This window comes from Sceloporus occidentalis, unplaced genomic scaffold (assembly GCF_023333645.1).
Source record: "Sceloporus occidentalis isolate IW3139 unplaced genomic scaffold, rSceOcc1.0.p SCAF_2, whole genome shotgun sequence".
Lineage (NCBI taxonomy): Eukaryota > Metazoa > Chordata > Lepidosauria > Squamata > Phrynosomatidae > Sceloporus > Sceloporus occidentalis.
In genome coordinates, this window is record NW_028316982.1 from 240,056,699 (window position 1) to 240,128,787 (window position 72,089).

Below are 72,089 nucleotides of genomic sequence, written 5' to 3' on the forward strand. Positions count from 1 at the left end.
TGATTAATGTAGTGGAATGTTCAGTTATGTAATTAAGAGGAAAGAAAAGACTACATTGTTTATAGTGGGATTTCTATACTGCGTTTGCATTTTTTTGGTATTGTTATTTAGGGCTTTAAGGTTGCATCCAAATATTGCAATTTTACTGAGCAGTACAGGCAGAAGAGTCCTGAAGTCAAGTCCTACACTGGTATCTCACTGGATGCATGGAACCTGTGGGATAACCTAATATATAAGTTGTTGTATCATTGCGAAAAATATATTGGGACTTAAATTGTGATTGCTTTCACAATATCCAGTCATAATTGGCCCCATAGGACCCAGAAAGCGGTAAAATTGAAAATTATTTCTCCAAAATTAAATACCTTTCATTGTCAAAGTACACAAGGCAGGTAGTGGAAAGAGAAGACATGCAGTTTCACATTGGCAGATGCTTGAAACATGTCTCCCCAGGCATAAATTATTGCAGCAAAAGTGACACTAATACACAAGAGGCACAGCAGAATTTCAGGTGACAACACATGGCTTTGATAGGCAAATCTCCTTGATGCATCTCCAAGACAACTGTGTTCATTTGGTGTGTAAATTTTAATAGCCTCTATATTGCTGTCACCAACTGTGATGCATTAAATTAATTCTCATTCTGAAAAGTATCTTAGAATGAAAATTACAATCCCTAGTTGCAATTCCCTACTTGACTGCCTAGTTTTGCAGGTCATGTTGGATCTATCCCACTTCAGCTTGATTTGATTACTCTCCTCAGTGTATTGTTGTATTAATTTGTTTAGCACAAACAAGACATCCAAAATAAGGAAGAAGAATGTGTTCAAATTGTCCACAAAGAAAACAGCCAGACAGCCAACCAGACAGAAAGCCAAGCTGCCAAGATCTGGTTTTTATCTCCTCTGAAAAACCAGCTAAGAAGTATAACTTTTACCTCTTAAGACTGAGGGTCCTTGCCACCTGTCAGCTAATTTAGACAATGGGACTAATGAGATCCCATAATCACCTTCTGGCCACCTGAGCGCCCAGTTTGTGATAGCAGCTAGACCAGACAGTCAGAGTTAACATCAACATTCCATTTAAGCATTTTTAAGGCTTGGAATTTCAGAATATTTCCTTGGGAAATGAGTGGGTTGTTTGGTCCTCTTTTCGGCTATTTATACAAACATATACATTCCATTTAGAAAGAAACACAGACATACCAAGGTCTGGGCCCTGAGCTTCATCACACCACATTAGTAATGTCATTGTTTTAACAACTGTATTTTATATGGAATTGTCTTACTGCTGTAATCCCGCATTGATCTGCAGGGAGAGGTGGGAAATATAAATAAAAATTATTATTATTATTATTATTATTATTATTATTACATTGCATGACATCATGCATTCATTACATCATATGATCATCAAGATGTTACATTTCCATAAAGACTAGCATTTTCTCTTTCTTTTTAACAGGCTTTATAGTAGTTAATACATGTAGAAGCATGACCCTTCTGTACCATATAACCTAGCCATTTATCCATCATCATTATCAGATTCTTTCATACTTTCCATAGCATCTGTTAAGGCATTATATATGCATTTCATAAAAGCTTTTATGTGTACAGAATTGTATCCCTTGTGTCATATCCATAATCAACTTACCCATCAAGGAATACAATCTCATCCCGTGAAACATTACATATCTCTAAATAAGTTTAGTGACAAAAAGGGTTAATTTCCTTGAGCACTGTTAAAACTTAAAAATCTGTTATTATAAGAGTCTTAACGGTAACACATAACTATTTCAGCATAGCCTTACCAGTACCAACATATACCAGCCTGTCTTACGGCATGTTTGGGCTGTTCATCAGTTATCAGGAACAGCATTGTTGTCATGGACAGCAGTCTTCCTCAATGGAAACATGACTAAAAGCAGTCTAACATGTGGCTCTATCTTGGCTTCTTTTATTTTCTCCTTAACTTTGCCCAGTTACTTACTTCACCATTCAAAATAGATCATAACAAAGGTCTAACAAGTGGCCTAATGCTATTGCCAAGAAACAGCATGCTGTAGTGGTGTGCATGTTGTAGACATTTAGGATACCAGGGTTTGATTCCACATTCAGCTATGGAAACTCACATGGTGACCTTGGGCAAGTCACATTTTCTTAGCCTAAGAGAAGGCAATGGCAAATATTATCTGAATAAATCTTGCCAAGAAAACTCTATGATATGGTCACCATAAGTCAGGATTAATTTGAAACACATAACAACATACTCGCCAACATTTCAGAGAAGAAAACTGGGGCAGGGATGATGGGAGTTGTAGCTCTTCACCTCTGGCTCAAACTCACCACCTTGTTATGCAGCGGCGCTGACCAGTTTTGGCCAGTGGTTAATGCTTTTCTCCAAAGCAGCAGAGTTTCAGAGAATAGGCTGAAGACCCTGACAAACTCTCCAAGCCTTCTCACTCTTCTTCCTCAGAAGTCTTCACACTTCTCCAGGATCCTGCTGGCTCTTGTATCTTCACTCAAGACACCAGACAACTCAGTAGTCTTATATAAAAGATCTACTTTATTCTACTATATACAAATACTATATGCCCTACAAATCACAATCTCTACTATCTCCAAACTATTCCCACAACTACCCACAAAATACATTGGCAATTATGGCAATTATTATAGCCATTGTTAAACATCACCCACTTAGTCAGTTTCCACCCAGTGGGCGTGTACATCCATTTTGATTGGTTCACATAGTTCAACCCATACTTAAGGATTTCATCATCTCACCTTGTACACTTAATGATTCTCAGGTGTTTTCAATTGTACATTCTACATTTCTGTCCTTGGCATTCAGGACTGCTAAATTACATTAGCTTTATCACCTGTGTGGCTTCTTAATTGCTTTTGCTTAGTCACTGTGACTCTCACATACATGTTTTATTTCTTCTACTGTATATCCCATGTTGCATTTTCCTTAACACATGTGGCCAAGCAACATCAAATTGTGGTCAAGAGGGCAAAAGGTATTAATGAGGACAAACACACAAGCAAAAGGAGGCTGCAGCTGTCTGCTTTGGCCTCAGCCTACTGAGAAGGACAAGATTCTGCCCTCTCCTCTCTTCTCCGCTGAGTTGAGAGCAAACTACATTTTCACTTTGAACTCAGTTTGTCACAAATGAACTAAACAAGAGTCAAAGGGGGAAAGTGAGAGGAGTAATGAGAAACTGGAACATTTTAAAAGCATCTGCAATAGTGGGACAGCAGAGGATTAATCAGAACTGTCCCCACCAAATTGGGACAGTTGGAGGGTATGCAATAACAATAGTAATAACAATGATATCCCACTATGGGAAACTCTTTCCACAAGTTCAGAGTAATTGAGAAAGAGACTCCTTTTCTGCTGATTTTTGAGTATGTGAAAAATCTATCTATCTATCTATCTATCTATCTATCTATCTATCTATCTATCTATCTTCTGGTAAGCCTGTTAGGGATTCCCAGGCACATTGGGCTGTTTCACCTCTAAGTAACACATAGCCCTGCATTAGCAAAACAAAGAAAAAACAGTATTTTAAAGTGTCATTTTATAAACAGCACGTTCCAATCATTTCCATACAGGGACATGGCCTTGTTGTTGTTGTTGTTGTTTACCTTCTAGTCATTTTCAATTCATGATTATCCTAAGATGAATCTATCACAGTGTTTCTTGGCAAGATTCAGAGGGGATTTTAACTTTGCTGTAGGGGTGAGAGAGTATGGCTTGACCAAGGTCATGGAGTGGGTTTCCCCGGCCAAGCAGGGTTTTGAACTCTGGTCTCTAAAGTCCTAATCCAATATTCAAACTACTACATCATACTTGCTCCCCCACACATGGCATTAGTCCATGACAAAAATAGAATTTTAAAGTGTGCTTTTGTAAATGGGAAATTCCAGACATTTCCACCCAGGAACACAGCCTATGTCCATGAAGAAAAAATAAACAGCATTTTAAAACATGTTTTAACTGGAAGTTCCAGTCACTTCATTAAAAAAATAATATAAAAACTCCCATAATCGTCAGAGGGGATGCAGCCCACAGTATCTCAGCAGGGGCAAGGAACTGTCCCCAGAAATGCTGAAGTTTCTCATGTGTACATTAGGGCATAGCATGGAATATTAATGCCAAAAGACTAAATATATTTAATTAGTTATAACCACCACTGAACCCAGTGGGACCACCAAGTAAACATTCATAATCAAAATGAGAATTTTCTATTGCTTGCTTGCCTGTACTTTCTTGTCTAAAGAGGACTGAAGAAGGAATAGGGGAAAAGACTGAAGTTGAAGAGGCCATTATCCAAAAACTTGGAAGCGTCCCAAATCATAATTTTTGCGCATGCTGTCTCTGGGATTTCGGGATTTTTACAATAAGGTTTCTTAAGCTGTATCATGGCTCATCTCCCCCCCCCCCCCCCCGCCGCTCTCTCTCTCTCTCTCTCTCTCTCTCACCTCTGCTAGTCACAATCCTTTGTTCCCTTCTTCAGCATGGGAAGGCTTGAGTTCTTGCGCCCAACTTTGTAGCTTGACAGAATGCACTATGTCTTCTTCAAAAGGAATGCCTGAGAGCTTTCCAGCAGTGGTTTGCAAAACAGAATAATTAATGGGGGCCTTGGTCCTCCTGCACCATCAAGAGTCCAGATCACAGAGATTAGGTAGGAAAGTAATGAATGCTCTTCCTTGGTAGAATTACATGAGGTCTCCAGCATTTTGTACTGGAATTAAAGGGCTGTACTGGATGACTCCTCACCCGTGATAACTCTTCTGGTTAACCAGATTTTATACAAGAGTCTACTAAATGTGTCCCTGCAACACGTTTACATTGGTTTCATACCACTTTAGTTGTCATGGCTGTATCTTGAGCAATCTTAGGATTCATAGATAGGCCAACATTATGTACAGGTGGTTTTCTAACATATTGTAATATCTTGTGAGTAACAACCCCAAGAAAACTAATCACCCAGGATCCCATATCAGAGAAAGGTGGTAAATAAAATAAAATAAGAAACAAAGGTAAATATTTATTCAGAAAAATAACATTTAATAACATAGTTTATCTTATTATAGCATAGCATAGCATATAGCATACAAAAAGCATATTAACAAATGCTCTGACTTCAGCTTAGATATTAGGTAAATGCTATAGGCCAAGGTTCACTATTTAAAATTGATGAAGAATCCATGGGTGAAAGTAAAAACACTTGAGGGAACTATAGTATGTTTCTGTTATTTTGGATTGCATATTCTTTAAAAAAATGTTCCAAGCCACAAAACATCACAATCAAAACAAAAGAAATCTTTGTTCCCTTTTGTTATGTGCCATCATGTCATTTCTGACTTATGGTGACCCTAAGGCAAGACTTATTCAAAAGGGGTTTGCCATTGCTCTCCTCTGAGGCAGAGAGATGGTGACTTCTCCAAGGTCACGCAATGGGTCTCCATGGCCGAGTAGGCATTCAAACCCTGTTCTCCCAGTGTCCTGCTCCAACACTCAAACCACTACACCACACTGACTCTTATCCTTGAATTTATTAATTAACTTATGCTTAGACATTGGAAATTCTGTAGCTGTTTCTGGGATGCTGTTTATCTCTCCCATTCCAACGAGCATCATTGGAGAAGAAAGAAGATGCAAAATATTTCATGCTTTTTATAAAGAGCTGTTTTTAATACTTTTATTAAATGTTATTAAATCAGCTTCAAGTTTTACAATATGCTTCAGGAATCCAGGAACAATCAATAAGCTTCAGGAATCCAGGAACAATATTTGATGTTCTTTTGGTGCCTGTTTATCGAACCATTTCCTGTATTGCTATGTACTGCATATGTATTATCCTACTTGTATTTTCCCTGGAAGAAGATTAACCATCCATTATGAAGCCAAGCCCTCCCTCCAGTCCATCTGCCTTGGTCCAGGCCTTGGAGGTGGAGAGGAACTGCTGGACCTCTTACCCTTTCCCTCCACCACTCCCTTCTCCTTCTGTGTCATGTCTTTTTAGATTGTAAGCCCGAGGGCAGGGAACCGTCTAATTAAAAAGATTGTATGTACAGCGCTGTGTAAATTTACAGCGCTTCATAAATAAAGGTTAATAATAATAATAATAATAATAATAATAATAATAACAGAGCTGTTGTTTGTTGTTTATTTCAAATATTGTATATATAGTAAAACCCTCAGGAGATAATCTATAGATGAACTGGGGATCTTGATCTCCCTGATGAGTCCATACGTCTAGATTCCAGATGATGAGATAACATTTTTGAATGTAACAGTTTAAGAACCCCTGTAGGGCATGATGAGTCTCCGCAGAGGCCATTAGCCACCTGTGGCTACCAATTAATGCATTAACCAAATGTATCCAAGATATCTATTTAGGATGCTTTGAGTTTCCATAAGTAGTATTCCATCTAGAAAAGATTGCCCACATTCTAGTTAATCTTAATTGGACAGCTCAGTTATCCTGTTAGTAAAATACTGCTATCTAATTTATGTTAGAAATCTTGCATCCTGTTTCCAAAGATAAACATAGGTGCTTAATGCACTGGGAAAATTTCTAGAAATTTCAGCAAACTAGTTGCTCACAGGGCATTTCAGCAAGACTAATTGCTCATGGGGTTTAAGCGCATGACACCTTACATATCAAGTAAGAACGCATGTGTTAATTTAGACAACACATTGATGACAGATGCTCCTTCAACAGGCTCTATAACACTCATGTTTATGTCTGAGTGTTCTGTCACTTTTGTCACTCATTTTTGTGATGCAGATGTCATCTCAGTACAAGCACAATGTCCTGGATTAGTTCATTCCAGTATGAATTAAAGAGCTGTGATCTTATTGCTAGTGCCTGGGTTGCAGAATAAAATCACTGAGACATTTAAACCAAGGCTGACTTGGGGTAGCTTTCTAACTTTTCACAAAGACTAGTTTCCCTCAAGTCTTAGAATCATAGAGTCATAGAGTTGGAAGAGACCTCAAGGGCCATTCAGTCCAACCTCTGCCATGCAGGAACACAGAATCAAAGCACCCCTGATGGATGACCATCCAGCCTCTGTTTAAAGACCTCCAAAGAAGTAGACTCCACCACTTTCTGAGGGAGTGTGTTCATCTGTGTAGAACAAGGGAAATAATAGTACCACTCTGTTCTGCTTTGGTCAGACTTCACCTGCAATACTGCATGCACTTCTAGGAACCACAAGTCAAAAAGGATGTTGACAAGCTGGAACGTATCCAGAGGAATGTGACCAAAATGGTGAAACGTCTGGAAACCATGCCCTGTGAGGACCGGCTTAGGGAGCTGGTATGTTTAGTCTGGAGAAGAGAAGGTTAAAGGGGATATGATAGCCCTGTTTAAATATTTGAAGGGATGTTATACTGAAAATGGGGCAAATTTGTTTTCTGAAGTCCAGAGAATAGGACCTGGACTAGTGGGTTCAAACTACAGGAAAAGAGATTTCACCTCAACGTTAGGAAGAACTTTCTGATGGTAAGAGCTGTTCAACAGTGGAACACACTCCCCTGGAGTGTGGTGGAATCTGCTACTTTGGAGGTTTTTAAACAGAAGATGGATGGCCATCTGTTGGGGGTGCTTTGATTGTGTGTTCCTGCATGGCAGGGGGTTGGATTGGATGGTCCTTGAGGTCTCTTCCAACTCTACGATTCTGTGATTTTAAGGGGAAGGGGTTCCATAACTAGGGTGACACAAAGGAGAAGACGAATGAGCACCTTACCCCTAAATGTGATGAGGATAAATTCTGGCAGCAGAGAATTTTTTTGTGTGTTTGTAGGTTCTAGGATTTCCAGATCTCAGTGACTGGCCTATACACACTGTACCCTCTTCTCCAGTCCTCTGTTCTGGTCTATGACCATAATAAAGATTCCTCAAGCCAAAGAGGTGAAATCCGAGAGCAAGTTCACTGCCTTGAAAGGCATATGTCTATGTGCCTTCAAATTGCCTGTTGACTTATGGCGACCCCATTAATTTCATAAGGTTTCCTAAGGAAAGGAATACTCAGAGATAGTTTTCCTGGTTCCAGAGTACCTGGTATTCATTGGCAGTCTCCCACCCAAGTACTAACCAGGGGTGGCCCTGCTTAGCTTCCAAATCAGATGGGATCTGGTGCCTTCAGAGTATTTAGGCACTTTACGCTCTGCAAATGTTGATGCTTAATGCATCACACTTAATGACATCTTCAGGGGTTCTCCCTTGTAAAATCACCAGGAGACACAGTCCCTGAGATATCATAAGGGTCTCCAGCTTTGGCACTGAAATCTCAGGGCCTATCAACGTGAATAGTATTACTGCATGATATAGCACCAGCTTATTGAGAACACCTAAATAAGGCGTCTGTCTGCATGAAAACTTTAAAGCAAATGTTCACCAGATCTGAATCTGAGACATTCTGCATCAGAAGCATACATTCTGCCACTCCATCCTCTTTCCCCACATCTTTCTACATTCACATTTTTCCATTTTTTTAAAAAAGCAATTTAACTAACGCACACACACACTACTATGAAAGGCAAATGTTTTCTAAATAAGATCCACTGCAGTAGTGCAGTAAATTACTGAAGCAGAGGGAAGTGTGTTTCTCTGAACAGAATACTCTAAAACGCTTCAATCCCAATATTTTTAAAGTTACATCTGACTACACAAGGGATTATAAACAAGATTTAAAACAGTTCAGTGTGGAAACACTACTTGATTCATTTTATTTCCTGTTCCAGGTGTTAGTCATGCACTTATGAAAGAAGAATGTGCCAGCAAGGGAATTTATGATGTGTTAAACATTTGTCCACATCACTTGCCATCTTTGTCATATAAGAGCTTTAGAAATTTTTTGACAGCTCATTCGAAAGACCTTGGGGCTTTGAGACTTGGAGTATTATAAAGCTTGTAGTTAAGAGTAGCATCTGTGCCTGCCTTGAATACTACTGCTTCCCTCTCGACCCTTTGTGTTCAGGTAGAGATACCGAAATAGAAAACTCACACACATATCTTATGTTAATCCTGAATGGAGCATGTGTACATGCATTTTCACAGAGTACAAGGAAGTGGTGTACTTAATCCTTTCCTGACTGTTTACTTTCCTCCAGAAAAAATAAAATGGAAATATGTCATTTTGAATCGTTGCAAGCTTGTTTAGTTTTGTTCTTGGCTATCACTAAATATGGCATTGGTATCTAAGCTATCTATATGTTTTCATGGTAACATGTCAACTTCAGAGCTCATATTGTCCAAAGCAGAGGGCTTAATATAAATTACATATAGGTAAAAAATGTTATGAAAAGCTTCACTAACACATAGCTCTTTTGATATTGAGTTGAGTGTATGCGGGAGTTTTATCACAATGACTTCAGTTAGCAGTACAACCAGCTAGAGCAGGTGCAACCATAATTATGAGTAGACCAGAGCAAATCAACAACAAATTGCTCAGTGTATAAACACTTATCTACACCTATGCTTCACACAATTCAGCCATAATGTATGAAAAAAGTTAATTTTCATGACACATCTTAGTGCAGAAGACATCATTACATTGCCTGGCCTCACTTCTCCAGCCCACAAGTTGGAATCTTAGGGTTAGATAACTGCCTTCAAAAGTTTGTGTTTACGACTCTCCCCCATTTGTTATTCATGCTCTTTATTTAAATGGCACATCCAGAACAGCTATGGTTGATGTTCTATGCATCATGCTTATCAGGGGCCACTCCTTGTGATATCAGCCTTGTAGCATCACCAAGGCCTGCTCCCTGTGACATCACACAGATCCTTTAGTCTCAGGTTGTGACCTGTGATAGTCCTACACTTCCAACCCTATTGGGTGTGCATACACAAAAAACCCAGTGGGGAGATCACTATGAAAATGTTAGTAAAAAATAATTAATAAAACTTTGGCTCTATCTTCAATATTTGAATAAATATTGGGGAGACTGTAAGTCACTGGAATCATATTTTGTTTGCATGTTTGTTATTAACTGTCCTCACGTCAACCCTGACTCATGGTGCCCTTGTTGATAACACATTTCCAAGACTCCCAGTCATCACTGCTCAGGTCCTGCAATTTCATACCCATGAACTCCTTAATTGAGTCTATCCATCTGGCATGTGGGCTTTCTCGCTTTCTACTACTCTCCACCTTTGCTAGCATTATTGTCTTTTCTATTCTAATGAGTTGTGCCTTCCCATGATGTGGCCAAAGTACAACAGCTGCAATTTGATCATCTTGGCTTCCAGGAAATTTCTGGCTTAATCTATTCAAGGACCCACTGTTTTGCTTCTTTGCCTGTCCATGGTATCCTCAGCACTCTTTTCCAGCATCACATCTCAAATGAATTTATTTTCTTCTTGTCTGCTTTCTTCACTGTCCAGCTCTTGCACCCCTACATGGTGATGGGAAATACAGTGACTTGGACAATTCTAATTTTAGTGTTCAGTTGTATATCTTTACTCTCTAGGATCTTGTCTAGTTCTTTCATAGCTGCCCTTCCCATTCCTAGTCTTATTTCATGACTGCAATCTTCATTCTGCTCAATGTTTGCATGTAGAAGGGTTCAAATTCAGTCTTTGGCATTTTAGCAAAAATAACAGAGTAAGGACAAGAATGTAGCAGGCATTGCAAAACACTTCTTTTTGTGACCTAAGGGATCAACTGTCAGTCAGAATTAGGGCTGCCAGGTCTTAAGGTCTAGTCCTGAGACTCCAGGTTTTGTGAGTCAATTCCAGGTCTGAGATAGAGTGCAAATTCTCCAGAGGATGCAGCTACAGGCAAGAACAAAGGATTGTCTGAAAATTTCCAGCTTGGCTAGGAGAGCCTGCTACAGGTTATAAGGTTTAATTGAATTGCTGCTGCAACTTGCAAAGACTCTCCAGGGGAGTCTGTCTGTACTTAAGCCAAGTCAGACCAGTAACTTGAACAGATGTAAGGCATTTTCCTATGTAGTATATATGTGTAGATAAAGGATAGTGCATTGTTGATTAAGCTTGCTCTAGATTTTACTGGGGTCAGCCTAACTGCCAGCCCAGCATGCATTTGCCATTTTATTCCATCTTGACTGCTCATAATATCAGGGTGGATATTATAGCCAGACTCATTGTTATTCAGCCTCATGTTAGACATTGACTAAAAGGCAAATATTTTTTTTCCTGCCAAGCCAGAAGCCTGAAGTATTCACAAAAGAGTTCAACAAAATCTCTCAGACAGGAAAAACTTAGCTTAAAAAACGAATAATGCCCTGCCCGTTAGTTATAAAACAAACAGTTCCTTGGGAAACACAGGAAAAGCATGCAGAGCTTACACATATTGCATCTGCCATAGTAACATGGCTTAATTCAATTGACACTCTTAGAGAAATGCAAAACAGTTACAAGACATCAAGTTGAGTTGCTGGGGTAGGGTTGTCAGGTGTCTCTTATTATACAAAATGTCCCCTATTTGAGGGACAGAAAGCTTGTCCTGAAAAGAATGTTATTCTGTGCTATAGACTCTATGGAAACTAATGCTATACTACAGAATCTATGGGAAATAATTTGCTTTCTGAGGCATCATCTAGCCATACAAATTGTCCAATGCTATCATAGAGTACAGAAGTGTGTGCCTGCCCATCAGGCTCTCTGAAGATCAAAAATTCAAAGCACATGACTAACAAAACACAGCTAAATGCTGCATTTCCCCTTTTTCTTTTAACATACAGTAGTTTACAAACAGCAAGAAAGAAAATATAACGCTGTGAATATCAAAAGATACACATTCTCTATACAGATATACCATCCACTTGTCCTGATTTGGTAGTAGAAAAGTGACATCCCATTTTTTTCAGATGCTCTTAAAATTTCCCAGTTTCTCTCTTCCTTCTTCCACCTTCCCCTCTTCTACTCTGTTTACTTCAATTGCTGCAAATTGGAGTCAATGTGAAAAGTACTTTGCACACAGTTAACTCAGCAGAGGGGACTGGACAGTAGTGAGCAGAATCTTACCCTCCCCAGTAGGCTCAGGCAAGGCAAACAGCTACAGCCTCTAGCTTTGTGCCCATTCCCATCAATAGCTTTCAACATCAACATTTTTTTGACCACATGTGCCCATTTTCATTTGTGACATGTTGGAGAGTTATCTAATGCATCAGTTCCTATATATATTTGGCCAGGCACTGAGATTAGTGTAAAACTCTTCTTTGTGTCAAAGCATTGAGGGAAAAAACAGCATATGGAGACATGGAAAAAGCCTTTATCTGCATCAATAGCTTGCTTGAGGCATGCCCTCCCTTTAGAGGCCTGTCTGATACCAGCCCTGGCCCCATTTCAGCATCAGGTTAAACCTTGGCAGTTTATCCATGTATATTGGATCCAGTGGACAATCTTGATTCTGTCTTTTGGGCCTCTTCAGTTTATTTTACCTTGCCTGTGTGTTTCAAATTGTTTCAAATAATTTAAAGATTTTTATAGTATCTTTGTCTTTCCCTGAAATATTTAGGTGTAGGGTGGAATGTTTTGTATAAGAGAAAAGAGAGGGCCAACTGTACTCCTGGAGTGAATGAAATAAGCTGAGAACAAAGGTGGATAGTGGGATGAGGAGAGAGAAACTGGAACATTTTAGAAGCATCATGAAAAAGAGGGATTATACAAGGATTAATGAGGATTGCTGCTGCTGAAGCAGGACAGTTAGAGAATATGGAGGTGGCTTCATGTCAGCATTCCATATTGTCCCATCTGATTGCCTAGTTAAATGAACTGAATAATCTCACAATGCTAAAAAGGCCTCTGTTGACTCAGATCATCAATCCCTAAAAAACATATTTATAAAATACTGTAGTCTATACAGTATATAAATTGACCTCATATGTAAATTGAGTGCAGATTTGGGAGCCAAAATTATGGATTTTGATATAACTTGTGTATAAATTGAGGGTAAAACAGAAGGGCATGTAACAAAAGGATGCAAAGGATTAAACAAAGGTAAACAATGCCAAATAATGGGAGTTGTTTTCATGTCCAGGAATTCAAAAGGCCAGAAGAATTGGGGGGGGGGGGAGAGAATAGGCACTTCTTTTACATTCTTTCTGAATGGACTACGCTCTCAGTTTTCAAAAAGCAAATCCTGGTTTTGCCATTTTATATAAGGGACACCATTTTACTGTGCTATTGAATATAAATGGGACTTGAGCATCGACGGATTTTGGTATCCACAGGGGGTCTTAGAACCAAATCCCAGCAGATACCAAAGGCCACTGTCAATATACCTCCACAACAGCAGCAGACTGAGAAATGGGTAAGAGGTTACTATTCTTGTCCCCAAGGTACTACTTATACTACTACTCAAAAACAAGTAAATATTCAGCATAGAATTTTTTAAAAATCAATCATTTCAATTGCATTCACTCTGATAATTAATGCCCACAAAATTTACTGAAGCGTTACATGCTGGAGGTGGGGGGAATCATATTTTCATTGTTAGAAAGTGATTCTAAAATTGCTTTGAAACACCTGCAGTCTGGTGCACAGAACTATCCAATCATGTTTTACCTTTTCAAATTACTCTTACCTATCTATCTACCTATCTATGCACAGGCCTAGGCATAACTAAGGCAGAAAGTGATTGCATACCTGTAACTTCTGGCTGGCTTTTTTGAGAAATCTATTTGAGTAACCTCTTCCTGCAGACCGTGATATTTATGAATGCAATGCTTTGTTCTCAAGTATCCTTTCAAACAAAATGGTTACTCTGAAGTTCCACAGAAGGGCAAGAATACTAATAAAGCTGAACTTGGCTCACCACCTGAAAGCTGAAGCAGCACTAGGTATTTCAGTTAGAAATCACATCACAGCCCCCAGGAAATGGTTACTGAGTCTATTTTTATCTCACTTCTGCATCTGCAAACATTCTCTTTAACTGCAAATCCAGGTGGCTGAGGGCTGAGAAGATGGGAGACACATTGGAGGAAAAACAGGGAAGTTGATCACCGTGCTTGGGACGAATACAGAACATGACATACATATGTTCAGAAATACAAATGAAAATACAGAGACCTGCCCCCCTGCCCAATGGGGACTGAGTGTGCTCAGTGGCCTAGGATATTGACTGCCAAGGGGAAAGAAGCCATGGGTATAGGAGGAGTAGGAGTGAATTTGCTCTCTTGCAACATGCAATAAATTAGGGCCCATTCACACCACACAGTTATTAGCACTATTATTCCACTTTAACTGCCATAGCTGTACATTCTATGAAATCCTGGGGTTTGTAGTTTTGTGAGGCACTAGTGCTCTTTGGCTGAAAATCCTAAATGCTGCTTCCAAAACTGCCACAGAATGGAATCCTGGCAGTTAAAAGTGAAATCATAGTACTATAATTATGTAGTGTGAATGTACTCTTGTGGAATGGAATGGCAGTCACAAGAGTTTGAAAAGGAGCATTGCAATTTAGGACAGGAAGGACATATTTTTACTGATTCAGAGCCTGTAGATGGGCAGTTTGTGCTGGCCTGCAGGCAAACTAGGGCTGAGCATTCACACTCTCTGAGCCCTAGTTCTACCGCCTGGGCACACAGGACACACCATGATGATGTCCCTTGGACACAGGGCCCAAACGGTGCTACGCATAAGGGGTGTCATCATGGCATGCAAGCACGCCAATGGCACCCCTTCACGGACACAAAAAGAACCTGCCAGGAAGTGGGTTCTTTTTGGTCCCTCTGGAGGTTGCAGCATCTGGTTGCCGTGGCCTCAATCCAGGCTTCAAAGGGGCGGCGTTGAGACACCCATCTGTAGAGGCCCTTGGTTTATATCTGTTGTTCCTCATAGGAGCTAGTAGTGGTAATGTCCTTTTCATGTATTGCTGTTAGCTATAGGGTTCAGCATTTTCCATTTCTCCTTTAAAGTTCAGACTGCAAGCCACAGCAGATTGACATCTTCATTGACCTTGAAGCCAACAGCCTCCACTGGTAGGAACTCAGAGCAGTTCCTACGACACATTTTATTGTTACCATTTTCTTACATATCTCGCTTTGTACAGGTATATTGCCAGTTCTTGTCAGGATGGTAAAAAAAAGTATGTGCTATGTAAATATTAAAATATCATTACCAAAGTACAAATATTTCAGGAAACAAACAATTCTGTTTGCATGGTCTCTGGCACTTGTAACACCCTGTTGACTGGCAGAAACCTCTTGCTGAATAATTTCAGGCTTTTTCTTAGTTTCATATCAATGATGTTTTATCAGTAACCCTTCAGGGCTGATACTCTGAGAGTTCCTGAAACAATAAAGATAGAATAAATGTTTGCACCTGCATTCATCCACACCAAAACTTAAGCTGTCTGTCCCTAAACCATTCATAGCAGAACATGACAGGAATGAGAAAATAACACTCATACCAAGAAAAGCAGAGGATAAGTATGTGTCAATGTGGTTTGTTACTATCTCTGAGCAGGCTGTGCCTCTTGAAGCAAAGCTTACAGTATGTGAAATTTCTTTATCAAAAGGGCCAAATTCAGACTTAATTCATCATTGCTAATTTGCTGCTACTGCTGCTCCTATGAATGAGGCATCATTTTTATATCAAAGCTGTGGACTTTATTATACAAGCCCTATTCTCACCGCAATCACACAAATAAATGAAAACACAAACATACCACTTTTGTGAGGTGCCATTTACGTCTTTGCAATTTTGTGACTGAGGCTGCTGCCACCACCATCCCATCTTAAACACTCCCCCTTAAGCCAAGCATGCTTTTTCATTTCGTTTTTTTTTTTTAACTTTCTAAACACCAATTCTGCAGTTCTGATCAAACAATTTAAGGGTTTTTTTTTAAAAGAGAAAAGAAATACACCTATCCCCAAAAGCAAATTGAGTTGCTTGGGAATAGCGAGAGGGAGGGGGACAGGGAGAGAAGAGGAGACAGTGGCACCATGTGACTGCCAATCTTGCAGTTTCCAGGGCAGTGACATTTTGTATTTGAGGAGTCCTGGGACTGCTGTGTGACTGGGAGATATTGATGGACTTTCCTTGTCAATGCCCTAACCACATTTGGCAGACACTGCACCAATGGGTTGGCAGCAACATTGTGTGATAAGTATCACCAAAGGCTCTATTTTATGGCCATAATCATGGTTTAAAAGCTGTGTATAGTAATTTCCATAGTTTCTCTATCTTACACCAAAAAATCCCTAAACAAAACAAGTCAAGGGGCTCTTCCTCTGGAGGGCCATAGGTCCTCTGCATTGCAGACAAGAGGCCATCTATTGCTTCATCCACTTCTACTAATGTTTTCCCTATTGCCTTTTCACTTGCCCTTTAGCTGTTTTAGGAGCAGTTCCTGCTACAGAGAGGAGGAGGAGAGAGTAACTGGGCAGCCATTGTAAGTGGTGACTGTTTAATTTTTTTTAAACTCTAGGAAGAGCGTGCCTGTAGTCACATCTTCAGTGAGTCACATCTGTGAGTCACTAGGGGGCGGAGCTAGCAGACTAGCTGTATATTATTCCTCCCAGAGCCGCGCACCGTTATTTTATTTCATTTTTTTCATCCAAGGAAATCTACAGCAAAGGCAGAGTTGACTGAGCTCACTGCCACAAATTGTTGAAACATCAGGAGCTTTAACGCTGGTGTTTTCTGGAAGATTTTTTTTCCAGAAGGAAGCCCACAGTCCTGTTCCAGTAATTTCCTAAGACTTTTCAGTATGGACACTGACAGAACCACAGCAGTCACCTGCAACACTTGTGGGATGTTTGTCTTCTTGCCTACAGAAGTGGAGAACTTCACATGCCCCAAGTGTAAGTTGGTAGCCCTCTTGGAGGAGAAAGTGCAGCAGTTGGAGTCCAGAGTAGCTACACTTCAGCATATTACGGAGCAGGAGGATTTCCTGGACACAACAGAACTAACAAACCTGAACGAATACCACGCAGAGGAAGATGCTGGAGATGAGGAGGTCACTTCACATACACAGGAGGCAGACAGCTGGAGGAATGTCACACAGAGAAGTAGGCCAAGAAGGGATTGTTTGGGGAGCTTGCAGCTAGAGAATCGATTTGAAGCTCTTTCCCTTATCAAGGAGGATGAAGAAGAGCAGCATGGACAGACTTCAGGGACAGAGCAGGCAAGCCTGAGAGTCCCACCCAAGCGAACAGCCGCTGCTAAACCTTGTAGGAGGCGTGTGGTTGTAGTGGGGGACTCCTTGCTGAGGGGTACAGAAGCAGTGATTTGTAGGCCTGACAAGATGTCTCGAGAGGTGTGTTGTCTTCCAGGGGTAAAGATCCGTGATGTGACAGAGAGGCTGACAAGACTGGTCAAGCCTACTGACCAATACCCCTTCCTTTTGGTCCACATGGGAAACAACTATACTGCAAGACACAGCCTGCAGAACATCAAAAGGGATTACGAGGCGCCTGGTAAGAAGCTGAAAGGTATGGATGTACAGGTTGTCATCTCGTCTCTTCTGGCAGTTGAAGGGCACGGTCCAGGAAGGGAGAGGAAAATAGCGGATGTGAACAACTGGCTTTGCAGATAGTGCTGCCGAGAACGATTTGGATTCTTCGTTCATGGGCTGCGGTTCCATGAGGAGGGACTTCTTGCAACGGACGGGTTGCATCTCACGCCCATTGGAAGAAATGTTTTTGCCAACAGTCTCAAGAACTTGATCAGGAGGGCTTTAAACTGAGTTCCGTGGGGAAGGGAGACAATATTAAGGAAGACAAAAAGGATGGCGAAAATAGTCAGACATAGAGGAAAGTGCAAGGACCCAACAGTGGGAGGCAAAAAACCTTGCACAAGCAGCAAGTAAATGGGACCCGTGGTCTGCGATGTTTCTACACTAATGCACAGAGCATGGGAAATAAGCAAGATGAACTTGAACTCCTAGTACAACAAAGCAAATATGATATAATAGGCATCACTGAAACCTGGTCAGAGATATTTACACCAGTGAAGAGATCCAGGAAGCCAGGTGGAGAGCATCTGGATAAAAATTAAAGGGGAGGGAAACAACAAGGATGTTATGGTGGGAGTCTACTACAGACCCCCAAGTCAGACTGAGGAATTGGATGATATCTTTCTAGAACAGATGACCACACAGTCAGAAAAGAGAGATGTAGTAGCGATGGGCGACTTCAACTATCCTGATATTTGCTGGAAGTCAAACTCAGCAAAATCTTCAAGGTCTTGCACATTCCTCACTTGCCTGGAAGACTATTTCATGGTCCAAAAGGTGAAAGAGGCAACAAGGGGGTTAGCTATTTTGGATCTGATCCTAACTAACAAGGATGACTTGGTTAATGCGGTACAAGTGGTGGGATCATTAGGTGGAAGTGACCATGTTCTTCTGGAGTTTGTTATACAATGGAAAGGAGAAGCCAGGCATAGTCTAACACGCATTCTAGACTTTAGGAGAGTGGATTTCAGTAAACTTAGAGAAGTATTGAGGGTGATCCCGTGGTCAGAAATACTTAAAAGGGAAGGGAGTTCAGGACGGATGGGAGTTTCTCAAAAGACAGATAATGAAGGCACAATTTCAAACAGTTCCAGTGAGAAAGAAAAATTGAAGGTGTCTCAAGAAACCAGGATGGATGACTAAGGAACTTTCAACTGAGCTAAGTTTGAAACGGAACATGTATAAGAAATGGAAAAGGGGGGAAATCACAAAAAAGGAATTGAAAGAAATAGCAGGCATTTGTAGGGGTAAAGTCAGAAAAGCTAAAGCGCAGAATGAACTCAGGCTTGCTAGAGAGGTTAAAAAGAATAAAAAGGGATTTTTTGGATATGTCCGCAGCAAAACGAAGAAGAAGGAAATGGTAGGGCCACTGCATGGAAAAGATGGCAAAATGCTAACAGGGGACAGAGAAAAGGCAGAATTACTCAACACCTTCTTTGCCTCAGTCTTCTCAGAAAAGGCAAAGGGTGCTCAACCTGAGGATAATGGAGCAGAGGACAGAATAGGGGAATTTCAGCACAGAATAAGTAAAGAGTTAGTAGAGGAATACCTTGTTAATCTAAATGAATTTAAGTCTCCAGGACCAGATGAACTACATCCAAGGGTACTAAAAGAACTGGCAAAAGTAATATCGGAGCCATTGGCAATCATATTTGAAAACTCCTGGAAAACAGGAGAAATCCCAGCAGACTGGCGGAGGGCAAACGTTGTCCCCATCTTCAAAAAGGGGAAAAAAGAGGATCCCAACAATTATCGTCCAGTTAGTCTGACATCGATACCAGGAAAGACTCTGGAGCAGATCACTAAACAGAGAGTCTGTGAACATCTAGAAGGCAATGCCATAATCACAAAAACTCAACATGGGTTTCAGAGAAACAAGTCATGCCAGACAAACCTAATCTCTTTCTTTGATAAAATTACCAGCTTGGTAGATGAAGGGAATGCTGTGGATATAGTATATCTTGATTTCAGTAAGGCCTTTGACAAGGTTTCCCATGACATTCTTGCAAACAAGCTTGTAAAATGTGGGCTAGACAAAGTAACTGTTAAATGGATCTGTAATTGGTTTACTGGCCGAACCCAAAGGGTGCTCAACAATGGCTCCTTTTCATCCTGGACAGAAGTGACCAGTGGGGTCCCACAGGGCTCTGTCATGGGGCCAGTGTTATTCAACATCTTTATCAATGACGTGGATGACAGAATTGGGGGCATACTTATCAAATTTGCAGATGACACCAAATTAGGAGGAATAGCTAATACTCCAGGGGACAGGATCAACATTCAAAATGATCTGAATAGACTAGAAAGCTGGGCCAAAGCTAACAAAATGAAATTCAACACAGAGAAATGTAAGGTATTGCACTTAGGGCGGAGAAATGAAATGGACAGATGTAGGATGGGGGACACCTGGCTGAATGAAACTACATGTGAAAGGGATCTGGGAGTGCAAGTAGACCACAAGTTGAACATGAGTCAACAGTGCGATGCGGCAGCTAAAAAGGCCAATGCAATTTTAGGCTGCATCAATAAAAGTATAGTGTCTAGATCAAGAGAAGTAACAGTGCCACTGTATTCTGCTCTGGTCAGGCCCCACCTGGAATATTGTGTCCAGTTCTGGGCACCACAATTCAAAAAGGACATTGAGAAACTGGAGCATGTCCAGGGGAGGGCGACTAAAATGCTGAAAGGTCTGGAAACCTTGCCCTATGAGGAACGACTCAGGGAGCTGGGGATGTTTAGCCTGGAGAAGAGAAGGTTAAGAGGTGATATGATAGCCCTGTTTAAATATTTGAAAGGATGTCATACTGAGGAGGGAGCAAGCTTGTTTTCTGCTGCTCCAGAGAACAGGACCCGGAACAATGGATGCAAGCTCCAGGAAAAGAGATTCCACCTCAACATTAGGAAGAACTTCCTGACAGTAAGGGCTGTGCGACAGTGGAACACAGTCCCTTGGAGTGTAGTGGCATCTCCTTCCTTGGAGGTCTTTAAGCAGAGGCTAGATGGCCATCTGCTTGGGATGCTTTGATCTGGATTTTCTGCATGGCAGGGGGTTGGACTGGATGGCCCTTGTGGTTTCTTCCAACTCTATGATTCTATGATTCTAGGAATGGGTACCCTGCCCAAACAGAACTCGAAAATCTGCACTAAGGATTAGACTATTAATATTTATATATCCAACACAGGTATATGAAGTAGGTATGTTTCTGGGTGCTACTTAACATAAAATTAGGTACCAGCGGCAGAAATAACATGAAAAGACTAGAGATAAGGTTCTATACCACAAAGAAGGAAGGAAGGAAGGAAAAACAGCTCAATATATTTCAGCAGACATTGTATTCAAAACTAACAATATGCATGTGAGAAATGAAAGAAGAGCTCAGGATAGCCTCACAGAAATTAATAAAAGCACTTTGAACCTTCTAGAGGGTACTTGAATACTTCTAAAATGCATGTTGTTGTCAGGTGCCTTTGAGCTGACTTCAGCTCATGGTGACCCCATGAATGAGACACCCCCAAGCCCCCCCCCCCCCCTTACGCAACTGCTCTCCTCATGTTTCTGTATGGCAGGGGGTTGGACTTAATGCCCCAGAGGTCTCTTTCAACTCTGTGATTCTGTGATCTCAAGTCCTGCAGACTTAGGGCCGTGATCTCCTTGACTGAGTCTATCCATCTAGGGTGCGGTCTGCCTCTTTCTACTGCCCTTCACCTTTCCTAGTATTATTGTAGAATTAACCTCATCTGATACCATTTCCAATTGGGAATCATTGTTTCTTCATGTTCTGTTCTGATGGTAGCCTCCTGTCCTGAGCGCTGGTTAAGTATCAGGACAATCAAAAAATAATGGTATACCCATTTCCTTAATATCACTTCATAGATTTTCATGATCTATGCAGTCAAAGGCTTTGGTGAAGTCTATGAAGCACATGCTGATTTTCTTCTGGAATTCCCTAGTGTGCTCCATTATCCATCATATACTTGCAGTGTGATCCTTAGTGCTTCTTCTTTTCCTGAACCTTGTTTACACCTCTGGAATTTCTCTCTCCATGTCTGGTAGGAATATTTGCTGCAGAATGGCTTTGTTTGCAAGGGAAATTAATGTCCTGGAGTTACTGCACTCGTGTCTTGCCTTTTGGGGCAGGGGATAGGAATGTATTATATGGATTGTTTCCAATCTGTGGGCCATTATTTTGTTTTCCATATTTGTTGGCAAATTTTAGTTGGACTAAAGTAAATTCTGTCTCTGTAGCTTGTAGCAATTCCGTTACAAAAAGTGCTCATGCTTGAATTTACCAGCCAAGACACTGCCTGCAGTCCTCTAGTTTGCATTTACTGACAGATGAGATATTATCAAGCCTCTAAATAGCTTACTTTAGCACGTTATTTTCAGGTCTTAACAACCCTAGCACAGATCAGAATTTAGATAAGAACACAAAATGAAGTTGAGTTAGATTTCAAAAAAGCAGACTAGAGATCTTAAAAGGGTACAGTGTTCAGGTTTCTTAGCAGCATGTTTCAGAATTCTTAAGTCAGTTCATTAGCTTAGTCCCACAATGCCACATTAAAATAAATTGCCCAATTCTATATGTCATGAGAAAGAGACAGCCCAACATTAGCATTCATGTCAGCAGTCAGCATCGAGGAACACAAGCAACCCTCCACCAGCTGGTCTCTTCTAGCAATGCCAGCGGGCTCCAGTGTACCTGTACTACATACAAACATTGGCTCATGGTGTCCCAGAACACATTCAGAGTAGTAGATTGGTGCAAATGCCTCTCAGTTTGCAGCAGGGAGGATGCTGCTAAAAACAGTTTAATCTATAGGCAAGGTTTTTAAAAATCTCCCCCTTTCCTTTCTTCCTATGTTACATTTCTAGGCTTTATTCTGTTGGCAAATTTAGTATTCATTCTGTGAACTGCCATTCTTCAGAACTGACTGACCAAAACCATCTAGATAGGCATAGCTCTCTGGCTCAGAATGCAGAATTCAGTTCAGCAGGAGAGACTCAACAACATTTTTTTTAAAAATAAACCACACACAGAAACTCAAGTTTCTAGTTCTTTTGATGGTTCCGATTTTTTAAAAAGAAAATGATGTTTATTAAAATTGCTTTTAGTTTATGTTAAAACTACAGTCCTGAGCTCTTGTACATGTATTGCAGCTCTACACCAAGAAAGTCATCTAAAAATAGATTAAGCAGCAGATTTGACACGTGACCTGCAGTGCCCTATTTTAAAAAAATGGCCAGATCAACTCTATGGATCAGGAGGCAAGTGTTTTGGCTTGTGTGTGGTTTACTGTTATGTTGAAATTCACTGTAGAGGTAGAACAGCTGGAGGCTCCAGGAGGGATACTTGCATATACCTGCAAAAGGAAGGAAGCTGTTTATTACAGGAAGCTGGTGATCTCAAATCAATAAAACCTTAGCTGCCTCTAAATCCAAGAGCTTCAGAGGATTACAGAATCATTAAGAACTGCAATGGATTAAGCCCCCCCCCCCCCCACTTCAAGATCTATATTGACAGACCACAGGTATTCTGCAACACTCAAATTACATGAATTTGGCTTGGACTTCAGCATTCTGTTAAGCAGGAGACACTCACATTACTTTTAAAAAACACCAAGACAAAATGAAGTTTTTACTTCTTTTAATGGCAATCCTACATTTATTGTGTATTGCTGACAGCATGCACAGTGGAGGCTGTATATGAGGGTGTGTTGTTAAAACAACTCTTCAGATAATTATTGACAATAGTGGGATAGGTATTAGTAGATATTAATAGGTTCTTCATCATTTGTCATAAGACAGCTTTATTATCCTGACCAGTTCTTTACTTTTCTGCAAGACCAGGAGAAAAAGTTTTGGCTAAGTAAGATTAAACAAGTTTTAAAATTTTATATATGTTACAGGAATCAGATGTTCCTAGTGCCACAATGTGTGTGTGAGAGATAAATACGATACATAAACAGGATCACATTAATCCTCCTCATGCATTATGACTGCCTTAATTATTGCCAAAATGTTTGCTAATGGGCATAGCCATTATAATGATCAGGTTCCGCAGCCAATTTTGTCCTGATAATATCCTTCCCTCACTACACTGGCGATCTGTCTGAAGTTTAATATTACATCCCATGCATCTGACCATGTAAATGGTAACCCATGGGAGTTGATACTATAATAATTCTTGTTTCTCTTGAAACAACTATTACTTTGAAGAGTTTTCATACCAAAGCAGCAAACTATCATGCTATTCTGACCAGCTTTATTATTCCCTTAGCTTTACTCCCACCCATCACATTTTAAAGGATGATAATAATAATAATAATAATAATAATAATAATAATTTATATTTAACGCATCTCCCAAGGATCGAGGCAGGATTACATCAATAAAATAATACAATAATACAAATACAATTGATAAAACACTAATACTGACTTTACCACATTCCTATTAGTTCTCTAAAAACAGTTCATCAGTAGCTAATAATTATAGTCAGGAATGGAACATCATCATAAGTTTTTATATGGAGTCCTATGGATAAGCCCGCCAGAAGAGATCCGTTTTGAGTACCTTCTTAAAGTCCTCTATGGTATTGATGAGATGGATCTCTTCCAGTAGGCTATTCCATAATTTTGGAACTGCAGCTGTAAACGCCCTATGGGAAGTTGTCGTTAACCTAGTATTATGTTCCAATAAGTACTTCCCTGATGTTCTGAGAGTGTGGGGCGGATTGTGTAAGGAGAGGCGCTCCTACAAGTAACTCGGGCCCAAGCCATGTAGAGCTTTAAATGTAATAACCAACCCCTTGTATTGCGCCCGGAAGCTAAGTGAAGAGATTTTAACACTGGTGTTATATGGTCAAACCTAGATGTGCCGGTGACCAATCTGGCTGCCGCATTTTGGACTAATTGAAGCTTCCGAACTTGGTACAAGGGTACCCCCAAGTACAGCGCATTACAGAAATATAAATGAAGAGATTACCAGTGCAATACCACTGCTTCAAGGTCCTTTCAGTCCAGGTAGGGACGCAGTTGGCGTATCAACTGAAGCTGATACCAAGCACTCCTGGGTGTCATATCTATTTGAGATGACAACTGCAGAGATGGATCCAGGAGTACTCCCAAACTGAGAACTTTGTCCTTTAGGGGAAGTGTGACCCCATCCAGGACTGGTTGACAAATCCCCATCCCTGGACTTGAAGTACCTGTCGCAAGTACCTCCGTTTTCTCTGGATTCAGCCTGAGTTTGTTTTCCCTCATCCATTACTGACCCAAGGCAGGAATTCAGAGGAGAGATGCCATCCCTAGTCACTGCAACAGTCGGAGACATAGAGAAATAGATTTGGGTGTCATCAGCATACTGATAACGCCACGCCCCATGTCTCCGGATGATCTCACCCAGCAGCTTCATGTAAATGTTAAAAAGCATGGGGGACAGAATGGCACCCTGAGGGATACCAGATGTTTGCTCTCTTTTGGAAGAGCAGCTGTCCCCCAGCATCACCATCTGTAATCTGCCCGAGAGGTAGGACCAGAGCCACTGGAGTGCAGTGCCTCCAATTCCCAACTCCCTCAGGCGTTCCAGAAGGATACTATGGTTGATGGTATCGAAGGCCACTGAGATGTCGAAGAGCACCAGCAGGGTCACACTTCCCCGTCAATGCCCAGACGGAGATCATAGACTAAGGAGACCATGGCAGTCTCAATTTTGTAGCCCGCCCTGAAACTGGTTTAAAATGGGTCTAGATAATCAGCTTCATCCAAGACAACCTGGAGCTGTGGCAAGAAATTTCTGACCCAAGCACTTACTTTGTCAGCTTGTATTTCTCTCTTACTGCTTGCTGCTGTTGATGAGGAGCTTCAAGGCATGCTCTGTGTAGATCACTTAGACAGGGCACTATCTCACTCAGTGAGTATCCAGTGAACACAGCAAGGGCTTCTGGCTAACGAGGAGAAGACAGCACAAATCTTTATGGCACTTGAATAGCAATTCCTCCGCTGAATAGATACCTGGTCTAGTGAGTTAAGGCTCTGCCACTAGGCAGACGGGTTTTGGAGTCTTAGCATCATGGGCAAATGTTAGGAGCTGTCCAATGGTGTTAACATGAGTTAGGCCTGTTACAGACAGCCAAAATAAAGCTGCTTCGAGTCACAGTGGAGGTATGGTGTTTCAATGATGCATGCGTCCTAAGAGTCCAGAAGCCGCACCAAAGCCACACTCCAGTCCTTAGGGCTGCAGCGTGGCTTTGGTGCGACTTCTGGACTCTTAGGACGCATGCATCATTGAAACACCATACCTCCACTGTGACTCGAAGCAGCTTTATTTTGGCTGTCTGTAACAGGCCTTAATTTGCATTAGTGCCCTTGTTAGTCACTGCATTCACATTGAGGTTTGAATCTGGAAAAAGATATGCAGGCTGGGAATGGATGAGGGGGAAGAATCTTTCTCTGTTGCTAACCTGCCTGTACGGTTCTCATAGCTATTGGGGTGAAAAGGTAATGTTTGCGCACTTTCATTTTCTTTATGCTAGAGGTCCCAGGTTTCAGCACCATCTGGAAAGAATTTATTTGTGATCCAGCTCTACTACTGGCTGTGAGGGGATCCTGGAACCTATCAGCAAAAGGTCTGTATTACTTCTCTGCAGTAAACTATCTGCTCCATCATTTGCCATCAATAAACCTTATGCTATATTAGTAACATGCTTCAGTGTCCGTCACCAAAAGAACCCTTGCAGAGGCCAGGAAGTACACCCAGTTTCCAAACATGCCCTCCCCATACCATCTTAACTAAGGACTGAAACAACAAAATAATAATAATAATAATAATAATAATAATAAATAAAATTTTTATTTTTATACCGCCCTTCTTACAGTCAGGGCGGTGCACAACATATCAACGGTTACAAATACAAATACAGTAAAAATACAATTAAAATCCACATTAAAAACCCCATTCTGGCCAGCTTGCCACTGCTGTTGGGGGGGGGGGGGGGGAGACTAACTGGAACTTGTGTCCGGGAATGCTAACTGGAACAGGAAGGTCTTTAATTCCTTCCTGAACTGGGCCAGGGAGGTGGCCGAGCGGAGCTCTATGGGCAGCGTGTTCCAGAGGGTCGGGGCGATGATGGTAAACGACCTCCTTGATGTGGAGGCTAATCTAGCCCCTGGGACACTCAGTAGTTGCTGCCCAGATGTTCTGAGGGTGCGGGGCGGATTGTATGGGGAGAGGCGGTCCTCTAGGTATCCTGGGCCCAAGCCATGTAGAGCTTTATAGGTTATGACCAACACCTTGTATTGCGCCCGGAAGCGAATAGGCAGCCAATGCAGATCTTTAAGTACAGGTGTAATATGACTGGCCCTGGATGTACCAGTGACCAGTCTGGCTGCCATATTCTGTACCATTTGTAGCTTCCGGGTATGGTACAAGGGTTGCCCCATGTAGAGCGCATTGCAGAAATCCAATCGAGAAGTTACCAGAGCATGTACTACCGTTTCAACCTCCCTCTGGCCTAGGTATGGGCGCAGCTGGCGGATAAGCCGAAGCTGATAACAGGTGCTCCTGACCGTCGCGTCCACCTGAGATGTAAGGTGGAGCGACGAGTCAAGGAGCACCCCCAGACTGCGCACAGAGTCCTTCACGGGAAGCGTGATCCCGTTCAGGACAGGTGGAACCACCGCCATTCCCGGGCCAGGAGAACCTATCACAAGTACCTCCGTTTTCTCTGGATTCAGACTGAGTCTGTTTTCCCTCATCCAGCCCATTACTGACTCCAGGCAGGCCACGAGAGGAGAGATGCCATCCTCGGTCACTGCATCAGTCGGAGACTTAGAGAAGACTATTTGGGTGTCATCAGCGTACTGATAACCCCGCGCCCCATGTCTCCGGATGATCTCTCCCAGCGGTTTCATGTAAATGTTAAAAAGCATGGGAGACAGAATGGCTCCTTGAGGGACCCCAGATATAAGGGCCCTCTTATCGGAGCTCACGTCTCCCAGCTGCACCATCTGGAACCTCCCGGAGAGGTAGGACCGGAACCACTGGAGCGCAGTGCCCCCGATTCCCACCTCTGCCAAGCGCTCCAGAAGGATACCATGGTCTATGGTATCGAAAACCGCTGAGATGTCCAAGAGCACCAACAGGGACACGCTTCCCCTGTCGATGCCCAGACGGAGATCATTGACCAAGGCGACCATGGCCGTCTCAACCCCATAACCCGCCCGAAAGCCAGTTTGAAATGGGTCCAGATAATCCGTTTCATCCAAGATCGATCGAAGCTGGATTGCAACCGCCTTCTCGATCACCTTCCCCAAAAATGGCAGCAGCGAGACTGGCCGGTAATTACTATGCATCAGGGGGTCAAGGGAGGGCTTTTTTAACAGCGGTTTTATAGTGGCCAATTTCAAGCTGGATGGAAATTGCCCATCCCTCAGAGAAGTATTAATAATCCGGTGTAACATCGAAGTTACCACTGGTCCCCCCTGAGCCGCTAGCCATGAGGGACAGGGATCGAGGGAGCAGGTTGTCTTCCGAACGCTTCGAAGGATCTTGTCCACATCCTCGGTACTAACCGACTCAAACTGATCCAGTTTAATGGAGTCCACGGAGGCTCTGGATGCCTCTACTCTAGGTTCTGCCCTAATGCCGGCGTTAAGACCTTCGTTTATCCGAGAGGTTTTATCCGCGAAGAAGTTGTTAAATTGGTCGCAGCAGGCCTTAGTAGGTTCAAGGATCTGGTTCAGGGTGGGAGGGAGCTGAGTTAGCTCCCTGACCACCCTGAACAACTCTGCTGACGCGACTCCGCGGACGCGACACGAGCACCATAGAACGAGTTCTTAGCTGCTCGTATCGCCTCTCTGTCGTCCTCCAAAAGGTGGTCCAGGAGAGCCTTGTCGGCTAAGCGTAGGTGTTTCCGCCAGCGGTGCTCTAGCCGTCGCAGAACCCGCTTCCTCGCCCGGAGGTCTTCCGTATACCAGGGCTTACGTTTGGAAGCAGGCCTGAGAGGGCGCTTGGGAGCGATACTGTGTATAGCCCTAGAGAGACTGGTATTCCAGATACCAGTCAGGGCATCAACAGAGTCGCCGTCATTTCCAACCATGTTCCCCTCTAAGGCTTCCTGGAACCTTTTGGGTTCCATCAGCCTTCGAGGGTGGACCATCCTAATAGGTCCACCACCCCCGGGGGGGATCTGGGTAGAGGCCTTGATTCTTGCAGATGCAGATATCTAAAATGCAGATATCTTACTAACATCTCTAATTTTTCTCCTGTTTGGTATGTAACATCTTGCCTGATGAAGAAGCCAGTGGAGCATCGAAAGCTTGCAACAAGTCTATTGTGCAATTTGGTTGGCTAATAAAGGTATCACTGTTTGGTGGGTTTTTGTTTGAATTTACGACCCCCTGCATAGCCCTGAAGAAGTTATTTCCCTGGACTACATATCCCAGAATCCTAGAATCTTGGAGATTGTGGGAGTTGCAGCCCAGAAAATTAACATTTGCAATGCTTGCATTCATTTCAACCCAGACCATAAGCATAACAGGAAATCAAGCAAGGCAGTAGCTTTGATCAATTTCTAACAGAAAAACAGAGTGTGGCTCCCACTAAACAAACCTCCTATCCTAGTTATGCTCATACAGGCCGGTTACAGACTGCCAAAATAAAGCTGCTTCAGGTCTCTTTGGAGGTATGCTATTTAAATGATGCATGGGTCCTAAGAGTCTGGAGGTTGCGCCAACGCCACACTCCATTCCTAAGCACTGGAGTGCAGCTTTGGTGCAGCTTCTGGATTCTTAGGATGCATGCATAATTTAAACAGCATACCTCCAAAGAGACCTGAAGCAGCTTTATTTTGGCAGTCTGTAACAGGCCACCGTCTCTCTTGTCTGTCCCTCTTTATGGTGAAAAACTCCCTGGGGCCAAAAATCTCTGCAAAAAAACAAGACATATTGTTCAGGAGGAAACATTGCAGAAATGTGTTATCATAGGTGCTGATGCTTTGGAAAGATTTTTCTCCCTTGCATCCAGACATTACCTAAAGCAGGGAAAATATTAACACATTCTTAGTTTGGGAGGATTCCTGGAACAAGGTGCCAGTGATTTTTTTTTTATTTTTTTTTAGAATAGTGCTGTTAACAGATTTCAAACTGGAGCAACAACAACAACTGAACTACAATGGTAGAGAACTGTTTCTCAGCTCTGCAAGCTTTCATAAGAGTTTTTAATGACCATACTAACTTTGCAGCGTTAACAGTCTCTTGAGTGAGGAAAAATGGGAATTTGTTTTGTTAGCACTGTGGATATTTTTGCTGCATCAGTCATTTTTGAAGCTTGTTGCTAAAAATGCTAAAGCCAGCTACTCGCAGCTAAGACAGGAGTTAGAAGTGTTCCATCACTAGTTTAGTCATCAAACTCTGTACACCCAGCTTTAACATACACACATACAAACACAGTATGAAAAAGTCAAGCTTACCCAGAAATGTCTATTCACAGTGTAGTTTGCCAAGCAATAAGCAGCTGCGGCCATTTGAGAGGGAAGGTACTTCAGGAACGGATCAGCTTCAAGGAGACTCAGCTCTGCTACATACTAAGAAGAGAGATGCATACTGTTTTTAACAGTGTGGAAATCAGTAGAAACCATGTTATCCACCATCCAACACCATATCAACAGCAGTGAAGTCCATTGCTCCATTTAAAACACTAAATTAATGTTTAAGTCAAAACTACCCGTTTACTTACTTAGTAATCTACTAAGCCCTCTGGGTGACCTTGGGCAAGTTATATGCTCTCAGCCTCAGCGAATGCAATGGCAAACCTCCTCTGAATAAATCTTGCAAGAAAACATTGGCCCCATACAGACTGCCAAAATAAAGCTGCTTTGGGTCACTTTGGAGGTATGCTGTTTAAATTATACATGCGTCCTAAGAGTCCGCAAGCTGCGCCAAAGCTGTGCACCAGTCCTTAGGCCTGGATCACAGCTTTGACGTGGCTTCTGAACTCTTTGGATGCATGCATCATTTAAACAGCATACCTCCAAAATGACCCGAAGCAGCTTTATTTTGGCCTGTCTGTATGGGGCCAATGATAGGTTCACCTTAGGTTTGCCTTAAGTCAGAAATGACAGCAACAAAAGATCTTTAGATTTTAAAAATCCCAACATATATGTAAATACCCACCAGCAGAGTTACATCATGCTTCTATTACACAACCCCCAGACTGAATACCAACATAGCTCAATGCATGTGGATGTCCACATGGCTGACATTCTGTTAAATACTAACAATTCACAATGTGAATTCGTAAGCTAATCTTTGTACTTTTATGAAAACACAGAAACCATGTAACACTGCAGGAGCTGCACTGGCAGACAATATGCTTCTGATCTGAATTCAAGGTGCCAATGACATTTTAAACCTTAAACAGCTTTAGACTTGATACTTGATGGAACACATCCCTGTATGTATGCCTGCCCGAGAATGGAGGTCAGCTGGAGGGGTGGAGGCAATATATTGCCGGAGGACATATGAGAGGCCTTCAGTGTGTTAGCATTCCAGCTATGAAACGCCCTCCTTCTCAGAGGTCCAACTGGCACCAACACTAGTGTCAGTCCAGTGCCAAGTCAAAATATAACTTTTTATTACAGTATGTAGGTCCTAATTGACTTTATCCAGTTTGTACATGTGGCATGGTCAACACTGTTTTAAACTACTTTAACTGGTTGTATAGTATATGATAATATATTTTTAGTCTTTTAAGTCTTTTAAATTATTGCTATTGGTTACTTATCATCTTAAATTTATTGTATGCAACACTGAGATCATTGAATATAAGGTATGATATAAATATTTTAATAAATAACTACAAAAAATTAGCATGCCTCTTTGGTTCCCCCTCTCCCGTTCAACAATCACCCCTGACAGCTGAATTTGGATAAACTCCTTTATTGAACCACATCTCCCAGAATGTCTCAGAAAGCACAGGCATTGGCTGGGGAAATCCTGCAGCCTTAGATCCCAGAGTGATTTTTTTCAAGCCCACTTGGGGAAATTTTCCCAAGTGCTGCCTTCTGGGAACCGCAACAGAACAGTTGCAACCTGTTTTGTCTACAGAATAGCAACAGTCAGCACAGCAAGCCTAGACAAAAATTATACTGACTTTGAGTCAAAGCATCATCTTGCTTACTATATATTCAGAATATCTAAATATTCAGGAAGATATCTGGAGCAGATCCAAACGCAGAAATAATGATGTCAGAAAAGTTACACTATGTCCTTCCTTGCCAAGGTGTCCTCTGAGCATATAAAATATAGCACTTGTTTACCCTGGCAAAATTCACTGTCTTAAGACTGACGCCATGCCTCTGCAAATACTGAAGGAGGAACTGGTTGATGGTGGGCACTGTCAAGTCAAAAGCAAGCACTTTGAGGAGCAGGTGTTCCATTCGCAACAGTTGCTTTTTGGTGTAGGTATCATCTGTTATATACACAAATTCTTCTACTTCAGGTGGATAGATTTCTTCATATTTTCTGGGAACAGAAAGAGAAAGCACGACTACACAAACAGCAAGTTTAGTTCCAAGCCTGGGAATTATGCCACCCTCCAGATACTGTGGGACTTCAGGTCCCATTATTGTTCAACACTGGCTATTCTAGCTAGGGCTATTGGGAACTGCAGTTCAACAACGCCTGAAGAACAACGTAATTCCCATTTGTTTTAGTCCATGAAATTAATACTATTACTTGGAGCTGTCATGCCAAGGTATTTCTGCTCCAGTCTTACTACTCAGCAGATTTTATTGCTCAATGACCAAGTTCATTCAGAATTTTGTTAACAGCTGGGCAACTGAATCTTATTCATCTCACAATTGCTTTAACAAAGGGCATTATTCTATGCTTTTAGTAGAAACTGCATCCTACGTCTACTTGTCAGAAAAGGAGTTGATCTGGCTTGGGCTATTTTAGAGGAGGCTTTTCCCCGAGTCTAAATCACAATCTCAGTTGGAAAACTTGGTGTCTTTTGATTGACCATACAAGGAAAGAAGACATAAATGGAAGAAATCTATCAACATTAAGAACAGATTCTCCTAAGTAGAGGAGACAGCCAGAGTGGTATAGTAGTTTTAGTGCTGGACTAGAATTCGGGGGAATCAAGGTGTGAATCCCTGCTCATCCATGGAAACCCACTGGGTGACTTGGGCATGCCACACACACTCAGCCTCAGAGGAAGGCAATTTCAAATCCATTGTAAATATATCATGCCATGAAAACCCCATGATGGGTTCACTTTAGGTTGCCGTATTGAAAACAATTTGAAGCAACAAGTGGAGGAAGCCTGACAAATTTCATTCATATAGAAGCAGAACAATCTGTGTAGAAGTCTAAGAACAGGCATGGGAAAAGTGTGCATGGGCTACATGCAGCCTGCAATGCCATTTTAAGACCCCCAATAGTCTTCAGCCTCCCAAATTTTGATCCCCCCCCCCCCGCTAAAAATGTTCTCCACGTCTCCTCCAAGGCACCTTTGCCATGTTTATGGCTCCCGTGGGCTGTTTTAAGTCTTTATAAAACCACGAGATGTGTTCTGATTTAAAAGAGGTCATTCATGGGCCTAAAACAGTCAGGGTTTCAAGCCAAACATGCTTCATTTTGAATTAAAAAAAAAACACCATCCCCTAAAAAAGTTTCCCCCTTTAAATCAAATCATAGGTGGTTTGTGATAGGGGCAAGTGGTGTTCTGAGGTTTCATAAGAGGCCAGTCGCCCACCCCTAATTTACAGAGTAGTGGTATTTAACCCTTCCTCTCATTTTGCAACCATTTGCACACAAAGTCCTAGAAGTAGCTCTTGATAAGTGTTTGCTTCTCTGTGTTTTGCTCACTGTAGAAGTGTGCCTAGGTAAATACCCTGCAGCATTTCATGCAGATGGAAGAACTGACAGAAGTGGGTCTGTCAAAGGAATGACAGAACTAGATCCAGGGCCTTTAACATATACCATCTTTGAAAAATAATGCCATTTCATTATTTTTTTCCTGCAAGCTACTGTTTGGTCCCAGCTTAGTCTCTAGAGGTCGCTAATTCATTCCCTTTGTGGCAGGAATGAGCAAAGGCTAATTTTATGCCTGACTGCAAAGAAATGACAACAAAACAAAATCAGAAGTCAACTTCTGGTTTTGAAAAATGGATAAGCCTTATGTTAAAAAAACCATTGAGGCAGGCCCCAAGACCTATTTAAAAGGTGAATTATGTGTCCTGAACATTTCCAAGAGAGGCAGTTCACTTTTTTCATGAGCCTGGGGAGGGACTAAGTAGAATGGAAGGCTACCAAAACTGCCCAAAAGGGTCATGTGGCCCCAAGTCCACAGTTTGCCACCCTAGTTCTACAACAGGTATGGATAAACAGTGGCCACTGGGCAACATGTAGCCCCTGGATCCCACTTTTGTGGGTCCTGAACCCAGCTTCCCTATCCTCAAAGACCCTATTTTTTAAAAAATCTGTATGACTTCAAACTTTTTTGCCCCCAAACAAGGCGTAAGACTCCCAAACATCTGAAAACACATAAAAATACCCCATCTGACCCAGAAGCAACCCAGAACCCCATACTACACCACCTCCTGAAAGACATGCTGACAAAGCAATAGGGGAGGCAGGCAGGGTTAAGCCACATGCTGGGAAAGAGAGTTCCAGACCAGCAATTGCTCCTACAGTGCTTGCAGATACATGCGATAGTGACTGCTCCTAAGACAGTATTGCTTGTGGTTCTTTCTCACTAACACAACTGTGGTGAGAATGGGGGCTCATGTGATAATCTCCTCAAACTAGCTGTCACCTGCCAAAAGCATACTTACGCAGCTAGGAGAATTGCTGCTGTTCCTACAAGCTGCAGTTTTCCTCGGAGGACAGACATACAAGAAAGAAACCTGTCCAAGTAGTTTACAGCAAGGTACAGCGTCTCTGTTTGAAGCTTGTATTCTTCACCAACTTCCACCAGCCAGTCCACTAAGACAGCACGCATTCCAGAAGTGATGTCAGGCTGCTTCCTCATGTAGCATGGTTTGGGTCTGTATTTTACCTATTCAGAGAATGTTTGACTTCAGAGTAAGTGAAATAAACCCATCCTATATATCATTTTACAAAAAACAAAACAAAACAAAAGCCACCATACAGCCCCCCCCCCCCCCCCGGATGACATAAAACTGAACTTATATTAAGCCTGGAATCAGACAAAATCTGTCTAGAATATAACATTACCACAGAAGGAGTAGCTATAAATAGCACAGCATCTGCATGAAATGTAGAACAAGTCACTATGTGCACATAGCAGTTAGCTAAAATGTGAAGTTCAAGATATAGCAATAGTTGTGAACATGGTTGGCTTTAAAAGGAGATGGAGAACTTAATGTAGGATAAGCCCATTAGTTTCCACAGGAGAAATTCATGGAGGAAAAAGCTTTTAGTTGCTGTTCTTGATAGTCACAGATTGCAACCATCAAAGTCAGTGTGCCATAATGGTTTGAGTGCTGGACTCCAGGACACCAAGGTATATCCCCACTTAGCCATGGAAACCCAGAGTGTGAACCTGGACAAGACACATTCTTTCAGCCTATGTGGAAGGCAATGGGAAACCTCCTCTGAACAGATCTTGTCAAGAAAATCCTATGATAGGGTTGCCATAAGCCAGAGTCAACATGTAGCTCCAAACATGAATAACATCTACAACAAACCACCATCGTGAGTGGGAGGGTGATGTTGCCTTTAATGTCCTGCTGGTAATACCTGGGCAAGGTATTGGCAATGTGCTAACAGAATGTTGGACTACACAGGCTCTTGGACTGACCCAGAAAGCCTCTTGTTACATGCTCGCTACAAGCTTTAACCTGGACATAGAGCTGTTTTAACATTTTCATTAATGACTAGTAGGAAGGAGTGTAGTACACCTCCACAATTCAAAGGCAACCCAAAGTTCTGTGGAACTGCTGGCACTCTGGAAGAAAAATCATAATACAAGATGATCTCAATTGGTGGAGGGGGCACAGTGGGGAAACAGGCAAAAAAAAATAGGTTAGAGCTGTATTTAAGTGAAATGTTCTGTACTTAGGTAAAAGCAGCCAAAAACACTTGAGGAATCATCTAGCAGTGTTAAGAAGGATCCAAGGATCAGAACTGATAAGACCTGAATACAAATCAAGACTACTGAGACATTTCAACACACACACACACACAGATACACATCCTACTGAGTGTATGAATAAAACATGTCAGGTAGCATTGTGAATGCTGACCATATTGTGTTGGGCCAATTACTTGTTAATGACCGAAGTTGCTAAGAGAATGGTTATTTGATGGAGAACAATCCAAAATCTTTGGCCTATATATCCCATAGAGCAAAGGTCACTCACTTAATCTTGTCCCCCACATCCAGGAGGTAAAAATGGTATGTCTGTGAAAAAGCAGCAAATATGGGGGGACACAGCTATGTAAATACACAAATACACACAGCTGAACTCAACTGATAAAAAAAAACTCTACAGAACACTAGTTTTTGAGGACTTGTACTAGACATGCTACATATAGGAATTCAGATCATCTGAACTACTATTATGGCTTGGGATCTCAATACTTCAAGGAATACGCCACCTGCCTAAAGACTGATGGAGAAGCCCTGCTCTGCATCCCATCTGTGGCAGCAAAGCCTGGTTTCAAGATATGGGAGAGCATAGTGCAAAATGCAAATGAATTCAAATATGAACCCAACAGCAGGAATGTAATTCACTCACAGCTAGCAGCCACTTGTTCTGATAATCCAGCAAATTAAAGTAACTGGTTGTTTAATATTATCCCACATGTCAATTTTACTGAGATTCAGCTTCAACATTAAGGCTAACAGACCAGAAAAATATAGGATTGGAAAGTAGTATGAGAAAGAAGGGCCAAACACAGGCATGCTTAGAAGATTGCACCATTCATTCACGATCTGAGTTCCTAGAAAATGCATGTTACATGACCACTACCCATTGGCCAATGTTACAAGGAGAGATGATTGGATGTGCCACTCACTTCAGCCTCTCTCAAGTAGTGATGAATATCTTCTGCATATTCTGCAACACTCATGACATCCAACTTAGTATCCTGAAGATCTTCATTTTGTGACTGCAAAGACTTATCCACTGACATGGGAGATCCTAAATTGCCAAAAATATTGAGGAAGAATTATTTGGGGGCGGAAGCATGCAATTAGCCACCCACTTCAGATTATGCATCCATTATTAGGAGGTGTTACCTTAGGCAGGAGTAGGCAAAGCAAGCAAAGGACAAGTCTCCAGTTCTTGTTAACCTGCAGCTCCCATCAGCCCAAACCAGCATAGCCAATAATGGCCTGTTACAGACTGCCAAAATAAAGCTGCTTCGGGTCTTTTTGGAAGTATGCTATTTAAATGATGCATGGGTCCTAAGAGTCCAGAGGTCACACCAAAGCCACACTCCATCTCTAAGCACTGCTTTGCTGCAGCTTCCGGATTCTTAGGATGCATGCATCATTTAAATAGCATACCTCCAAAGAGACCCGAACCAGCTTTATTTTGGCAGTCTGTAACAGGCCAATGACAATCTCACATCTGGACTATGCCCACGCTGCATTAACACCCACATTTCTAACCATTGGCTGGCTTTTGGAACAGGCATCACACTAGGAAATTAAAAGCTTTTGGTGATGTTAGAATACCCAATATGTTACCTGTACTGAAATTCAGCAGCAAGTGGATATTGGATTTTAGCTCACTGGTATCAACTTCACACATGCTGGGTTCCACATCTTCTACAGCCATATAGCTACACCTGCTTCTCTCTTCCACATCATCAATGTAAATAGTAAAGTTCTGTTTAGATGACAAACAGCTTGGCAAGACACTCTTGCCAGCAGCAGGACAGACATTTTCGGATCCAGAGAGGTGCCTTGCTATGGTTGATCCCTGAAAAACAGTAATCTCATTTAAAGGGTAGGAATTCAAACAGGACAGGAACAACATGCTTTAACCCAGATTTTATAACTTTAGATCTCCAGATATTTGATTATAGCCCCCAATATCTACACTCACTGGGTAGAGTGACTGTGGTTTATGGGGACTGTAGTCCACTGTGCAGTTGAAATCATTGCTTTAGGTAGCCCTAGGCCTGCTGTTCACTGATAATCCATGACACTCTTAACTAGACTCTCCAGCTAGGGCAAAAAGGGAAATGTGATTTTTTTTTTTTTTAAAGAGAAATGTGAGGGGCCTTTTTCTGGTCAAGCTACAAGAGGTTTGAAATGAAGAAACCTTCTGTGGTTCAGTGTAGCTGTATTGATCTTGAAATAATACAGGAAAGGGTAATAGAAGAGAAGGATAGCTATCTTTGCAGTTATGTTCATGTTTTGCCAGTAAACATATTAGTAAGAGTGCAGAAGTTTTAATTTAAGCAGTTTCCCCAGTAGTGACTGTAATATAGGAAAATGTGGTGGCCGGCAAGAGAAGGGAAAGCAGTAAATAAATAAATACCAAAGTTTAAGACTCATTGATGTGAGCCATGTTGCATACATGTTGGTTAAGGAGTATCTCTGGTACTGTTGATGTGCAAAGGTTGAGAAGTTAGCCCTAACTGCCTCACAGTGCTACCAGTCTCACAGACTACACAGACCAAATCTCTTCTGGCCTCATGTCAGGATGGGCAACTGCAGATGCCATGTTGCCTGCCACTATGTTAAAGCATTTCATGCTAGGTACAAATGAACCCCAGGCTCAGTTCCAGCTTATTGCTCACACTGGAAGGCACAGACTAAGAGGACTCAGCACTCCAGTTAACAGTGCTATGAAGCAAGTCAAGGGGGAGAAAGGTTCAGCCTGTAACAATGTCTCAAGAGGGCCAGAAGATGAACAATGTCATTCTACAGCAGTTGTCAGTAACACTCTTTTAGTACAGTATCCACAATTAGATACTTAGCACAGAGTCACAGTGCATTTTGCATTTCTGGGGCTGCTGAAATTTGTTACCTTTGCGGTAGAAAACTGGTCCATGGACCCAAGGGATCGGATCACTTTGTACTGAAAAGCCTTAATGCCCTATAGAGCTGGAAAGGTGGAGTGATTTAAGTGCTGGGCTAGGATTCCAAGAGCCCAGAATTCAAATGTGTGCTTAGTCATGGAAACCCATTGGGTGATCCTGGGCAAGTTATACTCTTTGAGCTTAAAAGAAGGCAATGGCAAAACCTTCTCTGACTAAATCTTGCCAAACCTCTCCTTATAAATGGGTTGCCATAAGTTGCAGTCCACTTGAAGGTGCACAGAACACCACTCTAAAGCAGAGTGGAACATGTGGTCTTCCAGATGTTGTTAGACTGCAACTCCTATCATCCCTTCCAACTAGCCATGTCGGCTAGGGTTGGAAAGAATCATAATCCAACAACAAACATCTGGAGAACTGCAAATTGTCCACCTGTCGTAAAGGCTTTTTATTCCATTTCTATCCCACCTTTTTCCAAACATGGGACCAAGGTGGCTTGCAATATAAGGTAAAACAAGACACAAGCTGGAAGGAAAACTCATAAACTCAATTAATCAAACTATCATATCAAAAACACTGTTAATTTTATCAAGTATATAGTCATTTAAAAACATAACAATATTTTAAAAATACAGTAACCCATCCCTAAAACCAATCTATTAATCATCAAATGCCTGTTTAAACAAAAAGATTGCTAGCAAAAGGAGAGCCGAGAAAGACCCAGTTTGCTTCCAGCTGAAGGGAATTCCATATCCCAGAAGCAGGCACTGAGAAGGCTCTGTCCTGTGTCAACACCAGAGAGGGCTGGGATGGTGGACGGACTGCAAGAAAGTCTTCCTACAAGGATCTTAACACTCACGCAGGTTGATATAGGAAGATAAGGTCTTTCAGAGTCTGCATGTAAGCTGTACAATGCTCCATTGGACATAACGACCATTGTGAATTATACTTACAGAAAAGGTAGGGAATCTTTGCCTGTTTCTCCATTTAATAATAAATTGCCAGGATCAAACCCATTTGGGATTGTATAGTGGCATTAGCTCCCAAAGCACTGTTCACCTAGTCCACAGTAACACATAGCTTCAGTAGATCATTCCCTTTATGCCTCTCAAAAGTATTTTTTCCAAGTGATGTCTTGGTGGGCCATACTAGAACTCTTATAATCACTTCCCGCCAGCCATGTTGTGTGGCATTGATGGGAGACATTGGCCAAAACCCTGGAAGGTCTCAAAATACAGTCTCATGCTTGGGCTTACAGATCAGAGTCTTGAAAAACATCATGAAGTAAAGCTCACTTGAGCACCATAAAGTGTTATTCTCATTTGGAGAATAATATATGCATCACACAGAGTAAGCAGAACAAAAAAAGCAGGGCTAAAAAGCAAGAGAAAAGTTTTGAGGCGTTTCTATGCAAAGCAGCTTTGAGCTCTGCATACAAGTAACACAAGCCCTTTTAAGTTTATCACCTTTGGCCCCACTGTTGACAATTCTGAACTCTATATTCATGCATGATAAACCCAATTGAGAATAATACCCTGTGTCTCTGCTAAGGTCCGCTGAAGGTTAAAGGTTGCAAGTTAGGTCCAGTTCCTACATATTTGAAAAACAGAAGCATGGGCCTAGAATCAGGAATCCAATATATGAAATGAAGGGTATTTAGCAATGCAAAAACTTCCTTCTAGCACAACAACACCACAAAGCAGTAATGCTTGGTATCTGCTCTAATCTCAAATTCCACTGAAGCAGCAGGGTTGCAACTGCAGCCCTCCAGATATGTCTAGCCTACAACTCCCATAATCTCTTGCCACTAGCTACGGTGATGGGCAGTGACATCACTACAGTCGTGTGTGTATAGGTGGGTGCACACTGCAACTGGTAACACCCCAGAGGGGGCTGTACATCTGGTGGCATGATATACCCCATGGGACTGGCACAGCTGCTGGGCGAGTGAGAAAGGGCATTGTGTTCCTTTCTCATTTGCTTAACAGCCATGCTAGAGCACAAATGTAACACCACCCCCTCAAGCAGCCTAGGCTGCTTGGGGCAAGGGGAGAAGTGCCTCCTATTTGGGCACCACCATGGCTGCAACCCTGCCAGAGCCCAAATGGCCGTCCAGGGGCCACAGCAGTCTGCCCCTCACTCCCCCACCTGCACTGGGTGACACCAACCCTAGGGATGGCACTGGTGATGGTGAGTTGTAGGCCAATCCCACTCCCACATCTGGAGGGCTACAGTTGCCCATCTTTCCATTATACTCTTGTTTCTGAGAAACAGAAGCAAAAAGATAGAACCTTTCAGCAGTAGTTGACCCTTGGCAGTTAAAAGTGCGCATGCATTCCCACTGGCCCGACATTCCATGGCTCATGGAAGGAGAAAACCCTTTAACAGTCCCCTAGCATTGTATTTAATGAGACTTAAGCATCCATGTATTGTGGTATCCACGGGGGGAGGGGAGAATCACCTCATAGTCTTCTGCGAAATCAGCCCACAGACTAAGGAGTGTGGTTGAATGGAAGGATGCCCAGCCAGTCATTTAAAATGTCCATCATGATTTCCAAACAGAACCTTATTCACAACATGCAAGCTACAGAACACTTTCTCAGACAAAATTGAACATGTGTTTGGTTATCTAAACAGCCTGTTCCTCCACAATTTACCTGGACACAAGGTCTTGGACACTGTCCATTTTCCGAGAGTTCCCTCAAAACAGCCCGCTGGGGGGCATGAGGCTCAGCAATTACCGACAGGCCATCCCTGTGCCCAGCCTGTTCCTTCTTGTCACCCTTGCTGCTGAGAAGCATTTCTGCAGGGAGAGCAGCTGATGTTGGGAAGAAGAAAAAAAGATGCACACATTAAGTTATTTCTGATGAAACCCTTAGATCACCTCCATTCAAGGACAGCCACAGTCTCTAGTATGACACTTTAATTTAAAACAGCAGCAACAACACTCCTGCAAGTTCCATTCATTTATTTCATTTTACAAACTTGCCTTTAGAGTTTTCCTAGGAATATCACTAGTGGCATCATTCCTCAGCTTGGGAATCCTCCAGATATATTGGCCTAAAATAACCATTAGTTATGTCTGGGGATGGTAGGAGTTGCAATGCTACATATCTAGAAGACAACTAGTGTTTCATCAGTGCTTTCTGGTTGTTGTTGTTGATGGTGGTGCCTTCAAGCCATTTCTAATTTATAACAATCCTGTCACAGGGTTTTCTTGTCAAGCTTTGTGCAGAGGGATTCCTTCCTCTGAGGGTGAAACAGTGTGACTTTCCCAAGCAGGATTCAAACCCTGCTCTCCCAGAGTCCTAGTTCAACATTCAAACCACTCTTCCATGCTGGCTCTTTCAGTAATGGTAGTTAAAACAAACAGAAGTACACTAAACATTGTTTTGTTTCTGTGAGCACCAGGAGCATATGAGCATTCCATCCTAGGGACAAATGTACCTTCCCAAAGCTATTTTATGGCTTCAACACCTATTTTCCTCAGACAACTCCTTTTTGTGGAAAAAAAAAGAAGGGTGAATTGCCTCTAGAGAGTTATAGGTTGCTGATCTGCATTCACTTCTTAACATCCCAAGCTACTTTGTTTTTTTCAAACCCAGGAGTGGATTTCCAGCCATTTTTCCTACCACCTTGCTTTTGGGGGGCAGTCTGCGTTGCCCTGGAGGGCCCCAGGGACAAAGAAATTGGTCCCTGTGGCTGAGAGCTAGTCACCCCTGGTTTAGGACAACCTGAGATTCAATTAGCAGTCCATATCAATGACTGTTGATAAAAGGTACAAAAATGAAATCCTGCAAAAATTGAAACTGAAGCATCCCGTTAACTTATCTCTGTGTGTATTGTCAAGTCACCTGCTGACTTATAGCAATCTCATGAATTTCATAGGGTTTTCTTGAGCAAGGAAATCTCAGAGGTGGTTTTGTCAGTTCCTTCCTCTGAAATACAGCCTATAGCACTTGGGATCTATTGGCAGTCTCCCCTCCAAGTACTAATTAGGGCTAACCCTGCTTAGTTTCTACTATCAAAAAAGATCTGGTGCCTTTTATCCATAGCCACCCCAAAAGCCCAAACTACAAACTGATGTGACTGACCCATTAGCATGCTTCCTTCCCTTTCCAAAACACTTTCATCTGTTTGCAATCAATGGGATTAGGAGGATTTAGGAGATATGGAACTGAAGATGTTAATGCTTATGGACCTCAGGTGGAACCAAATTTCACTGTATTTACTTCTAACTAACCACATCAAGGCTGAGGATATACAACTGTGGCCAGGAACATGCCCTGCTGAATTTAACAGGTTTTCTCTCCAAATACTGTTTGCAATCTTGTAACCTTATTTTCAGAGGTATTCCAGAACAACTGTTGTACTCAACATTTAACATGGGTTTTTTTGCAGTCTGAAGGGATCAAAGAACAAATTATTTTTGATGCATTTATTAAGGGAACATACACCTTTACTAGTCCTCCCGCAATTCACAACAGCCTCCTACAGTAGATCAGGCAAAGGCCGCTCCAATGTCCCCCAGTGAATTTCATAGCTCAGTAGGCATTTGAACCCGACACTCCTCTAGATCCCACTTTTAAATACCACCTACTGGCAGAATTGTGTGGTGTACTGGTTTGATCACTGGACTCCGACTCTGCAGATAAGGGTTCAAATCTTGGCTCATTCATGTAAACCCATTGTGTGGCCTTCAGCAAGTTACACTCTCTCAGCCTCAAAGGATGGCAATGGCACACACACACAGATGAAACTTGCCAGGAAAACCCAATGATCGTTCCCCCTTAGGGTTGCCATATGTTAGAAACATGTCCAAGGCATACAACAACAACAGCAACAACAACCATGCAATGAGGACCCATCAAGGCTTTGTGCTAGTGACTTCTAAGCAGAGTGACCAAATGTCTTAACTTGACCACAAAGGCGGTCAAGGCGCAGCAAAGTAAAGGGCATTCCAAAATCAACATGATAAACACTAATGCAAATATAAATTCACACTTCTTAATCCTGATCCAAATGGAGGACCTTTTGAAATTCTCCTGGAGAGAAGGTTGAAATATAGTCCAGGTCTTGGATAAGCAGGATGTCTGGTCACCCTTAGGCAAGTCACACTCTCAGCCTCAGAGGATGGCAAGTGCCAAAAGCCCCTCGGAAGAAACTTGCTGAGAAAACCCTATGATAAGGTCTCCATACTTCAACTCTCCCAAAAGCTCAGGAGACCAAGGTCTTCCAAAGGAGCCCTGCATCTGAGGAAGGAGGCTCAAGTCTCCCAAGGTCTTCCTTTCCCCCAAACTCTGGTCCTCCATGTGTTTTTTTTTTTTTGGGGGGGGGGGGCTTCAGCGCCCAGAAGCCTCAGCCATCTTGAAACACTGGGAGCCAAAGTCCCAAAGAACCTTCAAGGCCAGAGTTTGGGGATCCCTGCTCCATGGTCCCTTTCCATATTCCTCCCACGAATGGGCCTCCATGCTGCTTAGCCCTGCTCCAAATGGGAGAACTTGGGGGGGGGGGGGATTCCTCCTGGGCAGAAAAGGAAGAGAGGGACCGAGGCCATCTGCCCTCTGCTTCCCTCCCAGCCTCCCCCGCCCAGGGGAACAGGGGCCCACTGCCTTGAGGCCCCCTCCAGGCCCCCACCTGCGCCCTTTTGCCACTTGCAGGGAAGCCCTCCTCTCCTTTCCTCTCCTTCCCAAAGGAAGCTCTGTCTCCAAAGAAGCCAGGTCCCAGGCGCCCCTGGGCTGCCTCTATAAGCCCCCGCCTCCTCCTCCCCCTCGGCCTCGTCTCCCTGCGACTGACTGTTAGGAGCGGCCAGTTGGAGCCGCATGCGGCAGGGCAGCGCCCGTGGCCACAAGGCAAGCGCCATGGAGACCCTGGGCCCAGCCCTGGGCGGCTCTCTTCACATGCTCAGAGGCCAAGGGGGCCTGAGCCCAAAGGAGGAGGAGGAGGAGGAGGCGCCCCAGGAGGAGGGAGGGCATGCCCCAAGCCAAGCTAAGGCCCTCATGTAAGTACCACTTGGCCCATGCTCCCTGGCCAGGGGCCCAAAGGAGGGCAAGGCGCCCAGAATGGAGGGCTCGGGGGCATTCCCAAATCCAAGCTAAAGGCACTCGGTTTTTTGTACCTGCTCCATGGCCAAGGAGACCAGCTGGCCTGACCCCAAGCCATCTCAAAATGGAGGACTTGGGCATGTCCAAATCAAAGCTAAAGACACCCATCTAAATATCAGTTTGTACATGCTCTATGGTCAGGTTGACCAGATGTCCTAACCCCAAAAGAGGGCAAGGCCTCTCAAAATGGAGGACTTTGGAAGGAGAAAACTGTTGGACATGCTCCTTGGCCAGGTTGACCTGCTGTCCTAACCTCAAGGCATCTCAAAATGGAGGACTTTAGAGGGAAAAAGTTGGGCTTTCTCAAATCAAAGCTAAAGACACTCATGTAAATATCATTTTGCACATGCTCCATGGCTAACGCCAGAAGGTGGCAAAGGCAGTATAAAATCCAGGACATTCAAGAAAAATAACAGTAGGGTATTCTAAAATCCCACCTGAAAACACTCATGTCAACATCAATTTGTGCATGCTCAGTGACCAGGGAAAACCCCAGATGTCCAATCCCAATGGAGAAGCCACCACAAAATGGAGGACTTGGGCATTCCCAAGTCAAGGCTAAATACACTGATGTAAATATCGATTTGTACATGCTCCATGGCAAGTCATCTCAGAATGTTGGACATTCAAGGAAAAGGAATGTTTCTGCATTCCCAAATCAAACCTCAAGACACCAATGCAAATAAAAAGTTTTGCATACTCAGTGTCCAGGGTGATGTGGTTGTGTTCCTTCAAGTCATTTTCACTTTATAGGGGTTTCTTCTTGCAAGAGTTGTTCAGAGGAGGTTTGCCATTGCCTTCCCCTGAGGCTGAGAGAATGTCACTTGCCCAAGGTCACCCAGCAGGCTTCCATGGCCAAGCTGGGATTTGATCCATGGTCTCCAGAGAGTCAAAAGTCCGACATTCAAACCACTGTGGCACGCTGGACAGGGTGACCAGATGTCCTCACCACAAAGGAGGACAAATGTAGGATATTCAAGAGAAAAATTGTAGGGCATTGTGAAATCAAAGCTAAAAACACTAATGCCAATATAAGTAATATAATAAAATTTGACATGCTCAGTGGCCAGGGTGACCAGATGTCCTAGCCACAAAGAAGGACAAGGCACCTCAACATGTAGGACATTCAAGAAAAATGTCACAGACATTCCAAAATCAAAGCTAAAAATACTCATGTAAATATAAATTGATTTCTTATGGTTTATTTACAGTTATATTGTGTGGCGTAGTGGTTTGACTCTGGTTTGACCAGGGTTTGAATCACTGCTCAGCCATGGAAAGCCACTGGGTGACCTTGGGCAAGTCACATTCTCTCAGCCTCAAGAGGATGGCAATAGCAAACCCTGTCTGAAGAAACCTGCCAAGAAAACCCCATGAGAGGTTCACCTTAGGGTTACCATGATTCAGAAACGACTTGAAGGCACACAGCAACAATATTGCATATACTGTATTTTACTATGTATTCATCTGCTCAGCCCTGAAACCCTGTGGGTGACCTTGGGCAACTCACATGCTCTCAGCTTCAGAGGAAGGCAATGGCAAGCCTCCTCTGAACAAATCTTGCCAAGAAAACCCCATGATAGATTTGCGGCGTTAGGGTTGCCATAAACTGGAAAGAACTTGAAGGCACACATTAAAGTATGTTTGCAAGAGTTACATTAATTTGGCATGTGGAGAAATGTTAACCATGTTAACCCAGAAGAAGGAAGCAAAATCCACACACAGATGACACCTTTATTAGGACTAATCACAATTTTACAACAGGGTGCAACCTTTTGAGTTGTTTTGTTTTTGTTTTCTTTTTAATTAACTAGCCCAATGATGTTTTCTGGAGAACTAAAAAGCTTGCACACTATTGTGGAAGTATACTGAATCCTAATAAAAGCATTGCCTGCTTTATAAGCTGACCTGGGGGCATTAATTTGCTCCCTATTGGAAACGACTTGAAGGCACACAACAGCACCATACTTTTTGCATGGAACGTATGCAAAAAGATAAATGGTATTAAAGATCCCCAGGAGGCTTCTTTGTACAAAATATTTCAAAGCATGACTCAGTTCTAGGTTTAAATCGGAGAGCAGTCAAGTTTTGACATTAATGCAGTTAGTTACAACAAAAATTAATTATGCTGTGCCTTGAGTTGGTCTCTCTCTATGTGTTTGAGAGGATACTTAAGATTCCCTGCTTGAGATCTTCAGGGCTGTTCTTTGTAATTAATGTTTTATTCAAGCCTCTTGTGTTTTCAGAGGTGGCTTAGGCAGCAAGAACAACAGCTGTGTTCCTGCAGTGAACACAGCTAGTCTGTAAGTGCAGCTGGATGCTTGATCTTTTTGTTGTTGTTATTTGCCTTTATGTTGACTTTGATTTATCATGACCTTATGAATGAGAGACCTCCAAGAGCTCCAGTCAACTGTCCTGGATCAGATCTTGCAAACTCAGGGCGGTGGCTTATTTGATTGAGTCAGTCCACTTGTTGTCTTCTTTTCCTGCTACCTTCCACCACTGTACCAAGCATTATCACCTTTCCAAGTGAGTCACTTTGGTCCAAAACACACTGCAGAAATAATCCAGTTTGAGACTGCTTTAACTGCCCTGACTCAATGAGAATCTTTGGAATTGCAGTTTATTGTGGCATCGGAGCTCCCAGAAATAGTACAGGAATACCTGTTTAACCTAAACAAATATAAGTCTCCAGGACCAGATGAACTACATCCAAGGGTATTAAAAGAACTGGTAAAGGTAATATCGGAGCCATTGGCAATAATCTTTGAGAACTCCTGGAGAACAGGAGAAGTCCCAGCAGACTGGAGGAGGGCGAACATTGTCCCCATCTTCAAAAAGGGAAAAAAAAGAGGATCCCAACAATTATCGCCCAGTTAGTCTGACATCAATACCAGGAAAGATTGTAGAGCTGATCATTAAAAAGAGAGTCTGTGAACATCTAGAAAGCAATGCCATAATCACAAAAAGTCAACATGGGTTTCAGAGAAAGAAGTCTTGCCAGACAAACCTGATCTTTTTCTTTGATAAAATTACCAGCTTGGTAGATGAAGGGAATGCTGTGGATATAGTATATCTTGATTTCAGTAAGGCCTTTGACAAGGTTTCCCATGACATTCTTGCAAACAAGCTTGTAAAATGTGGGCTAGACAAAGTAACTGTTAAATGGATCTGTAATTGGTTTTCTGGCCGAACCCAAAGGGTGCTCAACAATGGCTCCTTTTCATCCTGGACAGAAGTGACCAGTGGGGTCTCACAGGGCTCTGTCTTGGGCCCAGTGCTATTCAAGATCTTTATCGATGACTTGGAGGACAAAATTGGGGGCATACTTATCAAATCTGCAAATGACACCAAATTAGGAGGAGTAGCTAATACCCTCAAAGACAGGATCAAGACTCAAAATGACCTGAACAGACTAGAAAACTGGGCCAAAGCTAACAAAATGAGCTGTTTCTCCATGTTGTGTCCTTTCAGTGGCCTTCTTTCTGGAATACAGATTATACATCAGGTAAGTCAGATGTTATGGTATTCCAATTTCTTTTAGAGCAAACAATAATTTTGCATGTTCTACACAATCCAAGGTTTTGCTGTAATATATAAAGCACAAGTTTATTTTCTTCTAAAATTTGCTGGTGGTTCCATTATCCAACCTATGTTTCCAATACGTTTCCTAGCAGTTCTTCTTTTTTTGAATCCAGCGTGAGCGTCTGGCTTTTCTTGCTCCAGTTATGGTAAAAGTCTTTCTTGTAAGATCTTGAGTTTCACTTTGCTTACATGGGAGATCAGTGCAATAGTCTCATGATTACTGCAGTCCCTGTTATGTCCTTTCTTGGGGATCCAGTGTATATAGAGCAATGTACTGTATATTGAAGTCACTATATCTAAAGGCATTTCACTTCCCATCGAGAGTGATTCCATCCAAGACCTAGAGTTTCTATAGGAAAATTCTTGGTTATGTAGTTATTCAAAATGTATACTCTGATCAACTGGGTTTACAAATATAAAAGATCAAAACTATTAATAAAATGGTAGTTGGATAAAAAAGAAATGTTAAAAATTGACTCCACTAGGGAGAAAAAAATGGGCCTGAAGCCTTCTTAGGGCCAAAACAGAAGGCCGTATAGAGGCAGCTTGACTCTGCCCTTTTGAGCGCCGGATTGGGCCTGATCTGGGTTTTTTCTGGCACAAAAAGAAGTAACTCTTAATTTAGCAGCGCTGGATTAAGCCTTTGTGCCTAGTTCATCTTATTCATTTTGAGAAATACAGTATAGGGCCCATTCCAACTCTGATTTTATGGTACGTTTGGCCCCCATATCCATGGATTTTTTAAAATCCATGGACTGAACCATCCATGGTTTTAAAATATTTTCAAAAATATATAAATTCCTATAAACAAACCTCGATTTTGCTGTTTTATTTAAGTAACACAATTTCACTGAGCCATTGTATTTAATGTGACTATGGATTTTGGTATCCAGGGTTAGGTTTAATTAACTTGAGTTGTTTTATGTTTTTCACTTCAAGCTGTGTGCAGATTATTAGAATCAACTCAGACAGCACAAACTTCACGTTGCTTGATGCCACCTCAGGGTTTGTGCCAGACATAAACTGGTGGTTTATTTTATTCCTAATAACTAGAATGTATTCTGTTGTGGTCTTTCATAAACATCAACATGAAAACATAGTGCATGTTCTCAGCAAAAGTTAAAAACATTATTTCCAGTCAAATGTTTACATTCCATTGATTTCAGTGAAAGAGTTCAGCACTTGCTGAAACCTCTTTCTGTAGTATTAATGAGACTTCAAGGTGTTTTGTAGCCCATTGTGCTGGAATAAAAATATAGATGTATCTACAGCTTCATATGCATGTAGGTCATAGCTTCAAATACATCTTCATGGTAACATATTTTGTACATGTGTGTGTCTTCATGTCACCTATTAATTTATGGCAACCCCAAGGTTTTCTTAGGCAAGGAATACTCAGAGGTGGTTTTGCCAGTTCCTTCTTCTGAAATACAGCATACAACACCAAGTATTCATTCGTAATCTCCCATCTAAATACTAACCAGGGATGACCCTGTTTAGTTTCCAAGATCAGGCAGGATCTGGTGCCTTTAGGTTAATTCTTGTATTTATTAGTAAATAGTTGTCTTGTTTTAAATGCAGCTGCTGCAGTGAAGCCACATTATACATTATATATACAGTCTGTTACCGAACAACACTCACAATCTACACACAAGTTTGTAGCAAGTACCAAAATGCTTTCAAGAAGCCACATTATATGACACTAACACATCTCTACCTCCAGCTCTAATTCAGAGTAAAGACTATATTTTTCACTAATACAACAAGATGGTATCTATTGAGCATTATTTATTTAGTGGAAGAGCCTGCATTTCTCATTTGTAGGTGTAAAGACAACCATGATGAGTCAGAATATATTGTCATAATACTTTGTAAAGCTCAATATTAATTTTGTTGCACTGTATTTAATTTTGTAAATGTGCTATATTTACTAGAAAAATTGGAGATAATTCTTGCAGCAGATGCTATAAATTTTTATTGCTGATGGAATTTTAATGCTGTTCTTGTAGTCAAGGATTGTAAATATCTTAGGGTGGTTTATTGTAATGTTATTTTCCCCTTGTTAACTGCTTTGAAGGACCTTGTTTTTGGACTAAAAGTGGTATACACATTGAATAAATAGCAATTACAGAATAATCACCCAATTTAATCTTTGCTGAAATTATTGATTCCACACACATCCCAGCCTCTTGCTTTTATTTACCTTCTGAGTGCAGTTCAATACAACCAAAATTTAAAGCACTTATGCAGGAATACATGTCGAGTCTCCATTCTCTGAAATGCTTGAGACCAGAAGTGTTTGGAATTTCAGAAGTTTTTTTTTTTATTTTGGAATATTTGCATATACATAATGAGATATCTTGGAGATAGGACCCAAGTCTATGCATCAAATTCATTTATGTTTTGTATACACCTTATATACATAGCCTGAAGGTAATTTTATATATCATATTTCTAATAATTCTGTGCATGAAATGATGTTTGTGTACAATGAACTATCAGAAAGCAAAGATGTTACTATCTCAACCACCGATGTGCACAATTTTGGATTTTGGAATATTTTGAATTTTGGAATTCTGGATAAAGGAAACTCAAACTGTATTTCCCAAACTGAGACCCCTTGTTCATAGTATATGTTACTCAGCTATTAATCCCCATTCAGTGGAATTCATGTTTTACGTAGAAATCCATATGGAAACTACTTGTCCAGGTTCCTGAAAATGGAGTTAGCCTTTACTAGCTGCATCTCAACATTTTAAAGCAATGAACATGTGTGTGTTTCTGTGAATGCACACTTTCATTTTCATCCTCATTTATGGAACTCAGTATGGATATAATTTCCTCCCCTCATATTTTATCCTTATAACCCCCATGAGTCAGGTTAGACTGCAAGATGGCACCAGGTCAACAGGTAAATTCTATGTTGAATGTGTATCTGCCCTTTACTAGTTCCTATTGGATAATGTTATATTATACTTATTCACTAGATGCCACTTTACTTAGGGCCTGAACAGGCAGGCCAAAGTAAAGCTGCTTCGTGTCACTTTGGAGGTATGCTGTTTAAATGATGGATGCATCCTAAGAGGCTGGAAGCTGCCCCAAAGCCATGCTCCAGTGCTAAGGACTGGAGCACAGCTTTGGTGCAGCTTCTGGCCTCTTAAGATGTGTGTGTCATTTAAGCACCATACCTTCAAAGTGACCTGAAGCAGCTTTATTTTGGTCTGTCTGTTCAGGCCCTCAGTTGCATCTGAGTGAAATCAGGGGGTTCCTGTTGCAGTCTTAAAAGAAAAAAAACCTCACTCCAGGTTTGAAAAAAATGCTGTTAAGGGGGACAGCTCCCAGAATCATTTGTTCTGTGTTAAACTTGTAGCATATACAGTCAGCCCTCTTTATCCACGGATTTTTTATCCACAGATTAAAGCATCCACAGCTTGAAAATATTTAAAACATATATGAATTTCAATGGGCAAACCTTGATTTTTCCATTTGAGATAAAGATACCATTTTACTATGCCATTGTATATAATGGGACTTGAGCATCCACTGATTTTGGTATCCACGGGGGGGGGGGGGTCCTGGGACCAAATCACAGCAGATACCCAGGACCCTACTGTATTTAATAATACCCAAGTAGTAAAACCTACAGAATTGTATCCAGAGCTTGGAAAAGTTACCTTCCTGAATTAAATTCCCAAAATTCCCTAGGTACAATGGCCACCAGCTATCCTGGATGTGTGGATTTTGGGAGTTATAGTTCAATAATTATTTTTTCCCATGCTTTCATTGTAGCCAACTGTGTCATGCCACTAGTACACACTATCTATCATTTCCAGAAATGCCATTTTCAACTTTGCTCAAGTGTGAGATCCAGTACTTTGATTCCATACGGACAAGTGCTCTTGACTGCTTATGATACTAGTGCTGCTAGACCTTGCACAATTGCTATCAGGAACATGGCAGGAACCACCAGAACCACCATATCATGGGTGGGTATACATTGATCAGAATACTCCAGGCTACTCCCAGAGTATTCTGATTCCAAAGCTGCCCTAATTCTCCCCCATTACCTATGCACTCCTGAGCAACACTGGGCAGTTGTCTGCGCATATGTCCCACTGTGCCACCTGGCACGAATCATTCTCTCTGAGGTAAAAAAAAACAAGGTGCCCACCATCAAGCACATGGCTAGGTGCCTCATTATGATCTCAGAGGGAATGACTCGCATGCATGGTGATGAAGCCAGGTGACACATGAAACAGTTGCTTGATGTTGCTCCAGAGTTCTCTGGATTTTCCTGGAATGGACAAAGGAAAATCCAGAGCAAAAAGTAAAATTTAAGGGAGGGATGGACTGGATTCGATGAGAAATATTGGCCTTATGTTGTGAAAACAGTCCACAGTCAAGTCAGAACTTTGGTTCTATATTGTGAAGATAGGGCACTATAAGGGCAGGGGGAAACCAGTTCATTTGGCCCATGCAGACACATCTTTCTGCCAGTATTCTGTTGGGGACAATCCCTCTACTGTAAGTCATTGGTGAAAAGATATCAAAATCAACAGACAGTCTAGCCAAGAAGAAAATGTCATCCCAACTATAAATTTAGTGTTGGCTGTGCATTAATATATCATTCATAAATTCTCCAAATGAGGAACAATTGTTGCAGCTCTTTTAGCCATGGTTTACCTGATTTATTGACTCTGCAGTAGTTAAGAACATGTCTGATGACTCTAAGGAGGACAATCAACCATCACCACTCGAGATGAATGGAATCTAATCTCTGTGAGAGTTTGCAGCTCCTTATCCTATTTAATTTTATTTTTACAATAACATATAACAAGAAATAACTTATCAGCTATGCTTTCCTAATTCACAAAAGTCTGATAATTAGTTTTATTTTTAGAACATTTGCAAAAGCAAGCCTGTGCCTCATATGCTAATACCCAGTCAGAAAAATAATCTGAATGAGATATTTCTGAATGAGAGAACTGCCTGCTGAAGTGATTTTGGTGATTTTGAAGTCAGAATAATAATAATAATAATAAATTTTATTTTTACCCCGCCTTTCCATAGTTATGATCAAGGCGGCTTACAAAATTTAAAACATTACAGTACAAGATAAAAATTCAGTATAAAAGTTAAAAGCATTACTACAAGGAACAGGAACAGGAAATCAATAAAATACACATGTGAAGGGCAAAGAGAAGGAGAGATTAATTTACAATGGTCCGGGGTCGAAAGGGGGAAAAAAAATAAGGGGCAAGAAAATAAACAATTTAACTAAGGTGGGAAGGCCAACCGAAATAGATACGTTTTCAGATTTTTCTTGAAAATATCTAGTGAGGCGGCAGAGCGAAGCTCTACGGGGAGCTTGTTCCAAAGTGAAGGGGCAGCGATGGCAAAAGCCCTCTGTGAGGTCCATGCAAAGTTTGACCTAGGGACCTCCAACAAATTTGTCCCGGATGTTCTGAGTGTGCGGGGCGGATTATATGGGGAGAGACGGTCCTCCAAGTACCCTGGGCCCAAGCCATTTAGGGCTTTATAGGTCAAAACCAACACCTTGTATTGAGCTCGGAAGCGAATAGGCAGCCAGTGAAGGTCTTTTAAAATAGGTGTTATATGGTCCGACCTGGAACTGCCAGCGACCAGTCTAGCTGCCATATTCTGCACCATTTGCAGCTTCCGGGTTTGGTACAAGGGTTGCCCCATGTAGAGCGCATTGCAGAAATCTAATTGAGAGGTTACCAAAGCATGTACAACAGATTCAAGGTCCTTACGGTCCAGGTAGGGACGCAACTGTCGTATCAGCCGAAGCTGATAACAAGCACTCCTGACTGTCGCATCCACCTGAGAAGTCAGCTGGAGCGACGAATCAAGGAGCACTCCCAAGCTGCGCACCGAGTCCTTCAGGGGGAGCGTGACCCCATTCAGGACCGGATGACAGATCTCGCCACCCGAAACCGGGGAACCTATCACCAGTACTTCCGTTTTCCCTGGATTCACACTGAGTTTGTTCTCCCTCATCCAGCCCATTACCGACGCCAAGCAGGCATCTAGAGGAGAGATGCCATCTTTAGTTACTGCATCAGTCGGAGACATAGAGAAGACTATCTGGGTGTCATCAGCGTACTGATAACACCGCGCCCCGTGTCTCCGGATGATCTCTCCCAGCGGCTTCATGTAAATGTTAAATAGCATAGGGGACAAGATCGCTCCCTGAGGGACACCAGATATCAGGGCCCTCCTATCGGAGCGACAGTCCCCCAGCTCCACCATCTGGGATCTGCCCGAGAGGTAGGAACGGAACCACTGCAAAGCAATGCCCCCAATTCCCAACTCCCTCAGGCGTCCCAGAAGGATACCATGGTCGATGGTATCGAAGGCCGCTGAGATGTCCAAGAGCACTAACAGGGACATGCTCCCCCTGTCCATGCCCAGACGGAGATCATCAACTAAGGCGACCATGGCAGTCTCAACTCCATAGCCCGCCCGGAAGCCGGTTTGAAATGGGTCTAGAAAATCGGTGTCATCCAAGATCGATTGAAGCTGGAAAGCGACTGCTCTCTCGATCACCTTCCCCAAAAAAGGCAGCAGCGAGATGGGCCGATAGTTATTATGAATCAGGGGGTCTAAGGAGGGCTTCTTTAGCAGGGGTTTGACCACTACTAATTTTAATTTAGATGGAAACTGACCCTCACTTAGAGATGTATTAATTATGCGATGCAACATAATTCGCACCACATCTCCCCCCTGAGCTGTCAGCCATGAGGGACAGGGATCATGGGAGCAAGTCGTCCTCCTAACACTTCGAAGGATCTTGTCCACTTGTACTAACAAACTCAAAGTGATCCAGTATAACAGGGGCCACGGACGCTTTGGACACCTCTCTTACAGATTTGCACAAATACTGGCGTCGAGATCAGCCCTTATCCGAGAGATTTTATCCGCAAAGAACTAGATGGAGTTTCTGCATGTATGTGAAACACTACTGCAATGCACTGAATGTCATGCTGCCTTTGAAGATTAGGCAAAAATTTGGGTGGGTACCAAATGTAGCCAATCTGTTATTAATTTAGCTATTTAAAGAGCCAGTGGTGTAGTGGTTTCAGTAATAAATCATGACCAGGGATCAAATTCTTGCTCAGCCAAGGAAACCCATTGGTTGTCACACTCTCTCAGCCTCTCTCAGCCTCAGAGGAAGGCACCTATAAATCCCCTCTGAACAAATCTTGCCAAGAAAATCCAATAATAGGTTCACCTTGGAGTTTCCATAAATGGAAACAACTTGAAGACACACAACAAGAAATTTAAAGAGCTTGCATTGAACCTGAGACACTCACTAGATACTGTCTTGTGTATTCCACACACTAGAGATGACACAAAAGACAAGACTGTCACTGTAGTAGCACCTCAGTTGTGGAATCCCCAGTATGTAGACTCAAGTCAGTTGACTCACCCAAGTGCTTCAGTGACTTGTCTTGGACACAACTTGACAGTAAATGACACAGTGACTGAGCTCGACCCATGACTTGTACATTTTTAGAAACTGATTTGGTGGCATCATTCACTTCAAGCACCCTCAGAGTGCAGGGAATGTTTCCCAGAGGGGAACAGCAAATAGGGTAGGATCCTTCTAAAGCGTTTGAAAATTTTTAGAAGGCACCTCTGATGTGCAGTGGAGACAGGCTGGCAAGCAGACCTCAACCCCCACCTCAAGCCCATTGCCTAATATATTTGTTGTCCTGCCCAAGAAACACACCTCATGTTCTTCTTTTTTTTTCTATTAAAAGTTATCTCCTAGACTTGAGACTCAACTTGTGACTTGAAGGTAGAGATTTGAGACTTGGAGTAAAAGACATGACTACACCACTGGGAATCTCACCCCACCCCAGTTACACTTGCTCTCCCTGCTGAGCTGTCCAAAAGAAGTCCATCTGTCCATTTTACTGCCTGATTTGAGGCAAAATTTGAAAACAATTTTATTCCAATTTGTACTATTAAGAGATGGCTTTGCCTGATGTAATTCCTTCCTGCTACTGTCATTTTACCACATCTGACTGTTGTTTTAAATTATTTGATTGCTGTGTTTGATTGCTAGGTTTTCTGCATTTGAATGCTGTTTACTGTGTTTGATCTGTGAGAAGTTACAGCTCTTTCAAAAAGAAATGGGCCACCACAACATCTGATAGCCCTGATGCATAACCTTATTTCTGGACAGAGGCTACTGTCAGGACAATTATGGAATGACAGAATGGTTTCCCGTTGGAAAGGCAGGGGTAAAGGCAGACAGTACTGTATTTTACCACCGTATTTGAATAATTTATATGCAGAACAAATCATATGGAAAGCAGGATTGGATACAGAAGAAGGAGGCATGAAAACTGGAGGAAGAAACAATAACAATTTAAGATATGCAGATGGCACCATGCTATTAGCGGAAAATAGCAAAGACCTGGAACAACTATTGGTTAAAATAAAGGAAAAAAATTCCAAAGCAAAACTCTAGGTGCAGTTCAATATTAAGAAAACAAAACCAATTACTACATGTGATTCAGACAACTTTAAAGCAGGAAATGAAGACATTTAAATAGTTAAAGATTGTTTATACATGGACTCAGGAAATCAGCGCAAGGCTAAGACTTGGAAGGGCAGTTATGAAGGAGGTAGATCAAATCCTGAAGTGTAAGGATACTACATTAAATAAAATACCAAAGTCAGAATCAACCAGGCCATAGTATTTCTTATTTCTGTTTAAGGATGTTAAAGCTGGAGAGTAAAGAAAGTGACAAGGAGAAAATCAACTCATGTAAAATGTGGTACTGGGGAAGAATTCTGTAAACTCAAATTGAATCCAGAGAAAACGGAGGTACTAGTTATAGGTTCCCCTGGTCCAGGAATGGCGGTGGTTCCACCTGTCCTGAACGGGGTCACGCTCCCTGTGAAGGACTCCGTGCGCAGTCTGGGGGTGCTTCTTGACTCGTCGCTTCACCTGACTGCTCAGGTGAATGCGACGGTCAAGAGCACCTGTTATCAGCTTCGGCTGATTCGCCAGCTGCGCCCATACCTGGCCCAGAGGGACCTAGAAACTGTTGTACATGCTCTGGTAACCTCGAGATTGGATTTCTGCAATGTACTCTACATGGGGCAACCCTTATATCAAACTCGGAAGCTGCAAATGGTTCAGAACATGGCAGCCCGGCTGGTCACTGGTGCTCCCAGGACCAGCCATATAACACCGGTATTGAAAGATCTCCATTGGTTGCCTATCCGCTTCCGGGCCCAATATAAGGCGTTGGTTATTACCTATAAAGCCCTAAATGGCTTGGGTCCAGGTTACCTAAAGGACCGCCTCTCCCCGTACATTCCGCCTCGCACCCTCAGGACATCTGGGCAGCAGCTACTGAAGGTGCCTGGGGCTAGATTGTCCTCCACCACAAGGAGGACATTTTCCACTGCTGCCCCAGCCCTTTGGAATACGCTGCCCACTGAGCTCCGCTCGACTACCACCCTGGCCCAATTCAGGAAGGATTTGAAGACCTTCCTGTTCCAACAGGCATTCCCCGATTAAAAATCCTGTGGGCCTCCCTCCTCTTTCGTGGCCAAGAGGAAGGGCTTTGGGGCTTTTTTGCCTGTATTTTTTATTATTGTTTATATGTGATGTATTTTGGATTTTATTGTATGTATTGTTGTATGAAATTTTATACTGTAAGCCGCCCTGATCGAAGGAAGGTGCGGGATATAAATAAAAACTTTATTTATTTATTATTATTATTATTAAACTGTTAAAAACACAACTGGAAGAGTCCTAGAAAATTTCAGGCCTGAATTCTCATTAGAAACCAAGATGACTCAACTATGTTGCATGCTGGACATGTGACAACATGAGTCATTGAAAAAAAGTGGAAGGCAATAGAAAAAGAGAAAGATTGTATTACAGGGGTATCGAGTCAATGAAGAAAGCCATGGTCCTAAGGATGCAAGACCTGAATAGGGAAGTTGATTACTGGGGCTTTTGGGGTTTTCTCATTCATAGGGTGACCATAAGTCAAAGTTGACTTGACAGCAAATAACGGTAACAACAACAAAAAATCGATTAGGAACTCCTTTAGCTATAGTTTAATTCAGAAAGACAAGAGAAGTTATTTAAAAATAAATAATGTATATAATAAATAATAGACTTACCAACAGAATTCATTCTCTGTATAGGAGCTACCTGTTGGTCTCAGTCTCTCACAAATACATCAACTTCAGGGCTTACATTTCTCTCAGGTCCTTTGTACATTTCTGTTGCCCTACTGTGCCAAAATGTTTAGTATTTTTCTGGTGTTCATTCAAGATCTGTATTCCTGTTATCTAAGTCTATTGCATTTTTCCTATTATTCAGTAAAATCTTTCTGTTGCTTCTTAAAAAGAATTTGTTGACTTCCTGCACATTCCCTCAAAAGTCAATTATGGATGTCATTCCCCACCTCTACTACCCCAAACCCACTTGGGTGCCTTATTATTTCGCTTTTTGAATTATTTGTCACTTTTTAGTTCTGGTTTGGGGTGTGTGTGTGTATCCATCTAAAAAAGTAAGAAAAAGGCTAAAATGTGTGTGTGTGTGTGGGGGGGAATATTCCCAAATACCCCCAAAACATTTTAATCCCTGTAATTGTAGCATATTGTATGTCATTTGTTCTAAAATTATTCTAAAAAACAATGGCTTTATCAGTTGTCATGTTAAGCCCTCATAATCACCATCATCTGATATGATCAATGTTCTTATTTCTTCCAAGCTGTAGTGAAGATGTTTAGCTATGCAGAATAATCCTACACTTGCCTAATTAGCAGGATCTCCATTAAGTTCAGTGGCACCTACTCCTCCCAGGCAAGTGTGTAAAGGACTGAAGTCTAAAAGTCAGCAGTTGGCATCCTATATTTTGCAAAGTTTCAAATGTGTGCAAAAATTCACTATAGCCCCAGAATTTTCATTTCCAATTTGCATTGGCTGCAATCCTGGCCTACCTTGTACAGTCTGGGAGGTTGATGGCATTTGACTGCCATTCTTCAGTCCAGACATCTCTCAATTACATCCAAATGCAGAAAAGATTGTTCTCCTAACCAAGGACAAATTTTGTGCTGAATACTGCACTCAGCTCTCAAGAGATATATGAAAGAGAAAGGAACCGTCACAGCTTCTGAAGAGTTTCCCATCTGTTGAGCAAGCCAAGCCTTCTAGTATCCATGTGAACTAGACAATCATTACTGTTTGCCTGTAGCATTCAGACAAGCCTCATAGCATTTATGAGATAACCAGGAACAAACAAACAAATGCCCATATATGAGAAGATTCCAGTTGATTAATTGTTCTGCATTTTTCTTCTTATTTCCTTAGAGGTTACATAAGATGATTAGGTTAGTGTTACAACCTTATTTCTGAAATGACATGTACAAGGAAAAATGTATTCACACAGAGACCAGAAAGCTGGTTTTATAGAGAGCAGCACACATTGGTTATGGATTTTTAATATATATGGTCATTTACATGTTGCCAAAAAAAGAAGGAAAGCCACACCAAAGGGTAGGAAAGGAAATGTCAAAAGAAAGCACTGCATAAAATTTGCACTAATTAGTATGTGTGTATACACACACACACACACAGAGTTTAGACATACAATGCACCTGTCCCATCTGCAGGCTTGCCATCTGTGGCGTCAAGCTTATGTGGATGGCAAGCCGTGAATGTTAAAATGGTGTGTGTGCCTGTGGTGCCTGTGCAGCCATTTAAAAAAGGTCTCCTGTTTTTCCCCTTATGTGGGGAAGTTCAGAACGGATCCCCCATGTATACTAAGGGTGTACTGTAATTGTTATATTTTAGATAGAAATATACAATGCCTGAAATAGATGAGCAAAAAGCACTCCAGGAGCTTGGCATGCAGATGATGCACACACCCCGGGTTTGGCTGGAAACTGCACCAAGGCCAGCTTATGTGGCCCAAACCTGGCAGCAAAAGGAGCGATAAAAAACCCTGCTTGTCTGAGGTTCATTTTGGACCATGGCAGTGGGAGGCCTCAGGACTGTGGCATCAAGTCGCCATAGTCCCACGCCACTCAGGGCTAGCTTGCGGTTGGAGTGGCCAGAGGCTTAATTTTGACTGGATTGGCAAGCAGTGTTGTTTAAACTTTTCAAAATGCCCTCCTATGCAGCATCATTCCAAACTGAGGCCCATTACAGACGGGCTTAAAAGTACGCGCGGAGCGTGTATTAGGGTTAAGACAGGGCGGTGCTTCCGCACTGCCCTAACCCTAGTGCGCGCTGTGCGCACACAAAATGGCAATGGCCGTTCCACACAGCCACCGCCATCAATACGTGACGACCGCGCCGCCTCCAAACGAGGCAGCGCGGTTGTGACGTATTGGGGTTGCGGCAGGGCGCCTAAGGCGCCCTTTCCGCAACCCCGGAAGGAGCTCCGTTTTGGAGCTCCTTCCTGGTTTGGTCCGCTGGGCGCACGCAGCCTTCAGATGGCTGCACCCAGTGGACCAAAGGAGAATGGGGCCAAACGGCCCCTTTCTCCTTCTCCCCGCCGCCGCGGGGTGTCCTTGGGGCTTGAAGCCCCAAGGACACCCCTTTCCAGGCTGCGGGGAAGGGGCCTTTTGCCACTTCCCCGCAGCCCGGAAAGCGGCGGATCGGGGCCTCAGCGGCTGCTGCTCTGGCCACTGAGGCCCCGATCCGGCGTGGAAAGGTGCGCCTACAGGCCGCCCCAAAGGGGCGGTCTGTAACGCGCCTGAGTGACACAGCCACGTTAGTCTGGAATATCCCTGTAAAGCATCTTGTAGCATCTTTGAGACTAACTGAGCAAAAGACATTGTATCATAACCTTTCATAGACTTGCATCTGAGGAAGTAGACCAAGTCTACAAGAGCTAATGCCAGAACATCTTTCACTCAGTTAGTTTCAAAGGTGTTACATAATTCCTTTGCATCCAAATTGAGTTTAAAAGATTAAAATGGTCCCCATCTCCCAATCCTCTTTCTTTAGTCCTGCAACCAGCCTTCACATCCTTACAGAATATGAATACCCCTACCAGTAAGCAACCAGATAAGCCAGCTGATACCCTGGAACATTTCACAAATGAAAACGGAGTGTAAGGCCAAGAAACTTTAGAATGTGGTCAAGATGGCAAAAGGTATTAGAGGAAGAGCCACAAGCTAGGAGAGGCTGCAAGAGCAGGCATTTGCCTTAGCCTGGCCAAAAAGAGCAACGGGTGGGTCCCAGAGCAGATCAAGCCAGAAATTTCCCTAGAAGCCAAGATGACAAAACTTAGGCTGTCTTACTTCAAACACATCATGAGAAGATATGACTCACTGGAAAAAACAATAATGCTAGGAAAGGTGAAGTAGAAAGAGAGGAAGGCCACATGCTAGATGGATGGACTGTATTAAGGAGGTCAAGGGTATAAATGTACAGGAACTAAGCAGAGTAGTGGAGGACGCCTCATCCACACGGTCACCATGGATCAAGATAGATTTGAGGGCAGTTAACAACAACTAAAACTGGGAATGGCAAGATTTCACCTACTCCTCTCTTCCCTCTGCTGAGTTAATTCAGAGCAAACTCCTTTTGTGTTGTGAATTTACCTGCGTGCAATTGAAGTAAATTGAGGACAGATGGAGCAAGTGGGAGGGCATCCCAAAGCTCCTTCCCTGAAAAGAAATGGAAGACTCTTCTTGGTGTGCTTCTTCCCTTTAGGAGAATGAGGCTAGGGGTGAAGCTATTGACCTTTTTCTCTGCTACCTCCTCCAGCAGCCTTCCCATCCCAATCTGTTTGGCTCTTTTCCACCATTGTCCTCTTTGGGGGAGGGGGGCTGTTTGCTGTGACTTCCTCCTTTCTTGAGAGTGAAGATCTTTTGTAATTAAAAAACTCTTCTTGCTCAGGGGAATATCCCATTCATTGCTGTCTCAGCTGGCGTGTGTGTGTGTGTGTGTGTGTGTGTGTGTGTGGCAGGTTGAGACTTTCTTCCCTAACTGCAGAAGGTCCCTGGGATGACACCATGAGTTACTGCACTGGGTGATACTGACCCTAGTGACATCACTATTAGTCTAAGAATCCTACTACTAGCTGGTAGCTGGATTGCGAAAACTGTAGTCCCATGCATCTGGAGTATACCGTAGTAGTTGGATGAAACTTGACTGTTTTATACAGGAATCTCTTAGTTCAGACATTCAGGCTTCAGCATTGAAAATTCAGAAAAACCTTTATTCAGAAACTACAGATGTTCACCTTTGGTATTTGTTGACAGAACTAACCAACGATAGTTAGTAAAGCATAGTTAAAGCATATACAATTTCAAAACTTTGCTGAGCTACCTTCCCATTTGTTGCACAAGCAAAACTTTATTTTCTTTCCCCTTTTTCCAGGGGAGCCCACCACCACCACCACTTCTTCTTCTAGGAAGAAGAAAGGTTGTTTTCCTGAGGAGAAGGAATAATAGAATCATAGAGTTGGAAGAGACTGCAAGGGCCATCCAGTCCAACCCCCTGCCATGCAGAAAGTCACAATCAAAGCACCCCTGACAGATGGCCATCAAGCCTCCGTTAATCACCCTCCAAGGAAGGAGACTCCACTACACTCCGAGGGAGTGTGTTCCACTGTCGAACAGCTCTCACTGTCAGGAGGTTCCTCCTTATGTTTAACTGGAATATCTTTTCCTATAGCTTGCATCCATTGTTCGGGGTCCTATTCTGTGGAGCAGCAGAAAAAAAGCTTGTTCCATCCTCAATATGACATCCCTTCAAATGTTTAAACAAGACTATCATAACACCTCGTAACCTTCTCCAGGCTAAACATACCCAGCTCCCTAAGTCTTTCCTCATAAGGCATGGTTTCCAGACCCTTCACCATTTTGGTCACCCTCCTCCAGCTTCTCATCATCCTTTTTTAATTGTGGTATCCAGAACTGGACACGGTATTTTAGGTGAGTCCTTGGATCTTCTTGAGGTAGCCTTAACACCCTTCTGTCTGTTAATGACAAAGGAATGTGGTCAACAGTTTTTAGCCATTAATACATCACAGTATATCCCATCATCACCCACAATATTGAATTACATATGCTAGCACATAACAAACAACTAAAGCTATACCCTTTTTGTTAACACTCCAGACTGTGGCAGGGAAGCTGAAAGACTCAGCTCCTGACATTGACTGACTGTTACATCATAACAGCACCTCTGATAGCTACCAGAGGCTTCACCACCATCACCAGAACGAAAGTGTGAGTATATTCTAATGTATTAATTAGATATCGAGAAAGACGCTTTGGCCCTCTAGATGTTTGGGGCAATAATTCCCACAACCCTTTATCACTGATCATGTGAAAGTTGGGACTTGTAGGCCAAAACATATATGGAGGCCAAAGGTTCTTCATCCATGTTTTAGATTGCACATTTTTGTATGTACTTTCAAGTCATGTCAACCCCATGAATTCTATAGGGTTTTCTTAGGCAAGGAATACTCGGAAGCAGTTTTGCCGGTTACTTCCTCTGAAATACATTTAATTATCAGTGGTTTCCCATCCATACTTAGTTTGATTTTTTTATAAGTTTAATTTGGGTAATAACTATGAACAACCAGCAGTTTCGCCTAAGACATTGGTTCAAACTTTCTTTTTCTTTAAAACCCCATTTGGTTTTAAAAGTGCACTAGAGGAAGTTCCAAATCTTCCAAAACTCTATGAAGATGAGCTGTAATATTTTTCTTTTCCCAATATTTGTTTCTGTGACAAATCACCAATCAAAACTGAAGTGAAGCGAATTATTCCCTCTTTCTCTCTCTCTCACTTGCTTTCTAACTGTAATTTACTGAGTAGATCAGAAGCAATTCATCAGAAGCTTTTCTAGACAACTTAGTGTCCCAGAACACAAATTCAGTATTAGGCGGATTTACACTATAATGAATAATTGGCAGTTGCTTTCAGGAAATGGAAATAATACATTCACTTTCATTGCTAGTATTCTTGTCATAAGTCAAAGGTGGGAATCATGCAGCTCTCCTAATATTGTTGGACAGCAAGTCCCAGCCAGTATAATCAATGCAGAAGAATGCTAGAAATTGTAGTCCAGCAACATTAGGAGAGCCACATGATTCCCAACCTTGTTCTGGATGGATATAAATGTGGCATTCTTTGTAAATTCTTGTTAAACAGAACAGCAAAAATACTTTGAGTATCAAGACTACTATGTTTCAGTAGACTCACCTGAGATAACTGTAAATCAGGTTTTTGGTTCTACTGTCTCTGGATCTGGAAGAAAGTTGCAAACTGAAACTGTCTTGACTTCTTTACCACTAATAAGCCCATCAGATTGGCTTAAGTAAACCTTTAAAGTAAATCAGTTTTATAGATAGGTAATAGAGGGATAGGAAATATGTGGCTGTCCTAATGCTTCTGAACTTCAGCTCTCATAACCCATTACCTGATGGATATGCTGATAACAATTTGAAGTTCAAAGATGTAATGACCAAGTTGCCCACCACTGTATTACAACTGTTTCCTTATGTTACAAAAACCACATGGAGCAATATGATGGGAAACTTGCCTTCAGTCAATTATTGGAATTATCTTGTCAGATGGTAACTGTTCCTAAATAATTTGTTGAAGCATCCCGTTCTATGCTTTTCCATTTGGAAGAATGCAGATATTTTCAGCAGCTGTTCTTCATAAATCAGTAGGAAATTTGTTCAAAATTTGCAGAATGTAGACCAACGATGGGCAACAGATAAAGGGGAAACCTTGGAGGAATCTTCAGATGGGTTTTAAATCAGGGGTGGTACCTTTTTGATGCTGTACCCTAATTCACAGTCTCTGTGTGGAAATCACACATTATTAAAAGCTTTTATCTTGCATTCAGCCTGATATAAAAGTAACAAAATATTTATCTAATGTATTTGTATTCAAACAGATGACCATGTGGTCCTATTTTCACATAAAAAGACATGAAGAAATCCAGTAGCACGTTTAATTAACTTGGAAAAAGAAATTTCTAGCATAAAGCTTTAGTGGACTACAGCCCACTTCATAAGATGCATGTAACAGCAGACTGTTGCATCTGATGACAGGGACTGTTGACAAAAGCCTGTGCTAGAAAATGTTTTTCCCCCTGTTAGTCTCGAAGGTGCTACTGGATTCCTTTCTGTCAAGATAATTATCAGCATTTTCATTTATCCTAATGGGATTGCTGTCTTCCTGAACACAAACATTAATAAGATTTTACATCTGTGGTTTAAAGTTTTACAATGTATTGAAAGTGGAATGTGCATGTTACAGCAAACTGTTCCACAGATTAAGTTCATTATTAGTAAGCAAAGGGATCATGTAACATCTTTGAGACTGAAACATGTAGAATATGTTCATGCTTGTACTTGAAAAAGCACTGCTTCTCCTGATTAAGGGAGTACTCAGACACTGATTATATGCCTTTTCGTGAATTTACTTTATTGCTTAACTTCTCTGGAAACAGAATTAAGCATTTGAGGAATCCTAGTCAGTTTTACAAAGCAAGAGGCTGAACAGACTGGCATTTAACGCTGGCCTCGGGGCAGAATGGGGGCATGGCAGCCGTATAACAGATGCCCTGACTCCATCCCCAAGCTGTGGGGAGTGCTATGGCACTCCTTTGACATGGTGTTCAGATGGCGCATGCCAAAAGGAGCTCTGGAAAGTGCCACCGTGGCTGCAAAGGCACCCTTTTTCCGCTTCCAAAAGGAACAGCATTTTGCCATTCTTTTTAGGGGAGGAAAAATATTGGATTGGGGCCGCAGTGTATAGTTGCCATGGCCCCGATCCGGCAAGGAAAAGGGCAGTAGGATGCCACTCCAAAGGGACAGTCTGTTCAGCCCTTAAGTCTCTTAAAGAATTTATTATGTATGCAAATATATGCTCACACATATTTCATAAAGCCCTGGTTTTATTGTTGCTGGAGACACACTTTAAAAAAAATCCTAATACTTGCCTTGTTAATGAAGTCACATTGCTTCTAGTGCATAAAATATTGAAAGCTTGTAGGTAGTAATGTGTTTGGTCAACCAGGACATTGCACAATGCCAAAAATGTTTGAAGTGAGCTGGAGAAATAGTGATGGGTTTTTGTTGGAACTGCTATTAGAAATATGATACACAAGCTATATTTGTGCGTGGAGAGAAGTTAATTGCAAATGCAAATTAAAGCACAGAGAATAAAAGCAAATGATAATTTCTAAGATAGCTTGGAGTCATTGTTTTCAAGTTTAATTTATTTTCTAACACATTTCACTGTTGCTTTTGTTTCATATCAAACATTAAAATATATTACGAAAGGTGGCATGACAATCCCAGAAAAGTAATCTTGCACAGAGAGTTTTTTAAAAAATAAACTCAGGATTGGTGGTTAGGGTTGTGGTGATCCAAAGAATTGGACAATTGGTTCTAAAAGAAATTTTGTACCCTGTCTTTTCTCAAAGAACCACTCGATGCCACTATGAGATTTCTTTTTATTATTATTATTGGCAGCTGGGGGCTGCTGCAAATAGACTGTGATATAACACAATGAATTATTACTATATTTTGTTAGAGAAATTAGACAGGTAGGAAGATGGTACATTTACTCAAGCAGGAACAAAATCCACTGCAATCTATATAAGGATAGTTTTGGGTAGAGAAAGGTTTTCAAACTGGTTCCAACTCACATACAATTCTGCATTTGGTAGTAGATGGATGGATGGGAAATGTGTGGTTGTCCTAATGCTTCTGAATTCCAGCTCCCATAATCCATTACCTGGTGACTGCACTGATGACAATTTGAAGTTCAAAGATGTAATGGACCAAGTTGCCCACCACTGTATTACAATTGTTTCCTGAAGTTACAATAGTGATGTGTACCAATATGATGGGAAATTTGCCTTCAGCCAGTTATTGCAGTTGTCTTCCATGATGGGAACTATTCCTAAATCATTAATTGAAGCATCTCACTCCGTGTTCTTCCATCTGTAAAAATGCTCATATTTTCAGAAGGCTCAAAATTTTGATCAAAATCTGTATTTTCAATATATTTAAATATTTTGAGTTTTTAAAAGGACATGGAAGGAATTAATGGGAAATGTAATTATGATTTTTAACTTGGCTTATCATTTTAATTTTAGTATGTATGATTTATTGTGCTTTTATTGGAACTTTTTAATTTTGTTGGAAGCCTTCTTGTGCCCCAATATCTGCCTGTTGTACAGCTGTTAAAGGCAAAGGAAGCCTGATGACCACAGATTTTGGTGACTTTAATAGTATTGTAAGGGGGAGGGAGGATCTAGGTATAACTATCAATAGGCTATAAAGGAAGTGCACTGAAATATCAACAAGGGGTTGAAGAATTTGAAAAGAAGTGTGAAAAAGGCAAATGTGGGTGTTATGCAGTAGCTAGTTCTGAGTTAATGACTATTTCGGAATTTGGAAAACTGTCTTTTATAAACACATATAAGAAGTAGCAATACAAAAGGTGGTAGCAGATAGAAATTTTCAGGATTGCAGAGGATGATACTGTACCTGATTCCAGAAACAGAGGTTCCAATGAGGGGGTTCTGTGAGAGGAAATTGGCTCAGCATGCTGCCTGTGGATCCGAGCTGGCCAGCAATTGCTGAGGAGTCAGGTGAGATAATGTCTGACCTCAAGACAAGATAAAATTGGTAGTGCATGAACAGGTATACTTATAGGACAAAACTTATCCTGGGACAGTTTTTGGAATTCGGGTGAAGTTCCCAGGAGGGAAGAACAGAAGTGGAAGTCTGTAAATGGCTGGATAATCACCATGAATGTCCTTGGATAAAGGAACCTCCTCCCAGAGGAGGCAATCTTGGACTTCTGTTCATGTATAAGACCCATGTCCATCATCCACCATCACTCCTATCAGTGAAGGGATTATGAAACTCCAACCTTAATTTATCCTGGCTCAATGCCCTGCCTTCCCCCATGTTGAATCAGCAGGATATCAAACTGAAAGAGGGGTTGAGGAGGGAGGCTAGACCATGGGAGAACAGGGTGACAACAGGTCAAAGGTGATTTGGAGGCAAATGACAACAAAAAGCAACAGAGATAATAGGTGTCACTTGCATTTCCGGAAAAGTAGGAAAATGATTCTGCTGAAAACCGAACAAAGCAAAATGCATAGCTCATTATTTACAATTTGGTTAAAGACACAGCTACGGGGAAGGCTGCAGTAGCAGTAATGATGTGAATTGTTGCCAGTCAATAAAAAACAAGTCCAAACAACTGCCAGCATGAAAGCATTCTCTTGATTATTGTGATTTGTGGACAACAAAATGATCAAGGATAACATGTGAAACCTTGATATTGGGTCTGTTCTGTTGTCAGATTAACTTGCTCATAATTCCTTGCCCAGTCACCTTGAGTGATATGGGCTGTTTGAGTTTCATCTGGTGTATTTCCTGGACAGGAACTGATCTTTGATCTCTTGACTATGAAATAACAAGGAGAAGCTTGTTTGTGTAGATTCTGAAGATCAAAAAGGATCTGGCAACTCAGAAACATCGCAACTATTGATTTTAATCAACTTCCCAGTACACTAGTGTTTGAACTTCTCTTCTTGGTTATGAATTTTGTCACAAACCCAAGAATGTGCAACTCAAATGTGTATGTGTGGAAACCAGTCAGCGTTTGGAAAAATCCTTGAAGAATGAGCAGGTGAATGGTTTTCATCTTTATAATCAATGAATCTGTAACTAAAAAGAGTTTTTGCTTTGGTAAATATGCTATCAGAAATAATAATAATAATAATAATAATAATAATAAATGTTATTTGTATACTGCTTTTCCAGAGATCAAAGCGGTTTACAGTCAATAAAACCAAGTACAACACATCTCATAAAAATCCATATTACAAATATACAATATATAACACTAAAAACTCCAACACAATCATTCAAAGGGTAAAGCAGAGAATTGATGGCAACAGAGTACACAGCTTCATTCTTCAGGGGGGAAGGCTTGACAAAAGAGAAGGGTTTTTAATCTCTTTTTAAATGTTTCTAGGGGCGTCGTCATACACACCCTTCATGTTGATTGCTTGTTTAATTGTGTTTTAAATTTGAAATATATTATCTACATATTTTGTTTTAACTCAAATTATGAGGTGCCTTGGGCTCCATATTGGGAGAAAGTGTGGGATACTAAATAAATAGGTAGATACTAAATAAATAGGTAGCCACCATCTTGTGGGGAGAGAGGCAGGCAAGCTCCAACTGCCTCAGCCTGTAAGAAGAAAAGCCCTCCCTTCAGCCACCATCTTGGGGGGAGAGAGGCAGGCAAGCTCCAACTGCCTGCCTGAAGAAGAAAAGCCCTCCCTTCAGCCACCATCTTGGGGGGAGAGAGGCAGGCACGCTCCAACTGCCTGCCTGAAGAAGAAAAGCCCTCCCTTCAGCCACCATCTTGGGGGGAGAGAGGCAGGCACGCTCCAACTGCCTCAGCCTGTAAGAAGAAAAGCCCTCCCTTCAGCCACCATCTTGGGGGGAGAGAGGCAGGCAAGCTCCAACTGCCTGCCTGAAGAAGAAAAGCCCTCCCTTCAGCCACCATCTTGGGGGGAGAGAGGCAGGCAAGCTCCAACTGCCTGCCTGTAAGAAGAAAAGCCCTCCCTTCAGCCACCATCTTGGGGGGAGAGAGGCAGGCTAGCTCCAACTGCCTGCCTGTAAGAAGAAAAGCCCTCCCTTCAGCCACCATCTTGGGGGGAGAGAGGCAGGCTAGCTCCAACTGCCTGCCTGTAAGAAGAAAAGCCCTCCTTTCAGCCACCATCTTGGGGGGAGAGAGGCAGGCAAGCTCCAACTGCCTCAGCCTGTAAGAAGAAAAGCCCTCCCTTCAGCCACCATCTTGGGGGGAGAGAGGCAGGCTAGCTCCAACTGCCTCAGCCTGTAAGAAGAAAAGCCCTCCCTTCAGCCACCATCTTGGGGGGAGAGAGGCAGGCACGCTCCAACTGCCTGCCTGAAGAAGAAAAGCCCTCCCTTCAGCCACCATCTTGGGGGGAGAGAGGCAGGCACGCTCCAACTGCCTGCCTGAAGAAGAAAAGCCCTCCCTTCAGCCACCATCTTGGGGGGAGAGAGGCAGGCACGCTCCAACTGCCTGCCTGAAGAAGAAAAGCCCTCCCTTCAGCCACCATCTTGGGGGGAGAGAGGCAGGCAAGCTCCAACTGCCTCAGCCTGTAAGAAGAAAAGCCCTCCCTTCAGCCACCATCTTGGGGGGAGAGAGGCAGGCAAGCTCCAACTGCCTGCCTGAAGAAGAAAAGCCCTCCCTTCAGCCACCATCTTGGGGGGAGAGAGGCAGGCAAGCTCCAACTGCCTGCCTGTAAGAAGAAAAGCCCTGCTCAAAGTGTGCAATTAATAAAGGTTTTGTGTTTTCTATATAGTTTTATTATAATCCCTTCAACTGTGGGGCACTGCCGGCAAGCCTTGCACTTCTGCGAAGAGGAATTTGATCTGGGGCTTGCATCTCTCCAGGTGCGGCGGCTTGATAAGCGATTTGTCCTATATTCTGATCTCTGGGCAGAACTGGTTTTCCAACATTTTGGTGTTGAACTGCATTCAGGTTTTGTTGAACCAGAAGATTTCTTGGACCTCTCATTTCATTCATAGCTCTTTGAAAGAGGTATATCAGAAGCAAACTTAGGTAGCCAGCTATCAAAAGTCCAAAGATTATCGTAATCCATATGATGTTATTCCCATAGTCGGCACAAACACAAGTCATCTTTTCGTATGCTTGTATCAAAGGGCATTGCCCGGGGATTCGAAACTGCAACGCTCCCTCCAAAACCTGCCTTTGGCCTGGAGCTGGTCCTCTTCCATTAAGGTTCCAGGGGCGCTGAACAGCTCTGATGTGAAACCAGTACATTAGAAGACATGCAAGCAAGAGTAACATTCCTGCATAACCGCAGACAGGAGGCGTCGGTATCCATGCCCCTTGTGGACAGATGCAAACACAGGGCTTAGTCAGGGTGTGCTGTTCTTCAGTTAGAAGAGGGCATTGGCCCAATGGTAGCTGCTGTAAGCTGTTGTCCATTGGATGAAAGGAGCCCAGCTAGTCTGCTTTCATCTGCCCGGGTGTTTTCCTCAGACCTGACACAGAACCTGAAACCATTATGATAACAGGTTATGCACACTGGCCTCCCCCTAACAACAAGTAAACATTCCAGGTTCACAGTGCTTCAACTGCCATGGCTCGAGACTACAGCATTCTGGGAATTGTAGTTTATTGTGGCTTGGGAGACAGCATCTCCCAAGCCCTAGCCAGGCCTCGGAGGACTCCGTGATCGCGGAGCCCCATCCAGGGCCTCGCTGGGGTGGGAATCCCGAGGGTGGGGCCAAACCGGACCGGGACTGGGAGGGGGCCCCCAAAAGCGGGTTTGTCACGGGGGCCGCCGGGTTATGGCATCCCTACCTGAATGGCATTCAACCCCCTTCAGGACGTACTAATATATTGTGTTGGAATAGAAACAAAATCTGCAACTGGAGTTGTAGGGTTAATTTCCATTATAGGGTTAATGGTGAGCTACTGAGAAAGAGATGATCTTCAGCTGTGTATTGCCCTAATCAATGTGGCACTTGGGTCTCGAACTGCCAACTTTCCGATTTTACAGTCATCAGAACTGGCGTCTTAACCACTAAGCCACCACATCCCCTATAATACACATTATACAAAGAGTAAACAAGGAGACATTTGGGATAGGATTATGCTGCAAGAGAGAGAAACTGGTAGGATCAGGATTAGCTGGGTGGCACTATAAAAATAATGCAGTTTGATGCCACTTTAAGTGCTGCAGCTCCATCCTATGAAATCCTGGGATTTGTAGATTTACAAAATCATTAATCTTCTCTGCCAAAGAGTGCTGGTGTCTCACAAAACTACAAACCCCAGGATTCTG

At 42.3% G+C, this 72,089-nt stretch overlaps 1 protein-coding gene across 2 annotated transcripts; it reads right to left on the minus strand.

Annotated features, from left to right (window-relative positions):
• Window positions 1-22,503: 22,503 nt before the first annotated feature.
• LOC149319869 (cyclin-A1-like) lies at window positions 22,504-44,246 on the minus strand. Of its 2 annotated transcripts, none has more exons than XM_089508191.1 (9): window positions 44,115-44,246; window positions 41,135-41,295; window positions 37,177-37,411; window positions 36,501-36,625; window positions 34,292-34,515; window positions 31,769-31,973; window positions 29,921-30,034; window positions 25,263-25,396; window positions 22,504-22,811 (listed from the first exon to the last, which is right to left on the minus strand). In XM_089508191.1, the coding sequence occupies exons 2-9, from the start codon at window positions 41,276-41,278 to the stop codon at window positions 22,760-22,762; spliced, it is 1,233 nt and encodes a 410-aa protein (XP_089364317.1). In that variant the 5' UTR covers window positions 41,279-41,295; window positions 44,115-44,246; the 3' UTR covers window positions 22,504-22,759. The 2 variants fall into 2 exon arrangements, with proteins under 2 accessions (XP_089364317.1, XP_089364318.1); XM_089508192.1 differs by lacking the exon at window positions 44,115-44,246 and adding an exon at window positions 43,482-43,540.
• Window positions 44,247-72,089: the final 27,843 nt, after the last annotated feature.

Coding starts and splice junctions, on each gene's coding strand:
- LOC149319869 (XM_089508191.1), bottom strand. CDS start 41,278: ATGCTTCTCAGCAGCAAGGGTGACAAGAAGGAACAGGCTGGGCACAGG. Junction 37,412..41,134: donor GTCCAAGACCTTGTGTCCAG/GTAAATTGTGGA, acceptor ACTGTTTTTCAG/GGATCAACCATAGCAAGGCA. Junction 34,516..36,500: donor ACTACTTGAGAGAGGCTGAA/GTGAGTGGCACA, acceptor TTCTCTGAATAG/GTAAAATACAGACCCAAACC.